This window comes from Excalfactoria chinensis, chromosome 1 (genome assembly GCF_039878825.1).
Source record: "Excalfactoria chinensis isolate bCotChi1 chromosome 1, bCotChi1.hap2, whole genome shotgun sequence".
Taxonomy (NCBI): Eukaryota; Metazoa; Chordata; class Aves; order Galliformes; family Phasianidae; genus Excalfactoria; species Excalfactoria chinensis.
The window spans coordinates 104,727,916-104,800,004 of NC_092825.1; the positions used below are offsets into that span (position 1 = coordinate 104,727,916).

Consider the following 72,089-nt stretch of genomic DNA (forward strand, 5'->3'; position numbering starts at 1 on the left):
ATTCACAGTCTTTATGTCCCCTCTGGATTTGCGTAACTTGCTTTTCTGAGCCACACATCTGGTTGTGCTTTTCCAAGTTCAGTTGAGAGAGATATTTCTCTCTTGTACACAGCAAGAGGGTTACCTTGTGGTGTTTTTTTTCCAAGGCTTTTTTGCATTAAATAAGTTGTACTTTTTAATTTTTTCAGCAGCCTACCAAGTGCTAGCACAGAGCAGTTTGGCTGCTTTCCTGAGCACTCTTGGCACTTGTCAGCCACTTTTGGCACTTAGTGAACAAATACAAAGTCTCTATTAAATAAGGGATGCATGTGAATGTGGAAATATCCAGAGAAGATGCAAATTTCAATTGTTCCTTAGCTCTGTATCTAGTCCAAATTTTAAAATCCTTTATGCATTGTCCTTGCTGTGCTTCCTCCCTTTGTAGATATCCAGTCTTTATGCATATAGACCAAAAAGCTGAGAAGCTTGTTGTTTTCCAGTTAGTAGCTCGTATTTGTGCATGCTAATCATGCTTGTTAGAAATGCAAATCCAAGGCAGGCATGTGATAGAATGAGTGTTTCTAAAATCGTGGTCTTTGCTGGAACACCGAAAATGCTCAGCATCACACAGAAATGTCTGGAGAAGTTGTGCTGGCTATTGGTAGGCAGTGAGAATTCTTCACTGCTTAATTCAAAACTTTCTAAATAGTGAGTTATGAAAATAACTGCTTTTACATGAGTCAGCTTTAGTGCTACTCCCAGTAGGTTTGTCTTCTGCTGTCACTTATCACCCACTTGCCATCCAAAACTTCACGACTTTTTAAGAGCAGGTTACTGCAGCTTTTATTTGGAAACGGAAGGATCACTCCACACATTTAATGAATGTTTTTAGCCTGACTAATTTCCCCTTGACTTTAAATCAACATGTGTTCTGGGGACTGGCCGTAACATGTGCCCCTATAGAATCACAGACGGCAGTAGCAGATCACTTTCAACTTCATTCTTCTGTAGAATATCTGTCCTGAAGATCCAGCTAACATCTATGTTGCTGACAGTCTTTCACAGTGTTGCATTTCTTCATTAGTTAGTGACAACAGCATCCAATTATTTTCAGCACGCTAAGAAGAAATTTCTAGATTGCATAAGCTTTGAGGAACTGGCAACATGCATGAAGTTTAAAACTGATGAATCACGCGTGAAAGTATCAGTGAGTCTGACTGTTATGACAGCTGATTTATCTTATCATACTTTCTCTTCTCTTTACTAATCCTGTTTCCAGTTCCTTCTTCAATTGATGGAACTGGAATAAAGAATAACACTAGTGGGAGCCCTTGGCTTAAATAACACAGCCCTGTTTCATCCCAGCAGAGCGGCACCATCAACAGCATTTAATTTCTCATTACTTAGCTCAGTTTTCAACCCTGATCCAGTCTACTGAAAGCTTTTCTGGAGCAAATGGGAAACTCCTTATTTCCTCCACCTTTTAACCTTACTCAGACTGTGTTGATCTGTTTGCAGGGTGGCAAACTTCACCCACAGTTCAGTTTCAAGGAATTGTGACACAAGTGCCCCACATCTAATCAGAGTCCTATAATGTAACTTAGACATTCTGCCCTGCTTACACCATACACTGGGTCCTGATCTTCCCATCCATTTCCACAGAATCACCAAACTGTTGAGCTGAGAATGGACCTCTGGAGGTCACCAGGCCCAACACCTACTCAAGTAGGAACACCTACAGAAGGGTGTCAAGTACCCTGTTGTAAGGGAAACAGTTGATCACAGCCTGAACCTCTGATTAACCATCTGAGGCAAGCAATGAGTCAGCTGCGGGAGCACAGGTGAAGGTAATTCAGCTGTGCTCCTGGAAGGGGTGGAGCTTGGCTCCACCTCTCCCAGATCCCATTTAAGGGCTGACCACCACTAAGATAGCATCTCTTTCTGGAGATTGTTCCTTTGTGGAGTTCTGGTGGTGAGCCTCAGTGTTGGCAAGCATCCATCTCAGCTGAAAATCTCAGCACTGGTGAGTCTTTTCTTAGATACCCTCTGCCTATTTACTCTGTAATTAGAACTATACACTTGTATTATTCCATCTATGCACCTGACTAGTTGGGTTTTGAAGATCTTCAAAGAGACTCCACAGTCTATCTGGGCAGCCTGTGCAAGTGCTCTGTCATCTGAGCAGCTTAGAAGTGCTTCCTGATGTTCACTGCCTCCTGTGTTCCAGTTTTCATTCATCACTTCTTGTCCACTTTCTTAGTGTGAATTCCTCTGGACTGGAGCAGTGTTTCTTCCCCAGCAGCAGCTGTAGATGCAGTTATTTCCTTTCTGTTTCTTCCAAGGTGTTCCAGGCTCCATTTATTTTGTCACTTTGTGTCACAGAGCTAATGCTCCCTGTGCTCCAGCTCCTCCTGGTAAAGATGATGCAAAGGTGTGGATGTGCTGGTAATTGGTAATAGATTTCAGGTGCTTGTTTTACATCCTTAGCTTTCAATAAGCTTATCAATCTGTCTTCTCATGCAGCTTACTACAGAATTCTGCTTCAGAAACACAGTAGAATTAATTTAATGAAGGAACAATTTAGTTGTTTGTCACTGTCATGATCTCTTCTTCAAACACTGAGTATTTTTCTCATATATCAACTTAACTGGTTAACCCTGACATAACCCCCACAGAATCAAGACTCTTAGCTGAAATGTGCTCTGCAGCTGCAAAATGCTAGTCTTGTTTATTGAGCAAACTAACATGCTGCCTGCTCTTCCCCTTCAGAGCTTTTCCTTTTCATGTAATATGATGAGGAGTTAAATCCATAATGTTCTGACTAATATCCTGGGAAAAGAATTAGCTTTTGTGCTGGGGGGTCTGTTGTACTAGTAGAGTATCATACTAATAAAGTATCATAGAGCACTGAAAGTAAAATAAGAATAGAGGTAGGCTGTTATGGTGGAATGAAGGGATGCTCTGTGCTATAGATGAAGACACTGAAGATCACTTAAGGGAAAAATATATGTATTGTGATACTAAAGCTGATCTACAATCCAAACAAACACTCAGAGCCAAAAAAGAGGCAGAAAGTAAATCACAGAATTGTAGGGGCTGGAAGGGACCTCTGGAGATCACCTAGTCTAACTCCCTTGCCAAAGCAGGCTCCCTACACCAAGTTGCACAGGTAGGCATCCAGGTGGGTCTTGAGCATCCATTTACTGCACCAGTTTCAATTAAGATACTATCTAACATATGCAGTGTTACAACCTGACCTACTCCCTCTAGTCACTGTGCCAACAGAAACAACCCAGACAATTAACTACAGCAGAGATGGTGGAACTACTAATCCATTAATAGTATTAAATGGCTTATTCTATATTTTCTTGATTAAGGAGGTGCAATGTCTGGGACTGCCAAAGATATATAGCAAGATGAACCTTCAGACTGCATGCAAATCTTTTTGAAGTCAGCAGGAAATTAGTACTTAAGTAGAAGGAAACAACCTCATTATCACACTGGACCTGTCACTTGAGAACAGATAGACTTTATGGGCAAGGGTAGAAACACCTTAATGAAAACTAACCTGGCTTAGATTTCATGTATCTTTATTGATCAGGCAGGTCATCACAGAAAAGTTTAATGATGGAGAGTTTGTTGGAACTAATGAGTGATAAACCAACAAATGAATATCTTTATTGGTACAGCAAGTGATTTTATGTTCTGCTGGAGTGAGTGAGGAGTGTGTTTGTTCAGTGCTTGTCTAGTATTAACTGCAAATCAATAAAGAGAAAAGTTACAAGTCCTTAATGTGAGCAGTACAATCTGAAATTGCGCTAGTAGATTCTTCTGTCAAGACCAGAAATAATTTCTATACAAAAAGTAAAGAAGAAAAGGAAATAACTCTGAATCGAAATGCATCTAGCACTGGAGGCCTGTGCTTTGATTTGACCTAGCATGGAGTCAAAGAAAACAGAAAAATTAAGGCTCATCTTTGAACTTCACCAAATATTTGGGGGTTAAAGTGGAGACCCCTTCTCCAGCTAATAGCGTTGTCCAGACAGCATGTGACTTACTATAATGATTAATGGACTGTGTGTATTTGCATATAGCAGGGAGGTCCAACTGCAACAGGAAAATCTCCTGCAGAGATGGTCTTACCAATTCACAATGAGCAGGTCTCATTTCACTGCTATCTCACTCACCCAGCCACAACTTTATACCCTGTTCTCCCCCATGTGTGTTATGCACAGCTGCTGTGGCAGTTTGACTACTCCATGACCCAATGCAGGATGCAGGTAGTGGTCCTGCAGCCCCAGCCATGAGGCCTGATAGAGTTGGCTCTGGTCACTGGGGCTCTGCAACCCTTCTTTCCTGTTTGCTGCTGGCGCATCTTCACATTGCAAAGTGGGGCTTCTATTTGCAGACTGAAAATCTGAGCTGGATCAGGAAACTCAGGTCTTCTAGCTCCCCTTTAGAGATATCTAATATTAAATATTGTAATTAAAGATGTCACATCTCCTAAGCCAATTAAAGAGGTACACACTGCCATACTATATTATGTTATGGGGAGATTTATTTTCTGATATAGCAAACATGCTATTAAATAAACTGTAAATAAAGTAATGTAGAAATGCATACCGAAAAGTATAGCTTCATTTTAGCGGTAGGCTAATTTTTTTTCTGAGTTGGATCAGTAGATCTCACCCAGTCTGATCAGAGTGTTTCAGCTGGCTTTGTCTTTTTCCTGTTGTGCAACCTGGTGCATGAAATGCAGTGCACAGGCTATGAGTGGGGAGATGGACTGTAGTGCCTGCTTTGGGTCCTGTAGGTGGTAGGTCAGAATCATAGAATCACAAGGTTGGAAAGGACCTACAAGATCATCTAGTCTAACTGTCCTCCCATTACTGTAGCTACAAGAGGTGGGTGCTGACCCTGGTTCCTTCCTACCTGGTTGCCAGGAAGCCAGAGGAAGTCTTTTATTGAGACAAAAAAATTAAGTAGCCAACAAATACACTAGAGATTTTTACAGTATTAAACAGTCATTGTATTCTTCCTTAAACTTAATTATTCCCTTCTACAAGTAGAAGGAAAAAGCTCATAAGGAAACTTAGAAAGCTTTGTAAGTAGATATTTATGGAGCCAGAATTTAAAAGAAATGGTTATTGTCATTAGGTAGAAGTGCTTTCATGCTATGAAAGGAATGTCTAGAATGGTTCATATTTCAATCCTGAGTCTTTATTCCTAGCAGTCTTGAATATGTACAGCTCTTGTCATACCCATTAGACTAACATACCATTAATTCTATTACTTATTATACATTAAGCTAAAAAGCATAAGTTTTTTTTATTGCTACTTTTTCTTCTGCTTCTGATTCCACTCTGATTTTCTGGTGTTGCAATAATCTCATGCTCCATCCTTTTGCAGCTATGCAACTGCACCTGTATGCTTTGAAGCATGCTGTGAGTTGGAGTCCTACCTCAGAAGCTGTTAAATGGAGAACATAAATAATAAAATAATCAAACATATAGCTTACTGCTTTGTATGAGAAAGAAAACACCAGTACTATTTTGCACTACTAAGCAGAAGAGGCAGAAGCTCTGCTAACACCATGTTTCCAGAGTTTTCACGATTTCTGCCCACATTGAGCTTGTCACTGTTTTCATAGATGCCTGTCTTGAACTGTTCTCACCTTCAAGGCAAATCTGTGAAGCATCAAGGAATGATGTCTTGATGAAATATCTATGGGTATTGAGATCAGTGTCTAATCACTGACATGCGCTATTGGAACAGCAATAAAGAAAGCATCTCTTGAAAGCAGGTTAACTGGGAAGGAAATAGACCTTTTGCTGTTCTACGTTCTGCTCTGAAGGAGGAAACATTATTTCATATTCATATAATTCTCATCTAATTTATTTTCGGGAAAGCTGGGCTATGTTTTAACATAACTGTCTTCCTAGCACCATCTGCTGGTACTTCACGAGTACTGCAGTCCGCAGCTTTGTCATGACTTTACCTGCGTATTTCACAAGAGTGTCGAGGCTTGTTGGTATTCGTTGTACCTCGGTTGTGTTATGGAGCTGCAATAGCATCTCATTAGCTAAGCTTCAGTTTCACGTCCATTCATCCCAACAGATTATTTTCTGAAAGCAATCCTTATTCACACTGAAAGCGATTCGAGAAAATGGGAATGTTTGCATTACAGAAAGAGATGTGATGCTCAACCCCTTATGTTCTTTGTATGTTCATCCATATCTCTGAGGCTGGGATTGTCTCTGTGATCTGCAGTGAAAGAGACCGTGCTCTACAGAGTCTGAGCAAAATGTGCCCACTCATTTAGTCTTGAATTTGTCAGTTTCAAGGATAAGTTTTTGATGTATGTGTCTCCTCCTTGATCAAATATGCTTTCATTCTTCCTACAAAATGAATGGATGGTCACATTTGAAGGAAAACAGTGATGCTTTACATGTTTTTTTTAAACCTATCTGTAGGGTCCAATTTTAGATCTGAATTCATGTTGACTGTGCCAAGAGGATGTTATGATTTTATTAGTATTCTAGCTTTGAGCCAGTGGGTGAGTTGGGAAGGCCCAGTGGTTTTTTCTGTGCTATGGCTTAAAAGCTGATCTTTATTCAGTTCTTTCTTTCTGCCCTTTCAGCATTCCTGAAGATTTAACACTACATTAAGTAAATGAAATACAGTCACAGTGTAGGCTTATGTAAAGCAAGGGAATATGTTTCTGGAATAATCATTACTGTATGCAGACTGTTAATTCTCAGCAAAAGAAGGTAATGGGGAAAAAAACCTGATGTCTGAACTAGCAAGGCCTCCTAGCTGGTGGTAGAGGTACCACGTGAAGAGCAGAGGCAGAGAGTGACCATGGGGGAGGGGTAGAGATGAAGCACTAAGGACTGACCACAGCCTCCATTCGCCATTCTCCTATGCTGCTCAAAAGGGAGGAGGTGTTTTTAGTTTGCTTTTAATTTCTTACTGCTCTGGTCTGTTATTAATGTAATTTATTGCCTATTACTGTAACTTATATTGAGTCTTTCCTGTAATGCTAATAGGTGAGTTATCTCCCTATCTTTTTCTCAAACCATAAGCTTTTCCCCATCTTATTTTCTTCTCCTGTTCTTTTGAAGAGGGGTAGCGAGGAAGCAATGTGATGCAGCTCAGCTGCACATCAGTGTGAAGCCACCAAATCCAAAGAGCCCCCTGTGGGGCTGGTAATCCTGAGTGGTCCCATTTCCTATGATGCTGCTTTCCTAACCAATGTACAACTACACTGTAATGTGCCAAGTCAGAAGAATGGATTTAGGACATTTAAACAGTCGTTTGAACTAAGTTGATCTGAGCTTCCATAGAAATCCTGTGGGACTGACCTGTTCTCATAGTCCATTCCCCGGAGACTCAGTTCAGACTGAAGTAAGATGCAAGATCTTGCACCTCAGGAGTTTTATTAACTGCAGGCATCTAAAGCAAGAAAGAAGAGCAATAATTATTGGATTAAAATAGAGAGTCTTTTGGGAGGACAATTATCAGCACATGAATACACACACACACACACACACACACATATATATATTTTACTGCTTTGCTATAAGTTTGGTAGCTGCATGTTAACTGTATATACTTATGCTTATAGCATTGCTGTGAAGTTATGGTATTCTTTTAAGGATGTCATCTTCCTGTTTCAAGGGCAGAGGTGCTGGTTGGCCATCAGGTAGGGTTTCTAAGATTTACAAGAGATTTGAACTGGCAGCATCTACGGCCCATCTGCACACTAAATCCTGTATTGTAACCTCCTTTCCTTAGTGCAGAAAGCTTGATGTGTAGTTTCATCTGTGTGAAGAACAGCATGTGTTTGCCAAATTTCTTGAATTCTTCAATACAGTAACATCTTGCAAAAGAGCGTAGTTCTAATTTAGGCAACAGAATAAGAGACTTTAAGAAAATCTGTCCCCAAATGTCAGTTCCAACAGAGGATTTGGAGGGTTTGAGGTTATACAAAGGAGTGTAACTCAGCTTTCATTCACTGTCAAATTTTGTGTGTAGGAGGTAAACTCAAACAACAGCTGCCAACTACTTATTGGCAATTGCCTTGGGACAGAGCTGTTAGCATTCTACTTCATTTATGTTTAGCTCTGAGGCATCCACTTTTCTATTATTTTGTTTGCTTGCAGAATTGTTTGAAATCCAATGAAATCTAAGGTTCAGTAAAGAACATGGTCTGAAGGTGTGAGTTCTAATTTAAAATGACTTTGTAATCAACAACACAAAACTAATTCTCAAAACAGTTAAGAATGTGCAGCTTAGAGGCAAATCTATACCTAAAGGATGCAGTGTACCTGCTATTGAATGTACAGGATATGAAAACAACAACCTAGAGAATCATATTAATAATTTTAGGCTGACTTTTAAAGCAAGAGTTTCTTGGTCTACCCACAAGATATTTATACAGACTTGTATTTTGTTTTCTGAATTCACATCAGAGTATACAGTCCCATTGCATACAATCCTGTTGGCAGTCTGACCTCTAGCAATCAGTAGCTGTGCCCACAGCAGTGGGTTGGAGCTCAATGATCGCTAAAGTCCCTTCCAATCAAGACATTCCGTGATTCTATAATACACTTCGAGTAGGATGGACACACAAATATACTACTGTAATATCTCTTTTGAGAGGTTGTCTTATCTGATAGCTAAAAAAAAAAGTCTCTGTTACCCAATAAACAAATCTTATTCTTGTAACATATTGCATGTACAAAGAGTCTTTAATTCCTATAGTTTTATTTCTATGGATTCCAGCTGGTGGATTGCTCTCCACAACTCCTTTTAGTAAGATATATTTTGCAGTCACCTACTGTAAAGTCACTGTTATCCCTATTTTTGTTATGAATTTTTTGTGTTCTCTCTAAGTAGTGATGATGACCTGTCTTTTTTTTTTTTTTTTTTTCTTCTTACTAATGTGTTTGTTTAAGGGGTATTTGAGCAACAATATAGGAAGGTTGGAATCTTGGAAGGTTGGTATCAATTTGCTTAGACAAGGCAACAAGCCTGACAACTTTTCCTTACCTACCTTTCCTTCCAGAAAAGGCATCAGCTTGTAGCCAAACCAGGATAAGACATAGTTATGAGGTCAACCACCATAGCTTCATTTCTCTGTGTTCATCATCAGGTGTAATTCACTCCTTATACTTTGTATCTTGGTTTAAGACAACCACAAAATTTTGTCTCCTATTTAGGATTAAAGACAGTTTTTTAAGCATCCCGTTCTTCAAGAATGCATGAAATCTTCAGGGTGGTATAATGGCTCACTGAGTGCCAAGTGGCCAACTTGAAATGGGAAGGGGTTTTTCCCCAAGAGCTATTCTCATGCTCCTGCCCTCAGTGACAAGGGTTTGTTGTCAGACTAGGAGAAACGGAGGGGGAGAATCTCCCTATGGGCATTTTTTAGTCATAATCCCTCTGGTACAGAGCAGTGCAGAGGGGGAGAGGTTTGAGACAAGAAGCCCTCTTAGAAATCAGGCAGACACCACATGTTCTTCTTCATTCCAGTGCTTTCACAATTTGGTTAACCAAAGTGAGGGCTCAGGTTCTGCCAGAAAAAAACTTTGCATTAGGGAAAGGCCAATAGCCATCTCCTTCCTGATGTCCACTTTCTGCCTGGTATCTCACCTTCTAGCAGCTCACTTCTATACTGCCATATATCATCCTGTGGCAAAAGTCATCATTTTTAATTCTGTATTGAGCCTCTTCAGTTGCAGTTATGAAGGAGTGCTGTCACGTCATAAGGTACAATTCTGGTTTTGGAACCACATCCTAATGCTCCAAATATATATGCACACACACCCCAGTTTATATGTGTGAACAGCATTGTGCTTGTTAAATATGAGTATTTCCAGGACTGTTGCCCAGTTCTGCATTCTAAGATTATTCATTTGCTATCTTTCCATCATATACATTCATTGCAGGAACAGAAAGTTTTCCTTTTCCTATCTGCCAACCATGGAAACAGTGAATGTTGATCTGTACTCTTCCTACTTGTGAATCATCATCCTTAACCTTGACTCAGCGATCGCAGGGGAACATTTAGGCCAGGGTTAGCATATATTCTTCTGACCAAGAAGAATCTGTAGTATGGCATTATACTGCTTTTATTTTATTTTATTTTTTTTAATGCCTAGATAGAATCCTACTTATTATCTTTCTGTGTTAGCTTAATGGAGCTAAGGGATTGAAACAGTGGAAAATTATTTTTAGTCCTTTGAGACAGATAGATCTGTTATTGAGTGTGTTATGAATGCTGAAGAAATAAAACATTGATATCTATAGTTAAATGAAAATCAAAATAATATATTGTTTCAAGGTGGCAGCTTTTAGTTATTCTGAGATACGGTGTCCTGGCTGGAGGAGAAAACGCAAGTGTGCTGGATGTGAGAAGAGCACTCCAAGAGATTTTATTCTTTATTAGCAACATGGCTTTTGGATATACTGTAAATATTTATAACTATAAGAAAGAAAGTATGTTTTGCATCAAAGGCAATTATGCCAGCTAACAGCATGTTCAGGCTAAGATAATTGACTGCACAGTCTTTTAGTACTTTGCCCTTTTCAGACCTGTTGCTTGGATACCACATTCTCCGAACTATTATGTACCTTGCTGAAAATTAAATAATAAAGAAAGGGTTTTAGCAGCTCTTTCCTTTGTCTTTTCCATACACTATTCATTTAAAAATAATTTTGAGAGTGTTGTCAAAGAATTAGGGCTGTCTGGCAGCAAAATACTGACAGGAACAGTTGGGAAATTGAACCTGTGCAAAGAATTCAAATCTTAGTTTTCTAGATACAACATTTTTATTTCTTTGTTTGTTTTATTTTTCAGACAAGCTTTTCCTTCCTCTAAGGTAATTTCACTTCAAGATACAATAGTTTTTTGAACTGTAGACATCCCAAAGTAGCTGGATAACTCACCCAGGTAAGTCTCGCTTATCCTACAGATAATAGTTTGCTCCTTGCTCACATTCACTCTCTCTAAATATTTCATCTGAAAGCATGAGATTGTTTGTTATTTGAGAATGCTGTATAATGAAATGCTTTTTGGCTTCCTTCTAAATGCCAGGTATTCTGTTGAATTAGATCATGAAACAAAACTCTGATTTCATGTCATGATTTCTTTAAGCTATGAGCTACTATTTTATCTCTACATAGAAACCCCTCAGAAATGCCAGGGGTGCTTTAATACAATGATTTGAGGTTTCCATACAGGCTTAATTATACATTTCAGCACTGAAGCAGCTTTTGGGAAGTCTCTGTGTTTATCTACCTTGATACCAATGAGAGATAGAGCTGGGAATGTATGCATTGGTTGGCCCAATGGATGATGTCCTTAGGACCAACTACTGCTGGGATTATTTTACCAGGTAAACCCAGGGATTGATTTATATGATGCTGCTGCCTGAGGGCTGAAGGTATTCCTGTGAAAGTGTAACCTCTGATTAGGGAAGTCATCCCTTTACAGAATGAATGTTAGTTCTGCAGCATGGTGACTCCAGCTCAGGCACAGCGTTTCAATTTAGACTAAGCAAAGAGATATTTATCAGAAAGAATGAGGGTGACAATAAGAATGACTTTTGTTGCATGGTAGAAGGCACAGAAATTCCCTTGCCTTCTCCCTGTGCTTGGGGAGAGTTACTCTGCCCCAGAGCACAGATGCTGCTGCTCCTTCCCATGAGGAGCAAAAGGTTTTGCTGAAGCATGTTTTTATAGGGCAGAGAAAAGGAGAGAATGTAAGCCTCCTTCAAGTAGACAAGCTCTTACAAGAGCACAGCAGAAGCTCTGCTTTCAGGGCCAGTGGCTGTGAAAGGCAGAGACAGCAGGTCTAGCATGGTTACACCTCTATGAGGTGTGTGGGAGGTGACCGCTGCCCTCCTCACGTTCTGGTGTTGCAAATTTAATTTGTCCCCTTCCATGTTAAACTGCAAGTAGGGCCTATGACATGTAGAGAGACAGCTTCAGTTTGGTGACAATGTGGACAACAGATTTCACAGCATGATACCCACTCAAGCACACTCTGCAAACCACAGGTTGTGTCTTGGGAAGCAGCATGTACCACAGTCAGTGGGATGCCAGGACATTGGTGTATCTCCTTGCTTCAGTGGGTGATGGGGTAGAGCTGCAATAACAGTTGTGGCTCAGTTGTCTCAGCTTGTAGCTCTTCTCCATTTCCTATTACCATGAAAATGAGAGAAAGCAGAGGGGAGGTTCATATCTGGATAAAGAGTTGGACTGCAGACATCTTCTAATCTGGATTTGGGGATTTGCCCATGATCTCTAATGCAAAGGGAATGTTTTGTCATTTATGCTCACAGTCAAGGCAGTGAGCAGCAATGTCAAATGACTCACCACAGTGCTGAGATTGTGACTCACTGCCATGTCCTTTCTGGAAAGACACTAATCCTTCTTTCCTGCTGCTTGGGCAGTTTTGGGAACCACAATGCTAAGCACTGGAAGACACATTTATTAAATGACACATGCCAGGACCGGGTTTTGTTTGGAACAGCAAGGAAGTACATTGTGGTCTCTCTGCTGTTGACTAGATGCTGACACATCTGGCACCCAGGCACCAGAGGACAGAGAAATTTGGTTATTTGTTTCACTGGCTAGATCTGGGTGTCAAACTTATTCCAGTCAGTGGGTATTTGGGATAGATTCAAGAGTTTTTTAATAACTACCAACATATGTCAAATGGAAACTCCTTTACTCCACCCTTCCTAGTCATGCTGTTTTAAGGCACTTATACCTTAAATAATAACAAAATCCTTCAAGGTTTTTCTCTGAGTAATTTGTACTCCGAGGACTTGGAAGTCCTCAGGTTTCTTCCTGACCACTGACAGGATGTGGTATATCTGCAAGGAGTCATCTAACCCATTGCCACACAACCAGTCTGGTCAAAAGTCTTTGGAATTACTTGTGGATCAGGAGGAGCTGTGTCCTGTGAATATACTAAATAGCTCAGTGACTCCACCTCAGTTCATTATTGGTGCAGTGCTTGCCATAAATTTTGACATTTGTTTTAAACCAGTGGATGGTTTGTTCCAGTCTCTTGGAGCCCTTAGCTAGTGTGGGAATCATCTTGTATGTCTTCATGTCTTCAGACATTTACAGAGGATGTCTTTATCTGAGTGGATCTCCCCAGGCTCCAATTACAGTCAGAGGAGAGAGACAGGAATTGCAGGGTGTGATTTATCTGACATACTTTAGTGCTCTGCCTCAGGAGGAGAGAAGCTGTACCCTAGAGGTGGCTGTTTCTTTCAGTATATTAGGAAGCAGTTTATGGGCAATAACATGAGTGGAAAGGTTTGTACTGAGACAGGTGGAATAAGTGTTCATTCAAGATGAAATATAACCAGACGAATTCCATTTTTAACTCTGTTTCTACAACTCACACCAAGTACTTGCGATTTGCATATTCTTTGAAATATTTAGGGGCATCATATTTTTACTTTTTTAACCAGAGATGTATGTGTATATGTATGTAATTTCTCCTTTCTCAGTGGAGGAAGTCTAATTTGTACATCTGTCTGGTACTGTCCTGATTGACTCAATGGTGCCAGTGTTTCCAACCCTAGCTGGTAAAAAGTCATGAAAATTTGAGAAGCTTTTCATTTATATTTCCATAATATAAAGCCCTCAAGCTGCATGGCACTTATCTAGAGTCGTTCACTCACATTCCAAAAAAGGTACCCTTCTCCCTAGCTCTCTGTAGGCAGCATAGTAATTCCTTCATAACCTTCAGAATTCCACTGACTCAATACTTCCACTACCCCATATATTTCTTTCTTTGACTTTCTTTCCACACCTTTCTCTCCTACTTTGAATTCTTCATTGTCTCCATCTGCCAGTGCTTAGGGTGCCAGCAGAATTTCTGAAGGCTTCTTTCTCCAACTAAACTTGTGCTTGGAAGCATGGTTGTACATCATACACCCTTCTACTGTAGGCATCACAGAATCAGATTCGTTAGAGTTGGAAGGGATCTTTAAAAGCCATCTAGTCCAACCCTCTGCACTGAAAAGGACATCTACAGCAAGATCATGTTGTTTAGAACCCCATCCAGCCTGACCTTGCATGTCTGCTTCTGTGTAGGGTTTCTACCATCTCTCTGGGCAACCTGTACCAGTGCCTTACCACCTTTACTTTAGAAGACTTTTTTCTTATATTCAACTGAAATGTCCCCTCTTTCAGTGTGGAATAATTTCCTCTTGTCCTATCACAACAGCTTCTGCTAAAGACTTTGTCCCCTTCACTTTTATTTCTCCCCCCCTTTTAGATACTGATAGGCTGCTCTCAAATCTCCCCGGAGCCTTCTGTCCTCTAGGCTGAACAGCCCTGGCTCTCTCAGCTTGACCTCATAGTGGAGGTGTTCCATTCCTCTGATCATAATTGTGGTCCTCCCCTGCACACACTCAAACAGCTCCATGCCTCTCCTGTACTGAGGACTCCCCATCTGGATGCAGTACTCCAGGTAAGGCCTCACCAGCATGAAGCAGACAGGCAGCATCACCTCCCTCACTCTGCTGGCCACACTTCTTTTGATGTACCGCAGGATAAGGTTGGCTTTCTGGGCTGTGAGGGCACATTGCTGGCTCATGTCCAGCTTGCCATCCACCAGGACCTCCAAGTACTTTCTGGCAGAAACATTTAACAGTACCTTAGGTAATCAAAGTAAAAGTTTTGACTCTGCAAATCCCCTCCTTGTCTGCTCCTAACTCAGGAAATGTGATAAAACGTGAAGGTTCAAAGTATTCTTGCATTACATTTCATAGACACTCACCTTTTTCATTGGAGAAATTGGAATTTCCCTGGATATTGAAAGACAAGATATTCCACCTTGTTTTGGTTTGACCAGATAATATAAGTTCTTGGATAATATCTGCCTTTGCTTGAGTGGATGACTTAGAACTCAAAGATCTCTTGTAGATGCTAGAGGGTTTAGTTCAGTTCCTTTCTGTCTGAGAATGATTAGCTTTACCCGTTTAATGTGCAAGTCCACTCTGTAAGAAAAGCTTCAATGTGGAGTCATAGAATCATAGAAACATAAATGTTGAAAAAAAGCTCTAGCATCATATAGTCCAACTGTCAACCCATGCCCACTAGCCATGTCCCTCAGTGCCACATCTTGAATACCTCCAGGATGATGATCCATCCTTGGGCAGATTGCTCCAGTAGTCTCGTAAGTGTGGGAGATATCTCCTGGCAGTTGAAAGAAAGGTGTCATTCAAAGCATGGGTCTTAGTAAGTTGGCCAAGATATGTGTAGGACTTCTGATCTGAAAATTAAGATCCTTTTAGGACTGCAGGGTACCGCTTCCTTCCCCATAAGAGGTAGCTACAAATTAGCAGTGTGTCCCCTAGTGGAAGACCTTTCTGTTTTGGAACAATAAATTATATCTATAATAAATGTGTATGGTTGGAAGATGTCTCAACTGCTGCGATTGCCGCTTGTGAGAGCAATGTGAACTATGAACTTCTAAATGTGCTGAGAATTAAAAAAAAAAAAAAAAAATGCTATGCTGCCTCTAATTCCTGTCATCTACTTCCCTTCAAAAATCTCTCTATTGCCAGCAAATGAATGTCAAAATCCTGCCAAAAAATAAACACATAAATAATAAATAAAGACATCATAACCATTGAGTTTCTTCTTGGATTTGGTTTTTGTGTTTCTCTTGTGCCTTTAACTGGACAGAAAGGCACTATGACCTGGTAGTTGAGTGGCTTGGAACACATCAGGCCTGGATTCTCTTCTTCTTGCAGTATTCCCAGTCATTGTAAGGTACTGTATCAAACAAATGGCAGCAGGAAAAAAAGTGATAACACAATGCAAAACACATAATGGATAGAAAATATTATTCTCACTTTTTTTTTTTTTTTTTTTTTTTTTTTTTTTTTTTTTTTTAAATAAGCTGTCCTTCATTGTCTGCTCTCATGTCTTTGTTACAAGCTGGCTTGTTTGCATCCATTTGTAACAAGGCTCTCTTAAGGCAGAGCTTAAGTCTTTAAGAGCAGTTCAGATTTCTATTGGCGATTTGTTTCTTGCCACAGGAGCTCTGATCATGTTGCTCATTGCACAAATGGTTCATCTAATTCTTCTTATCTCATTGAAATACTCCTTACATTTACATTGCCTACAAGTGATGTAGATAGGTGCTATGGTGGAAATTGGAGGAGCTGCCTCCTCTTACTAACCTTTCATGCCGACTAAACTGCACAGGTTTCCCCTTCTCCATTTTTAAATCTTATTTTTCAGTGGCTTGCAGATGCTTCTCTTACATCCCACATAAATTCCAGCAGGATGACCAGATGTCTAGTTCACTTCTTTTGACACACTTTATGGTCTTAAACTGAAAAGTCAACGCCAGCCACAAAAGAATCATACATTTGCTGTGTGAATTGCTACAGCCAGATAGCCAAAACATTATCTCATGCTGGCCTAGGTGTTATAATGCTGGAGGCTGAAGTACTCCCTTAGGATGCTGGGCAGAGATCTCTGTGCTCTCTGACTGTGCTTTGAAATGGATGGACTTCTTGGTATATGAGTGTGCCTGTGTATGCAGCATAGATAGATGGCACATTCCAAACCAGAAACTGAAGAGTCATGAAAACGTATTCTTTTAATGGAAAAGGCAGGAAATCAAGTGACTCTGCCAAGCTTCTAGCTGTTAAGCCACTGCCATTTCTCCATGTTGAAAGACTGGTGAAGACGCAGCCTAAAATGAGACTGAAAGTGCAAATCTGGATTGTATCCTCACCCACAGGGATGAAGATACCAATCACACCACGTTTCTGAGGAGGAAAGGTTGCTCAGAAGCAAAATTTGGTCATGTTAATGTCAGCTTAGCAGAACAATTTTGCTGTATTTGAAAATCCTTCTTGCTTCAGTGAGTGCTCTGACTGCTGCAGGTGTGAATAGGAAATTCCAGGGCTCACAGGCAGGGTATGACTATGAAAAAAAGATTATGTCCCGAGACTGAATGTAAAGCTCACCTTGGTAAAACTCTAGAAGACCGGGGGCTGGGCTGTGGCTCAATGAGTCTGGATTATATACCTGTCATTGGCCTGCTCTACTGATCTTTTTGTGTGTTGTTTTTGTCTTACTTTATTTTGCATCTTTATGTGCAAGAGTATTCTAGGATTCAGTGATGGAAAATGCTTTCTTAAAAAATGAGTTACTCTTTTCAGTGTTGTCATTATTTTTTCCCAAGGCCTGGATGAGAATAGAAGTTTGAGTTTGCGTGCAAAAGTTTTATTTTTGTTTTGTTTTGTTTTCCTAACCGCTTCCACATGCATTTGACTTCTATTGCCAGCTGCGCTCCATGGTTGGTCTCTTGGGAAACCAGGCTCCCGTTTGTTGTTAAATTCATAACAGTTGGTTATTTTATTTTAATTTTTTGCAAATGTTAATTTGTCAGGTTTGAATTTCCACCAGCGCTCTTCGCCCAGCCAGAAGTGGGCAATGCAGTGAGCACTGATGTGTAAGAAGGGCTTCACAGAACCTCAGATTCCTGTGGTGGGAAGAATGGCCAAGATTATGGCCACGCTCACATTCCTTCTGCATTGAAATGAAATATCTTTAATTTTTCACTTCCCACAGAGCAGGAATATGGAATTTCATTTAATTAACAGCAGAAAGATTTTGTTTCAATATTTTAAATAAGAGAGGACAGGGCTCCCCATGATGATCACAGCAGGGAGTCCATGAGCCGAGACATGCTGCTCACCAGGGAGGCTTCCAGGGAGGCCACAAGCTAGCAGGAAATCAGACAGGTTTCCCTAGGAAGTGTGTCTGATCACTGTTATATTTGATTCAACCAATCTGTTCCTACTGAATATATATGCCTGTTTTTTAGAAACTGGCATTTTCCTATGAAAAAAACATGTTTTACAGAGAAGTTTCTTACAGACTCTGGAGTTAAAATTGGAGACTAGTGCATGTGCTTTCCAGGCAGTGCTAGCTACACTGGTGAGAAAGAAACACACACATTACAAATATATGAAGTCTAACATATGCTTATGCAACCACATGGGACCTCTAAACTGGAATCTATGGATGACCTAGAAGACTCCCTGGAGACTTCTGCATGGTTATCTCCTTCCAAAAGCTAGCCCCAAGCTGTGCATCCTTGCCTACCTTGCTGAGAAAGGCTGTGTGGAACAGGGCAAAGCAGAAGGAGAGGCTAGCTATGGTGCTGCCCTCGTAACAGGTCATGATAATTTAGTCTTTAAGTCTTGATAATATGGCTGTGAGCTCTTCTAGTGAAAAACTGGATTTACACTGCAGTGCCTTATTCTGCAAATTAATGCCATCAGTCATTGAACCCAGTGCTTTTTGGCTCTGTTTTGCAGGGAATAAAGAGGAGTACCGAGAGTACTGATAGAGCATATGATCTATATATGGACCTACTTGGTAGGGCAAATGTGGGTGAGCAGGCTAAAAGGGCTAATCATCAGTGTGCAGTTGAGGTGGGCTTTGGGAGGGGAAGAAAGGGTGTAGGTATGATGATTTCTAAGGCAGGAGCGTCTGATGAGCTAAAAAGATAGAACTGTCCTGCTACTTCATGTGAAGGTTTTACTTGTCCTAACTGGATGAAATCCTCTCGTTTCTCTGTAAGATAGGAAATAAGACTGTTTGGTTTTCTGAATATTTACACACGGTGAGTTGTTGTGCTCATTCTGTTGGCTGGCAAGAAATGTATTAAGCCCTTCACTGGATTTTAGTTTGCATTTTGACAGAAGCACAGCTCCTTCGGAAATATCATGCTCCTTAACACCTAGCTCTGCCAGTGACTCGGTGCTGACTCAGAAGGAGTTCCATTTACTGAATCAGTCACACAGCTGTGCTACGAGCCAGTGTTTTCCTTGGCTGACTTCATCAAAACAGTGACCAGACAGGTGGTTCTCAGCTTGCTAGGTAAGATGAGATCACAGCTGAAGGGGCTAAAGTCACACCAGGGCACATTTGCAAAGAGAAAAAAATTCCTCTGTTCAATAGGCTTGCTTGTTAGCACAGGATGTAAAGGGAGGGATGATGCAGAGTACTTGGGTTCAGGGATCACTGGATGCTTCTTTTAGAATTTTTCAACTGGAAATCAACATTCACACTTGAAATGAGAATCCGCAGTACATGTTTATGTCTCTTATTTGAGTTATGCTAACATTCTGTCTGACTGGTTCTGGTGTTTTCCCTGCATGAATCCCCATCCTACTGTTAGGGAGGTTTTTTTTTCCCCACTTTGTGGCTTCTATTTATTTTTTAAGTTACCATCATATTGGCTGCAGTTAGAGGGATTGGTGAAAGTTACCTAAATTACTTCATGGCTATGTAAGTGTTGGCATATTGCTTGCCTTTCTAACACATGAAATCATTTTTTGAGTTACGGGCAAATGCACAATATGGAAATATCACATGAGAACTAGGGAACAATACTGAGAAAGGTAATTAAATTTAAAACTTCACAAAACAATTTTGTCAAAACTGTTATTCTGCAAAGTAATCCTCCTGGAGAGGTGACCACGTGAAGATTCAGAACACAGCATTTGAGTGTGCCTTCATGAAGGATGACCCCTCAGCAGCAGTGACAGCAGTTGTGTCTCCATCACTGCAGGCATCTACAGTCATGGCAAAGAGGGAGCAGAACATTTGCTCCCTATATGTTTAATGCCATGATAAACTTATGAGAAGACACTGTTGACGCCGTCATTCATCTGTTTTTAGTACTGGACTGCCACACAGTGGCTTCCTTCATAAACCTGGAGAATGGGAAGAGGGAGGGAAAATATCAACTCAATAGCAAGAATGAGCAAATAGAAACCTTATGGCTCAGTTTACAGTGTCTGTTCATTCCTTAATGGCTCAGGAAGCAGAATTCTGTCCAAACTAAAACAGAAGAAACAAGAGAATACAGTGCTCAGTTTTTATCGACAATCCAATTTATACTCCTGTCTTCTCTATTTCACTGCTGGCATTGCTCTGGTTTCTGTAGAAATAAAACAATATTCACTAAAAGAAACGTAGAAGTCCTGTTAGTTAGCTACCAAAACAGTGTTTCAAGGAATATATGAAGTAGTGTATATGAAAGTAGAAAACTTTTCTCTTTGATGTACTGATACCTGATTTCTTTTCCTTGATACCTCTATTTCTCTCTCGATACTGACAGCTAAGGTTTGAAGATTCATTTTTTTAGATGATCTCATGTTAAGAGGAAATTTCCTACAGTGATGCATGTGATGAAACTGAATGTTTCCTCACCTCAGGCTTCAGTCTGATGCTCAGCTGTTAGGTTTTTGTACCAGTGCTTAATGGCAGTCTCTGTGCTGTGCTGACCCATGTGCCTTGTACTGACTTCTGGTTCAGCAACACAAATACACAAACCTGTGCATAGGATTGCTCCTGACCCACACCAGGATGGCTGCTGAGGTGTTGCCCAGCCCACTTAGCGCATGATTCATTTTCACCTGGCTGCCCTTGCCCTCTATAGCCCAGTGCTTGGAGTGGCATCCCTGAACAGACTGACCCTTCTTCACGTCTGAATCTGCCAGGGAAGATGGGCTTTTTCTACATATTTCTTGCCTTATTTCTTACTGTAAGGATGATGAGAAACAAAACAGATTAAATGTGTTATTTTTGTAATGCTTTTAGGAATAAAAACAATACCCAATTCTTAAATATTTCAAGAGAAAGACTGGCAAAGTTAGTGTTGAAATGTGATCTAAAGCATTTCTTTGTACAGCCTTCATGAAATACCTGGGATGGAGGTGGAGACGGGGCTTACTTTATGCTTTGACACTGCCTTTATCACTACTTTGTAGGTATGATAGAATACACAGAGTTTTTTTGCACTATAGGTTGTGCTTTGGTGGTGCAGGTGCCTCCAGTCAGACTAAGTCAAGACCCTGGTGCTGGTTATGATATATTGGTCTCAAGTTAATGCCAGACTGGAAAGCAATGAGGTAAGAATATGAACACCGTCCATAAGAAAATACTGTTCTAAATCTTAAAAATAGTTTCACATGACTATACAGCAAGTTTAGATTGACTGTTTTGTTTAGTCATCTGTGACAGAAATATTCAGCACCTTTTTATTCTAAGAATAAGCATCCTGTGAATTTTGACTTGTCATGGTGTAAAATGTCTGCTGGCGTTTGCAGTAGGTGGATGTGAAATGTACTTCTGTAAAAAGCTCTAGGATCTTCATTTTAATACATGCACATCAGGGCTGTTAGCAGAGTGGTGGGTGTTTACTTACTTAGTGAAATTATTACTTGTTTTGTAATTGTACTTGCAAGGCTTGTTTCATTTTGCCATAAATTTCAAGTCATGCAGAGAAACATAAATGACTAAGGCAGTAGTTACAGGCAAAACACTCCCTACTCACATAATTTCTGCTTGTTTTAATCTATTGCCAATTAACACAGACTTCTCATCACCTGGATTTTGGTGATGAAGAGTAGAGCATAAACAATCAATTCCTCTGTCTTCCCCAGGCTCAGCAGAAGCTAAGCACCTGTAATCCCTCCATTCCAATTTCAATGCCATGTACTTTGGCTGTGGGATGCACACAGCCCACCGCAGTCCCTGCAGTGTGATGCTGGGCAGTGCCTGGGACATGTGCATAGATGTATCTTGTGGCCACTTTTCATTCCTTCAGGCTTTTTACTGCTCTGCATGTTGGTGCCCCAACCCAACAGGAGACTCCAAAAGGAAATATACTAAGGATGCCTAATTGCATATTCAAGTTAGTGAGTGCCATGCTCATGAAAGTTCCAATCAAATAGGCCAGAGGAGAATTTGTTAAAAAAAACAGGACAATTTTTTATGTGGGAACATGCCAAGAAATTTGACAAAGAATTCCAAATACATCTTTCCACTTCAGCAAGTGCTTTTAGAAAAGTTTTGTTTTTTTTTTTTAATAGAAATGGCAATATCTTTTGTATATATTCTGTTAGTGAAAGGGCGGTGAAGCACAAAGAAGGAAATTTTAAGTATAGAGAAGGGTAAAACCTTCAGCCTGTACCAAATTACTGTTCTTACTAATGATTACTGAAACTGGATATAAAATGAAATGTTTTAGAAATTAATGTGAGTTATATTCAGTTCTTGGTATTTCACAAAATGACATAAAAACAGTATGTACAAAATTACTAAGCAACACTTGTAACTTCCTAGATATTCTCAAGTTTAAGGTTTGTATTCCATGGTAAAATTTGGAAATTCTCTTCTATCCTGTTAAAAATCAAACTCCATTGAAAAAGACAATTTCCCATTAATTAAATGCTATATTTTGAGAAACTTCAGCTCAAAATCTGAAGGAGAGCCAGTGTACAGGTTAGTGAAGAGTTTTTTTATGCTCCTGGAGAACAGGAGCTGGGTTCTGGAATCACTGGGCACTAACAAGAGAATGCTCTCTTGTCTGCAGAAGAAACAGGACTAGTACAATTGTTCAGAACTGGTTATCATCTTATCATGCCTTCTGAAAACTGAGCTCATCCTGTTTGGTGCCCAGAATTTTGAGTTGGATGGATGTCTGTGGCCAGCGGTGTCTATGGCACCTGTATTAAAGTCCTACTAGGGTTTCTACTTGGGAATATCACTATCCCACATGACTTAGGGCCCCTCTCCTATTTTCCTACTGTGGCATCTCCTTCATTAGTGTCCTGAAAGAGGTTTTGGTAAATCTCTGCTAGAAGGGCACATAAGATTGCTCTTTGGTGGCAGAAGATAGCACTAGATAATCTGCCATTCTGCAGTGTTATTACAGAGAGCAGATGATCTGTGGCCTCTCAATGCCACATTTTCCAGCAGAGCCTGTTACCATAATGGATTTTGATGGAATGACTCTGGAGACATAGCCAGTCCTGTATTTTGGTGGTTTTGTGAGAAACTTATTCCATTAGACTATTCATTAGTGTGCTGTGTCCAGTTCTGCTCATTCCTTCTCCTCCAGGAGTTTCTTTGCAGGCATAACCCTTACCTGAATGTGGAAGTTTCTCATACATACCTGGTTTGAGGTGTATATGGATAGTGATTTCCATTCTTTCAACAGACTGTTTGCTGGAGGGAGACTTACTAGAAAACCAACCACTAAACAAATAACCTAACAGCTAGTGCTAGCTGTATGTGTACTGTTAAATTTGTATGGCAGCTCTGAGTGAGAGCAATGCTATTTGAAATTGCACTTGTGCCCCTGATACAGGGGAGGGTAAGCTACTTCTTGTGTACTGCTTTGAGAAGAATGGAGTTACATAGATACTGTAAGAGAAATGGTTGATCACAGCCTGAACCTCTGATTAACCATCTGAGGCAAGCGACAAGCCAGCTGCGGGAGCACAGGTGAAGGTAATTCAGCTGTGCTACCGGAAGCAGGTGGAGCTTGTATCCACCCCTTCTAGATCCCATTTAAGGTCTGACAACCGCTACAGCAGCATCTCTGAAGATTGCTCTTTTGTGGAGAGCTTCAATGCTGCCGAGCATCCATCTCAACTGAAAGCCTCAGCACTGGTGAGTCTTTCCATAGATACTCTTTGGCTATCTACTCTGTAAATAGACTCTTTTTTAAATTTTATTTATTTATTTTTATCTTATTTGTAGTGACTGTTATGACACACGTGCTCTTTGTTTACCTGGAAACAGGACTGACCTAAATGTAATTCTAAGGGGTACCAGTTAAAAAAAATTACCTGATGCCACAATTTATCATTTGTTTGCTGTCAGCAGTATTTGGTGTTTCACAAAATCTTTTTTTTAAATGAGCTTTACTCCATCTAACTCATTTCTGAGTGGCCTTCTCTACCACTTTGCTATCCGTCAAAGCTATCTGATCAGCTCAGAAACCATGGGAGTGGTGGAGTGGTGTCAGACCAAGTAAAAGTAGATGTGGAGCTTCAAGCTACATAGTTACAACATCCACAGAGTTTTCCTATGTCACAGCTGTTGGCTTTTCCTGATTCTTATGAACTAGGGAAATTGGAAGTTGATTTTTAGCTTGTTCAAATTTAGATTTTAAGTAAGCATTAACTAAATATCTTGTATTCTTTTGTTCACATAATGTGCATCTTTTTGATTACTACATTGGTGCTACCTTTTCTGATAGCACTTTTTATAAAGATATTGGCATTTTTCATAGTGTGTTGCTCCCACATCTCTCTGTTTCACCAAGAAGTCCATCCTTGATTTAGCACCAAGCGGCTTCACAGTAGTGCATTTTGGGGAATCAGAGCAGTGGGACTTTTGCAGCTATACAAATAAAACTGTATTTTATCTAGGAGTAAATATAAGAGGATGAGATCTGTTTTAATTGGGTGGATGTCATTATTGTCATTGGATGGACAACCAAAGGGCCCCAGTTGGATAAAATAAATCACATTACAGCATCTTTCAATTTAAATTTCTAATGATCAGCTGCTTCCATATGACTGCAAAACTGTGGAGTGAAAGTGCCCTTGCTTTTCTCCCCTAGCAGTGGTGATGTTAATCCACATCTCATTCTGGGGCAGATCTTCTAACCCTGGGCATTTGCATGCAACTGGGAAAGTGCTCCTTTATATGTACAACTAAAAAGAGAGTTGACATTTGTCTTTTTTTGCTAAAGTAGATATTTGTTTGAAATCACTCAAATTTATTTTATTTTATTTTGTTGCAAATTACAGTGCTACTGGGTAAGACCTTTTGTGTGTAATCCAGTAACCCGAATAGTTTAGGAAATAGAGGTATGATTCATATGCATTAGTCAAAATGACACTCTCTTTAAAATCTAATATGGAGGGTCTTCAAGTAGCATTTCTGCTGGATTACCTAGGAAGATGGTTCTGATTTGTTGAGAATATGTCAGTGATCATGGGTATGAAAGTGAGCAACCAATTTCAATTTTTGGTTACCGGCTGATCACAAGATTCTGGGAGACTTGTAAAAGGGAGTTTGTGTTTCACTTGAGATGAAGTGGAGATTAAAAGAAGATATTTCAGAACTTATCTGCTATGATTCAGAAGTTTTTATGCTCAGTTCTTGAACAGAGGAAGATGCACAGAAGTTTATCTTTAAACTAAGCTCTTACTGATGGGAGCAGTGAGAGGGGTTAAATAATTCTAAGATGTATACACATCAGAAAACAAGTTATGAATGTTAGCACGTAAGAACAAAAAGGAAGAAGAGTCATATGGTAGTGTAATGGTGAGATGTCTCTGATAAAGGTAACCTTTTTGTCTACCGACATAAGGCACGGTGTTGACAGCTCTCATGGCTTCATGTGGCATATATGATGATAGAGCCATGGAGTCACGATTGTGTGTTCTACCTTGCGTTTAGGCAAATAAAAGATAAATGCTCATGTTTTCCTGAAGAATATTAAACATAAGAGTTCCCAGACTGTCTTGCTTTACGGTCCATGCTCTGTTTTGGGGGAAGCTTTTCTCCATCCCCAGCCATTGCAGGATGGCTGTAGGAGCAGAGTGTGGATGCTGTTCCTCCATCTGCAATGGAGGAATTAAGGCAATCCTTCTGTTTTTAATGATGTTTCTTCTTTCTTTCTCACTTCTACTTGAAGAATTTATAGGCTGTTTGCTTGCAGTTAATAGATATAGTGAATCTGTATCTTATCAATTTCTCACTCGTGCAGTACAGATTACTGCAGGAATGGGATGGGAGGAGTGCCCTTCAGGGAAAGTGAAGTTTCATGTTTCATGATGCTTCTGAAGAGCTTCCTAGTGCTCTGCTGGCAATAGAATGATTATTTGCTACTCTGCAATTTCCAAATGTAAGATTGCAAACACTATTAGTGACGCTACGTTCATTAGTTAATTACTTAATTGTTTCTAATAGCTATTTCTCTTTACCAAACACCAGTAGAACTAGATGCAGTGATGCATGTTTATGAACCTGGAAGAGAGGAGGGTTTCTACCTGGATGCATTTTTGGAATTGGGTGCGTTTTCAAAGAACTCATTTTTCAATGAAAAGATGGTGACAGCATACATCTTTAAGCATTTTCTACTTAGGAACTCCAAACCATTATATATCAATTCTGCCTGTTGATTTCTGTTGGGCTTTTTATGGATGAGAACATAAAATAACTCGAGCACTGTGTGCTTTAATGTTTTCATGTAATTATACTTCTGAAATTAACTAATGAGAACTTACTTAAAGTAAATAGCTCTCACTGATCAGCATTCAGTGAAAGAAATTCCTAAAAATGATGGGGACCAGATGGGAAACAGAGAAAATTTCAACAACCTAGAAAGTGTGGGGCAGCTGCTTTCCCGGAAATGTGTGCATTAAGAGAAGCCATGTTCTATAACCTGATTTATTCTTCTCACTGGCTGTTTATTTGGGAAGTAGAAAGTAGGGTAACTTTAAAAGGAAAAATCCATTCTAGGGAAGGTACTGTCTGCTTTCACCACTCTGCTATCATTTGGTCTTCAGAATCTGGCAATGTGGTTGGCAAATTGGTAGCTTGAAATAAGGATGAGGGAACTCCTCTGGATGTGATGGCAGTGGGTTGTGCATGTTCTGTAGAATGTGATATTGAGTAGTTATATGCTGGAACAGCACAGAAAAAGTGTGTATTTAGCTAAGAAGTTCTACAGATTGCAGGTAGAGGAACACTACTGTTGATTTTTAGGTATTGAGGGTAGCTTAGCCACCTCAGTTCTTTATCTAGTGCTATCTAAATATATAGCATCTCAGCATATGGTGCTCTTTATGCTACAGGAATAAATATTAGCGTCAGAGCATGCTACCACATTCTTTTAGAGTATTAAATATCACCACTGAATTTTTTTTACAAATAGCACAGTCATTCCAGAAGTGTATTCTGGCTTCAAATTTGTGCTCTATTTGATACATTCACAATGTGTTCTTGAATTAAATTAACACGTCAAAAGTCTACCCAATGACACACAGCTGAATGCACTGCCATCTAGCTTTAACAGTTCGATTTATGTTGTTCATACACTGCTTTGCTGTTCTCACAATACTGTTAAGGTTTTCCAAAGCAAATTACAGATGACTGAAATATGAAATACTTCCAAGCATGTTCATCTGTGAGGAGAATTTAGTAGAGAAATCAACATGAGTGAGCTTGTTGGGAACTCACTGCTGCTGTACTATTGAATGAAATCAATTTGATGTCTTCACTGAAATAAAGCACTCTGAAGGCTGAGAATAGCTCAAGTGTTTTTGTTCTCTGTGAAACTGTAGAGGCTACATGTTCCGAAATTCAGGGTACAAATTGTTTTTCAGCCTAGGATCAAGAAGAAAGATACCAGTTTCCCATTTCCATATCTTGCAGGACTCTACAGAATTAAGTTCATTGGTGGTGGGGAAGGGTGGGGGATTAATCCTCTCATGGAAACATCTGGAACTGGTAAATATCTGAAGCAGGAGATCCTCTTAAAAGAGAGTATTAGGTATTTCTGTAGTGGAACAAGCTGTCCTTTATTCTTTCCTTTCTACTATTCTCAGCTATTTATTTATTTACTTATTTATTTTAAGTGAAGGACTTGAAGATCTGAAACATCAGAAAAGTGTCTGTGCTTAAAGGGGAAAATGGAAGTAAGGACTGCCGCCAAAATGAATATTATGGGCCAGACAAAGGACTGGTTTATTCTGGATGGGGTGAAAGAAGAAAATGCACATCAAGAGGCACAAGACCTTTTGATCTTTCAGATAGTTGGGAGTAACATTAATAATGGCAAAACAGAGCAGAAATTTCTTCTGGAGAAAAGGGAGAGAAGGAATTGGTGTGTCTCAGAAACACGTTTTCCCAAACAGTTGTAAACAACGAGTAAAGGATAGATAATTGTTGCCTGTTTTGCACACTTCATTACTTTTTTTTCTCTTCTCTATAATGTATGTATTCAAAAGTGCTTTGCAGATCCTCATATTTCCTCACTCAGAAGTTATTTTAAGAGAACACAACCTGGAACTCCTCAAACTTCAAGCAAATCAGTTTCATGTATAAGAAAGTCCTTTGGAATGAGAATTTTACACAGGTCACTTGGTTTGTGCTTATTATGATTTCTGCATGCTTTCCTGATAAGTCCAAACAGAAGAGGTTGATTCTGTGGTAACAGACACTTCCAGGAGAGAGCAGTCAGTATTTGCAGAGGTAGATCCACAATAATAGTTTTCTTCTAGGAAAACAGTTTGTGTTGATGTTTTTTTCATCAAGCCTAAGTGGAAGGAAGCAAGTGGAGTCTATCTCATCTGATGTTCTGAACTAACTGAGACCTGCATACCAGACTTGGGGAATTTATTAAATGCTACTTGTGTGGTATAGACCATACTTCTAAGCTTCCTGCGTATTTCCTGCCAAAAGCAGTTTCAGTTGGAGTATGTTATTTCAAAGTCTGCCCTCCAACCTTCTTTTTAACATATGTGTTTGACAGTGGTATTATTTTGTAAATAAAAGTACATATTTAATACAAAGTGAAACAGAACTGATTGTGCTGGAAAGGCTAGAGTTCTGTTTATACATTTACCCAAAGCCTTTGTTTTTCCCCCAAGAAGCTACAAATTTGATCCCTGCTGAGACTCACTGTATGTGGCTTCAGTGGTAAATCAAATTGGTTTACTTTAGATTTGTTAAATTGCATTTTATTTCTACTGAAATTGTGATGTTGGATGCAGCCCGATCCTTTCTAAGAATATCCTGTTCTCAAACTTCTACCAGCATGTTTATTATAAATTACTCTCTATTATCAAATTAAGCTGTTACAATTTGGAAATGTCAGAAAAGTTTTTTTTCTTCCACATGTAATGTAAATATTTTGACAGATGTCTTACCCTAGCCGTCTTCGCAATCGTTCTTGTGGGATTTCATGTTAGTGAGATTTTTCTGCCTACAGATTCGATTTCATGGGTGTAGGGCTGCCTGGATGTCTGACTAACGCTAAATCTCTGAGCTTATTACTGTAATTTATTAACTCAAGCACAGCACCAGCCTATAAATATGCTATCTGTGGGTGGGAGCAAGGGCATGCTGAAAAAGTTGGTGCCTGTCTTCAAAAGACCATGAGGACATAAACGTCATCTTCTCATGAACATTTCAAGTGTAAGGGTACCTGCTTCAAGATCCCATGCAATATATGCCACGCAGCTTCATCTGTATCCTCTGCAATTTCTAGGGATTTCTGTTAGATTGTTGACAAAGCTATTGTGAGTCACTTTAACCAATGCTCCAGCTGGCATAGTTGTCTGCTTGAGATAGGGATGTAAGACTTGACCAGAAGCAGGTCACATGATACTACAATCTGCCTCTTTCTTTCTCCTGGAAAGTTTCCTTATGGAGTTCCAGGAAAGAAAAACAGTTCTTGATAGGGTTATCTGATCCTCCAGAGGTCATCTGGTATGATATCAAGAAAGGGTGATTAACTGTAAATACTCTTTAACAGCTCAGGAGAGTATGAAGTCAAACCTCTGTTTATCCATCTCTTGGAGTACCGCAGGATGAAGTGTTCTTATTTTTACATCTTGAGGAAGCGCTGCACAAATTGAAGAGTGTTGTCAGAGTTACTGCAAGTTTCCAGACTTGTGCATAGAAATAATTTGTCTGTTTCTGAATGTAATCCTATTAGATGTGATGGAGTCTCCTATAGCCACTTGTAAGAAAGTTGGTCGCTTCAAAGCCACTGATAAGGCAGGGACAGAATTCAGAATAAAGCAAACAAAGCTATTTGAAATACAGAAAGAATACAGCACCTATTTCAAAACTGCAGCTAAAAGTAAATTGCTGTTCTGATGGAAGCATCCAGCCTGGTCAGTCTTGAGCAAGGGTGCTGAGAGCTAAGATCTGCAGCAGCTGTAATCCAGAAGAAGCTAACAAAGCCTGGTTACTGGCTGTGGTTTTTTACAACACTTTAACACACACAAAAAAAGACTGACCTGACAGGCTAAAATTCCTTTAGAAACCATCTATCGTCTTATTACATTTCCACTAATGCTTTACAGCACTTAGCTAATAATTAGGAATTCCTCTGGTTTTCACTGTCACTGTATGAATCATTTGGCATTCATGCAGATGCCCTAATCAGGTCTGAACAATTCAGATGAAATCAGCAAATTAACTACTTCATTTAATCTTCTCAGCCATGTTTCCTAGGAACTGTGGTTATTTAGAACATTAGTAGGAACCTTGTAGAAGTGTAAAGGTCAGTGAAATGAATGGTACAGTTCACATTGCTTGAAAAAATGGAAATCTTTTTTAAAAGCATCGGAAGTGGGGAAAAAACACTGACATGAATAAAAGTGTGAACAAATTGAATGGAATGGACACGGAATTTGGTTTTGGACTAGGGAAGAGCAACCAGTGGGATCTGTATAAGGAAATCTATTGAAAGGTTGGGAACGCTATTTCTCAGTGGACAGCTGCTTTATAATTGTATGTGGAAGAACTTCTTTATCATAAGGGTAATGGAGCACTGTAACAGGTTGCCCAGAGAAGCTGTGGAATCTCTTTCTATGGAGATATTCATGACCTATTTGGATGCCTGCCTGTGCAATCTGTTGCAGGGAGCCTGCTTTCTAGGGGGCTTAAACTTGATGATCTCTGGAGATCCCTTCCAACCCCTGTGATTCTGTGATGATAATTTTTTTTTTTTGTCTTTATTGTTGGGATTGATTGTCCAGCCTTTTTAATGAGTAACAGTATATGTTATACATTTCAAGAAATGAATTTGTGAGGCACAAATAAATTAAACACAATGACTGTACTCTAAAGGAATAGTATGTTGTAACTCCAAAATGTTGAAAATCCCATTGTTTGTCAACTGGTAACAGAATAGGTGAGTTTGGCAATGATGTATAATAATTAAATGTCAGAAGCATTGAATTGTTACCTAAGTATCTACTTTGGAGTAGTTATCGTTCATTTAATTAATATAAAAATATACTTTGTCTTCAGACAGATCTCCTCAAATGTTGCCATTTACACCATTTTCCTGTTTAAATGTTTTTGTTTGTTTGTTTGTTTTTTATTTAATATTAATTTCTTGCTTGAAATGTTAGTTTGGGATTTTTGTCTTTTTTTTTTTCTGTGCCACTGCTTCATGACCCCTTACCTTCCTGCTGGTTTCAGACTTGGCAGCACTTGTGGGTCAACTGTTCCTTGGACAGACCAATAGGGAATCACTGTGGGCAGTAGAGCTGCCTTTGCCTGGAAGGAGATGCAGGAGCTGGTTTATGGAAGCAGCTCACATATCTCACCTGAGGGTTTATCCATAGTTAAATGGGTTTAGACTAGCTGTGCAAATTTGGAATCTTGCATTTAGTCAAAGTGCTCTTAACCAGAATCGGCACTGAGCTTTCTTGCTTCTTTTGAAGTCCAAGACTTTGAGACCATCTACTCGGAGCAAATCTTAAGATGTCATTGTTAAAATATCAGCAAGGGACAGTGCTCAAGATAAGAATGCCCTTGCTCTATTTTCTGTCAAGACACAGACAAGAAAACATTCTCTGTCTCAAAGAATAATGTGGGCAAGACAAAGCAAACAGAAGCACCTGGAAAGGAAGGAACTTGGTTGCAGTCACAGAGAAAACCAATCTTTGGCAAACCTTGAGGTCTCTTGAGTTTTGTGTGGTTTATTTCTTCAGGAAAGAAAACAAATGCAGTAGTGATTTGAAATTATATCCACAGTGTCAGAAATCTCTTTTTTATTTCTGGTTACTGGGCTATATTTGAAAATACTCTTTCTGCCATGTCAAGAAATTCCACTGACCTGTTGAAGTGCATAACCCCTATGACCCACCTCTCTTCCTTCACCTCTCCTATATAATCAAGACAAGGTATGAAAAAGTACAGCATTGGTGCTCTTGCATTAACTACCATTAATGGGTGGTGAGGCACTGGAATGGACTTGCTGGGGAGGTGGTGGAGTCACCGACCCTGGGGGTGTTCAAGGAGCAATTGGATATTGTGCTGAAGGACATGGTTTAGTGGGAGCTATTGGTAATAGGTGAACAGTTGGACTGGATGATCTTTTAGGTCTTTTCCAACCTTGGTGATTCTATGATTCTATAGGGGGCAAATTAACTTCAATGTAGCAAAAAGTGATGAGATGCCTTACAATAGCCTACTCTGTGCATATTATAACTCTTTTGCAAACCGGAAAAGTGGACAGTTTTCTTTAACAATGAACATATTCAACTATAAATCAGTTCACCTAAAGTCACAGGTAAAGGGAATAGAAACAGTGGAAACCATAAGCATGTTCTTGATTCACCTGGTTTCCAGTTACCTTCTTTTTTTTGCCTATTTTTCTTCCCCCATCTTGCTTCTTCCCTTGGTGGTATTTTGAAGAGCTGCTCTACACCTATAAGTAGGAGGTCTCCATTGAGGCAAAGTGAGTGGGACAGCAGAACCGTGCGATCTGCCTTCTGGTGGAACAAACAGATCCTCAGCCCTGCTGTTCTCCCTTGTCTTTCATACTTGGCACACTCTCTCCCATAATTAAGTGGAAAAATGACAATTAGCACTGTCAAGATTATTTATTTTTAAGGTTTGTGCCAAGATTTGCACATGCAAGCCTAGGTTTAAAAAGAAATTTGCTGTATAGTGACTACGTTCCTGTTTCAAAAGGCACTCAGGGTTCCCGCTGATGCAGCAAACCATGGCAACTCAGGAGAACAGGAGTTGTTTAAGTTGTTCACCACCAATGCCTGAAGGGACAGCAGCCATGGACACAGGTCAAGGTGGTAGTGCGTGTTCAGGGACTGAATGCATTTCTGTACACAACACCACCATGCCTACAGCACAGTCAGAGGCTTGTGCCTCAGATAAAGCACCCCTGTGGGACTGCTCCAGGGCTTCCAGCAGGGCTAATGAGTCTGGGGCCAGTGCCATGTTGAGCTGGATGGCATTTCTCCCAGGCACTGTGCACAGGCAGCCTGGCTGAGGACCTACGCATGATCTCACACATGCTGCCAGATATCGCTCTATGTGCTTCTGGCTTTATCCATAGTCCAAAAAGGGTTCCCAGATACCTCCTAGAGTTTCCTAGACTCAGTAGGAATGTGATTTTTACCTGCCTTCCTTGCAGGTCAGTCATTATCAGCTAAAATCAGCAGTTTCTATTATGTAGTCAAAACAGTATTTGGGGCTAACTTTATCTAAGTGGAAATCTTGTACCTTCTACCCTGCACAGGTTATATTATTGCTATGAGCAAGTTAACAATTTCAGGAACAATTGAGCACAAATCACAAACACATTTTACATTGTCTGGGCTCATTAACTTTGTGATAGTTGAAACAGGCATCTGCTTCTAGTTTGTTAAATCCGTAATAATCATTTTAATGTCTGTAATCACGATAGGCCTTGTATTGTGATGTTCTGTCACATCAGCTGACTGGTTCTGTCTGTTTTGAAAATAATCTTTGCCTGGTAAAATGATAGTCTTGTGACTTTATCTGTGGTAGCAGATGCATTCAGCCATTTTAAAATGTGCAACTATTTTTCAAGTTAGCAGCACTTAAAGGTTTAAGTTAGGGTGAAAGCCCCACTATGCTAGCCACCGTAAAAAAAGCATAGGAATGGAAAGATTGACTGGAAATCTCTCTCATCAAAGAGCATGGCCAGAGTGAAATTTAAGATGTGAAATAATAGTCCAGAAAGGAAAAGAGTCTGTTAAAGCCACGTCTTAAGACAGCACAAGAGAAGCTGAGCCATAGTTTGCATTCAATGTCTAACCCAGAAACCCTTTTGATTTCCATAATTAACACTAAGATTAAGCATTTAACCAAAGACAAAGACTAACATAGAACTGTGTTGCTGAGTTAACCTTTCTGCCTTCTGCAATGCTCTGGTCTTTTCTTCCTGGCTCTTTGCCTGGCATTTGGGCATAGTGTTGTCTCAGGGAAGGTGGTCTTTCATTCTCCCTTAGCCTTAAACGTTCAAATGCTCCTTATCTTTCCAGGACAGAAGGTTTCTTATTGACATTCCTCTTCTTTTTGATGGGGGAACTGACTGCTGCTTTGCTGAGAAATACGTCTTCCTCAGGGTTTTTCTGTTGTTCATACACCTTGATGCTTTTGGAGCTTTTCCCTGGCCTTGGCTATACATGCTTTAGATTGCCTATCCACACAATCAAGTGTGATGGCCTCTACCTCCCAGTTACACTCATTCCTAACTCCATGGCTGCCTACTTGCTGATGTGACAGTGAACCTGGGATTCACTTTTTTAAGCAATGCCCTGGGGCCATATGGAGGTGCTTGTCTGATGCTAAGCTGATATTTGGACCTGCCCATTACTTACACCTGGGCTGCAGTGGGACAAAAATTCTTGCGCTGCAGTCCTGCTGTAGGTTTCCCTGTCACTTCAGAGTCACTAGCATGAGTGTGTGTCTCATCTTTTACTACTTGGCTTCTTGCTCAGGGCCTCTTTGTAGCCCCATTGTTACAGCAGTCATGGCAATCCATACTGACATCGTATTAACTCCTAGCAAGCACACGTGCCTTTTCTGTCCTTTCTTACCAACAAGATAACAAAAGCTCTGCTGTTTTTCTCTACCAGCATGTTTGTTTATTGACTTATTATTGTTAATTTTGCATCAGTGCTTTTGTGGTTTTGTGGGCTCAGGAGTGTATAAAGACTGCTTTATTTGCCAGCTGAATTGTAGCTTCTGTCCCTGTGTGTGTTCTGCCAGGCTGTCCATTATTGCAGTGTTTCTTATACATTTATTGGGGAATAGCAAAAAAGCTATAGTCTCTGAAAATACATCTGCCCTTTCCCAGGGAAACTGCGTTACAGAGATGCTGCAAGTCCTCTGTTTGTGTACACGCACACATCTATACACAATGGTTTCTTGGTCTCTTCTTTCTGACTTTTCTGTTTGAGGTTTTGCTGTTGGTATAGGCTGGAAATGGTTGGATTCTGTAGCTTCCTAAAAGCAGAAAAGGGGATTATGCTACTCATGCAACACTGACTACAGTGTGAAGATCTCCAGGGTAACAGCATTGCTGATACCTGAATTAGGAACAGAAGGCTCTAGGAAGATGAAGGTTCCATGGAAGCAGATCAGGATTTCCCTGTAGATTACCTATGTCCTGAACTGCCTGGTGCTTAGTATCAGTAGCACAAATAGGAAATCCCTAAGTCTACTTCCTTCATCTACAGGTAGATGTATTTCACTTGAACCAAAAACCTTTGTGACTGCCCCTCTTTGAGTGAAGATATCAGCAGATAGATGCAGAGTAAAGTAGCAGAGACATCTCCATGACCTCTGTCCTTAACACACTGCAAATTCTGGGGGCTTGCTAGAAGGAATCTCTTGGAGGTAGATTGTTATTTTATTTCAAGCTCAGGAGATGTAACTGTGCCAATCTTTCCACTGATGGCATTTTAAATGGGGTGCTTTTCCTCATGCTTATCTTCTGAGACTTGTATGGCATCTGCCACTGACAGAAGTCCAGGTGTGGAGTGATGACGATAAAGACTATGCTATAGTATTGACAAGTTATATAACCTTAAAATCTGTTGTAGGAACATAATGTATTGGAGCTGAGGGGGACTATTTGTCAGACTGATCAAATACCAGTATTTTATTTAGAATAAATGTTTTTATGTTTTCACAAAATGACTGAAATCACAGGCATCCTGTTAAATTCTTTTTCTCTCACGTTTGCTGATTGCATGAAATGCCTCAAAGGTTTTCCATTGCACAAAATGACAAGCTTTCCTATTGCAGACATGTTGTACTACACTGCTGCTCAGACAAGTGTAACCTTTGGGAAATGACACTCCCAGTAATGTCATCACTGAGCACAAGCAGATGTTGTACAAAAAGTTCTCTGCCCCGTGTTTTCTTCTAAAGTTGGGAAAACAGCTTGAGAGTGCTTTGCTGCTTTCCCACCTGAAAACTTCAAATGTATTTTTAGTGGTTGTGCTCCTTTATCTTACCCACTTCTGCCTGATCGTCTGCCTGTGCCCCTTGCTTGTCAAGAACAAGGAAAGCACTTAGCACCAGCTGGTGACAGGTCAAGGTCCTACAAGATCACTCTACTTCACATCTCCAGTGCAGTCAGCCTTGAGGAAAATTACCTGGATCGGTGTCCTGAGCACACACTGACAACTCACTGTTCTGAGAGATCCCCACAGTGGCTAGCCTTGGCTTTGCAGTGGCTCCTCTGCAAGTGGAGCCATACCTAGTGCAGGGAAGTTTGAGATCTCTGTGGCTTTTCTGCCTGGATAATGATGAACCTAAAGCTTTGTTACTGTTCTTCTGTAAGAGCTCTTGGCACACTGCTGGTATGCTGACCAGCATGGATTTCATAGAATCAGAGAATAGGATCAGAGAATCATTAAGGTTGGAAGAGACTTTTAAGATCTCCTAGTCCAACCATCAACTCATCACCACCATGCCCGCTAACAATGTCTGTGGTAGACTAAATGGTAAAACACAGCTGATCAGAACCAAAGGAAATCTTTTATGGGCAGTCACCTAGAGGTTGGTTCTTTTGTGTGTCCTCAACAGTTGCTAACTGCAGGGGGTGTCTGTAGAAATGGGCATGGACTGCTGCTACTTTGCTCACGCACTCACAAGGAGTGAGAACACTCACCTGAGGCTTTTTTTTTAAATACAATTGTAATAGCCTGAAGAAATAGAAGTGGCTGTCAGCATTACCAAGCAAACCCAAAGTGTACTTGCTACAGCTCTGACTAGGCTGACTGACAGCAGCTGTGCTCTGGGATAGGACCTGGTGCATATTCTTAAATGGCTTCAGCTATAAATGCAAAATATGGTATAGTTTCACAAATGCAAAGAAAAGGGATTTTTGTCTAAAAGCATGCATGCCAAAGGCCTGGGCTAGTGGTAGGATCTGAGGGGGTGGCTGAGGCTGAGCCTCTCAGCTTGCAGCACCTGCAGCACAGATTTCACACCAATGAAATGTTTTGCTCTGTGCACTATGATGATTCTGCCAGGCTCTGCTGGCTCCCTGAGCAGCAAAGATCCCTGGCATTGCCTTGCCATGGGTCTGGCTTCCAACAGCTGTTGGAGCCAGGAGATAGGTGTGTCCAGGTAAGAGTCCAGAGGGATGCCATTATCCAAGTTCAGGGTATGTATGATCTTAGAAGTAAATAAAAAGGCTGCATCATTTACTGTCCTTCTTCATTTTCTTTCTTTTTAATGTGAAATATACTTTTTTTTTTTTTTTGGATACTCTCCCAAATGATAGGGGTTTAGTCATTTCATGTTGCGTCCACCTGCTGTTTTCAGGCATCTCAGAAAATGACTGGTTTTGCAATAGGATTGCAACATATGTCAGAGGGACAGTGACACTAGGACAAAATTGGAGGAGGAGGAGAACACAAATGCTTCCAGAGCTGTTATTTCATGTTAATATGCAGATGTTTTTTATTACATAAAGGCACAGAGAGCAGTTCAGAACCTGCTCCTCTTACTCTCTTCATCCCATTCCTATTCTTCAAAGCATTTCTATCTATTTATTTATTGTCCAATGACTGCATTTTGTAGCCCAGACTGTGTAGTATCCTTGAGGCACCATCTGTTTACTTAGTATCTGTGTGACATACCACCACGAGACCTGGCATTCATGGCCCCTGAATGTGTCGATGACACATTAAACAGCCTGATGCAATGTAGTAGCTCTGCGGTTCCTGAATAGTCCCAGATGCAGAGGATGGATGGATGAAACACGCTAAGATAAAGGGATCTCTTAATCACTATTCAGACTGTAGGAGTTGGTCATGGTTGGGAAAACAGACTAACACTACAGTGAGGTATTTGGATATATATATATATATATATATATATTGCTTTCTGTTTGAGTTTTGTATTTTCTCCTGTAATGCACTCTCAAAATGCAGTTCTTATTACTTATGTTGGCTGAGTTAGAATCTGATCCGGCTGTCTTTGAGCTGCAGCTGGAGTCATGCCCCACCTTTGAAGCATGGTAGGATCCCTCTTAGCTGAGATTTTTAACTCATTATTGATATCTCAAAGCTACTTTTTGTAAACATATGACACAATCATTTTTTTCCCCTTCATTGCAATTTGGAAATGGCCTTTTTGAGCAAGAACATTTTTTCTCAGAATGCATTTTTGATTCTATGATTCTTTAGTTTTGCATAGCCCCAGACTCAATGCCACATGAGAGTAATCAGCAATGTTTAAGTGTTCTGGAACCTACATTTTGTATGACTGTGTATGCCAGTCTTCTACAGTGCAGTAAGGTGGAACTAAAACATATCCAAGATCAAGCACATCAAAGATCTCTTGAGTATTTAAAGAAAAGCACTTATTTCTAAGAGCACGTTTTCCACAATGAAAACTGAAGTCTATTTATTCCAAGTTTCCTGTTTTCTTCCCAAAACAACAATAAAAACAAGTAAACAAAGCCCTGAACTTGAATTATAATGAGTGAAGCAGCACTGTGGATGCCTGTGGGAAGAAAGGAAAATAGGATACCACTTGAGGGCAGCAAATACTTAGCTTCTCTCTGCTCACAGACTAGCAAAGTATCATAAAGAGCTGTCATATCACATTTGCATGCTCCATTTATATATATTTTTTAATTTTTTCCTTGTCTTGCAAAAACCATTGTTTCAAAATAATGGCACCAATAGAAAGAAAAGTCATTTTTTATATATCTGTGATCAGCCTCTTCTCCCAGGTAACAGTGATAGGATGAGAAGTAGTCGCTTCAAGTTGCACCAGGGGAGGATCAGGTTGGATATTAGGAACAATTTCTTCTCAGCAAGAGCGGTGATGCAGTAGCACAGGCTGCCCAGGGAGGTGCTGCAGTCACCATCCCTGGAGGTGTTTAAGAAACATTACAGATGTGGCACTGAGGGGCACTATCAGTGGGCGTGGTGGGGATGAACTGGTAGTTGGACTGGGTGATCTTAGTGGTCTTTCCAGCCTTAATGGTTCTGTGATGATTCTACTCTATTTTTGCTTGAGAATTTACTGATGCACATGGGTGCATGGAATTTTCCTGAGAGGCAGAAAAAAAAAAAAAAAAAAAAAAAAAAATCATTTTCAGCAAATACTTTCTCAGAATGTTCTAGGAAAGAATTTGTACAAAATCTTCACTAGAATATGCAGAAAAGCAGATGAACTTGAAAAACGTTTTTTCCAGTCAATATAAAATATAGTGTCAGATCATCTAACTTTCAAGAGTCAAGGAAAAAGACAGTATCAAAATATGTTGTTAGAACAGTTGATGGAGTCTTCCCAAGACTCTTAGCATAAACTAAATTCATATAACACTAGCTTTCATCACTATTATTTTCAATAATTTTCTGGTTTTAAAAACCAGCAAAATGGTAACAATCCTTCATCTTGAACTAAATGTATGCTTTTATACTCCATTAACAGGTTTAGATTTTAGATATTAAGCAGGATATCTTTATCAATTACGGTAACGGTATCATCAGCCATGATGTTATACGGGAACCTGAAGGAAAAGCCCACGTTTTGTTGTAGTTCACAATCATATAATGATGGAGAAATGCCAGTTTTCAGTATGTTTTGACTTTATTTTAATGCTGAGGTTAGAGGAAAAAGTCAGTGTACCGTTTTCAGAAATGAGTGAACTCTATAAGGTAACTAAAAATATATCCGTGTACAGAAATAAAATTCAAATTCAGCTTAATGCAATTCAGCACCATAATAGGCAATTTCAGTGCATGTGAACAAAGTTGGTGAGACTAAATTGAAGGCTGCCTTATGTAATGGAAAATGTAAGAGATAATCTCATATGTAGGTATTATTATTGGTGTTCCTTCTTCTCTGTTCTGTTTCTCTTGTCTGAGTTCCTGTAGTCCTGTGTACATATGGGAATGTTGGTAGGAGATCAATGGAAGAATGTATCTGTTTCACAGATAGGAAAAAAAAAAAAAAACATTGGAAAGGTTGTTGATCAGAATTTTTGAGATTTGTCACCACTTTATTTTTACATTTTCAGTATATATATTTAATTATTCAATCTGAAGTTAAGCTATCATTTCAGGGTGGCTTTCCATTTACCTCTCCCAGTGAAAGTAAACCAATGCTCCCACTGTGCTTATCTGAAGATCAGGTCTTCAATTTTTCAGACTAACTCTGCAAAACTGGCCGTTACTGAAATTCTGCTTTTTGCCCTATTTTGCACAGGAAATCTGCTTCAGAGCCAGGAATACAGATTGAATCACAGGACTGCTACACCTTTGGTTCAGCAGCAAGACCATCTGTCACTTGTAATTCCTGCTATGAAAAAAGACAATCTATTTAACTTTGATGAAATAATTTTGCATTTACAAGCTATATTCTTCTCTCTTTCCTCAGATAGATTTTCCTCTCCTCATACATTCTGGAATTTCTATTTGAAGGTTCAGCCTTGGATAAATCTATCTAAAGGAACAATCCATTTTTAATCACTGTCTCCTAATTGGAAAATTTGCAAAACAAGATAACCCCTCTCACCAAAGGAGAGAAATCTGGTAACAGGTGAATTTCTGTTGCTCTAGATTTCATTAAGGGTATGCAGAATTTTTGTTCCAAGACTGCTTTTTCATCTGCAAGGTCTTTGCTCTACTTTCATCTACTGGGTTCTCCAGCCTTTTTCAGGTCTTCAGGGTGAACTGCTTTTAATTGTAGCACCACAAAAAGCATGACTAGATTCTCTTTTATAATGTGAAAACAAAACAAGTTTCTTCTTTAAAAAGAAAGGGTTGGCCTTTCCCAGCTATCAGTGATAGGACGAGGTAACATCCTTAAGTTGTGCCAGAGGAGATATGGTTTGAATATTAAGAAAACGTTTCTTCTCAGAAAGAGCAGCAAGGCAGTGGCACGGGCATGGTGAGGGTGGGCTGATGGTTGGATTAGGTGATTTTAGTGGTCTTTTCCAACTTTAATGATTCTATGGTTCTACAATAAGCATCTTCATCTGATTAAAAATATGCTTACTGAAATCATAATGTGATTAGTCTTTCACATTACAGGATGTAATTTTATCGTTTGTGAGGCATTATTTTTCATGGCTCTAAGAGAGGGGATGTACTAGGTAACTTTTGACACCTGACTACTGTTTTCCCCACTCACATATACATAAATGCATTCCTGAAGTGCAGACTCATTTGTGTTTGCATAGTTCAGGGCATGTCACCCTGTTAAATTTTAATGACAATGTGATTGAAATTTTGAGATTAATGACCGCGTGGCAATGATTCAGCTGATATCTACTTTATCTGCATCAATTCTTCCAACCGTTCTACAATGAGTATCTGAAAAGCGCTGAAGAGCTCAAGCCTGTTTCTAGGATACAATCTGCAGCACTTCCTACTCTTGGCTCACTGTAACTCCAACCTCTCAGCTCTGTCATTTTTTTTCTGTCTGTGAATTTTATATAGCTTTTGCCACCAGATACTGAAATGAAAGCAGTAGTATTTGTCCCAGCTGTGAGTGGGATCACCTTGTTACCACAGTAAAATAGAAGGGGCTAGTCTTCGTGAGGATTTACCTTAGGGTGATTTCTTTACATTACTTATCCTGCTGTTTGAAAAAAAAAAAACATCTACTGCAGAGAGTTCAGAGGCTTTGGGTATATATGTGAGAGCACATATGTCCATGCGCAAAGCACAGTTTCTCTGCTTTGCCATCCCAGCTGGCAGTTCCTTGAAAGTTGTCTTGTGAGCCATCCTGCAGCTCCAAGAGATTCTGCAAAAAGGAGAAAGACATTGAGGCCCTGGAGGGTGTCCAAGGAAGGGCAGCAAAGCTGTGAAGGATCTGGAGCACAAGTCAAATGGGGAGTGGCTGAGGGAGCTGGGATTGTTTAGTCTGGAGAAGAGGAGGCTCAGGGGAGACCTCATTGCTCTCTACAGCCACCTGAAAGAAATTGTAATGAGGTGGGGGCCAACCTCTCCTCCCAGGTAACAGTGATAGGATGAGAGGGAATGTCCTCAAGTTATGCCAGCAGAGGTTCAGTTTGGATATTAGGGATCATTTTTTTTCTCAGAAAGTGGTGAGGCAGTGGTACAGGCTTCTCAGGGCACTGTCACTGGAGCTGTTCAGGAACCATGGAGGTGTGGCACTGAGGAACATGGAATATGGGGCATGGTGAGGATGGGTTTGTGGTTGGATTAGGTGTTCTTAGTGATGTTTTCCAACCTTAATGATTGTATGACCTAGTCTACTCCTGACATCTGTACTTGTACTGTCCTTCCTGCACTGCTGGGTTTGTGCATGGGCAGAATGAGCAAAAGATCAGTTTCTTCATAATTCTTTTTCTAAGAAGAGAACAAATTCCTAATAGGGTTGCTTGATTTGGTCAGTTCAGCTGAGGGGAAGAAACAGTCTTTAAATTGTGCTGCTGCAGGTTGATCTGGGTATAAACACTCATGGTACATTGATTCATTGTAAACTCCTGGAACAGGAACAGGATGCAGGTATAGCAGACAATTATTGTAAAACAATTGCTGTTCTATAAACAGCCAATTTACAGCTTTCTGCTGTCCCTGAGACATAGGTGTTCATTCCATGTTCTTGGCAGCTCTCCACTTGGAAAAGCCAAGGTCCCTCTCTTCAGCCAGTAGTTGTCCAGGGGCTTTAATGTCAGTGGGAAAGGCTGTTTGAGGAGATCTGGTTTTGGGCTGGGAAGCTGAAGAGTTTTCTTGCCACTTAGGTTTGGGAGGCAAAGTCCCTTGCCAGCATTTTATGCTTGTACTACATGATTACTTGGAGATTTAGAAAGCAAACAGACAATCATTAAGAGTGGTTTATTAAATGAAATAAATTTCTCCTCATGCTGTTGACTAAAGAGGAGGCAATTTGGCTGTTCCTAATTACAGGACTATGTCTAGATTTTTCTAAACTGAAATGACAGCTCGTATAAGCAGTTTCCTGAGGCACACATATGTTTTTTGAGGGTTTATACCACTTCAATTGGTGGTATAAATCCTGGTGCTGCCTTGGCCACTCCTGGTACCCTGGATACACAGCCCACACCCGCAGCACAGACCTGCCTCACTGTTAACAGGGGGATGTTTGATCTCTGCCAATTACAGCAGGGCAGATAGATGTGTTCACTCTAAGCCCATGTTTGGGGCGGTGAAATAAAATAGTTCCCATAGTTATTCCTAGAAGTTAATTAGCTGTGACAGTGGGAAAGAGACAACCTCGTGGTTCTTAGATATTTATAATGAGGCTGTCACTTGCTAGGTTAGTCAGGTCATAGAGGAGCCAAGTGTGTGCAGTCAGGTTTCTGGCAGGGCATAATGCTCAACCTGCACTGTTGTGCTTCCTTACCATTGCTAAGATGTTGGCAGAAAGGGTGTCTTGGTGTAGTGTTACAAACCTGCAATCTCTTTTTGGGAATGTGGCCTCGTGCTGCTGCAGATCTCTATAGGTGTACATGCATTGTCGTCATCACATGTCTTTAGGTTCTGATGTGGGATGACTGAAATAAGCGTGTGCTTTCTGTTCCTGCTTTAGCAGGACTTCCAGCCCCACTGACTGCTCCATGGGTAATGCAGGCCTTTTGTTTGGGATTCTGGGTCTTTTACTTCTGTACTGTGCATGTAGCAAGTGGCATTGATGCTACTGTGCTTTGGGATTTACTATAAATATGAAGTTTCTTGATGCAGAAGGCAGTGTTAGAGTTAGTTTGACTCTGTTTTCACCATGAAATCAAGGCTAAATGCTATGAAGATAACAGCACAGCTAAATGTGACTGCTTCTTCATGCCCAAAGAGCTACTTAGGTCCAGGAAAGCTGCTGGAAATGTCTTTGAGAGCATTTTTTTCTTTCTTTTTTTTTGTATTTGTAAGTGTTAAATGAGCAAAGATTTATAGTGAGGGCGAAAAGCTCTCCAATTGCACTTCTAGTGCAAATCATAGATATTTTATAGGTAATGATAGGCTAATCTGGAAGAGATAATTTCAAAAGAAAACTCTCATTCAGAGTATCGTCTATTAATGTTAATACTGGTCAGAAAAAGTGGTATCTCATACTGAGAAATATATGAGTCACCACCGTAATAAAGAGATCGCAAAAGTAGGTGCATTTTTGTCATTCTGCTCCTTTGCTTTTAGTAGAAAAAACTAACAGACAACTTTAGCATGATCTTGAGAGTGTTATTTCTCAGGGAGATTTTCCTGCTCATAAGTAGTGTGCCAGATTTTGTAGTGGGTTTGTCATCTGCCCAATATTCTTCAGAGAAAGCATATGACTGTTGGGTTCCTTAATTATTTATTTTTCTAATGCTCTTTCTTCAAAGCTAGTTGGAAGGGGGAACGATCCCCAACCACATATACTAATCAACTCAACTCAGACATTTCTGTCAAAGAAGTGTAAAGCTTTGGAACAAAGAAATACAGTTTTTTGTGAAGTCCTCTTGCTAAACTACCAAGATTGCAGTGTGCACTTTCTGAAACACTTCATTTCACTGAAAGGTGGGACACTGCTTCTTTGCATTACTACAAACCCCCACTGGAAAGCAAAGCTGGGAAGCTGCCAAACTTCTCCTACCAGCTGTGACAATGGGTAGCTATGTCAACACATACAAACTCATATTTAAATAAACTGTTCAACTGAATTCTAATCTCCAGCTAATCACAAAGACTTAAAAAAATCTCCCTATTCATGTTTTATTTCTAAAACATACCTTTATGATGTAATGCAAATGAATGAATGGGTGAGAGTCTCAAGCACAATGCACTATCTATAAAGCTAAAGGAGGTACAGGTCTTGGCTTTAAACTGAGACAGGAGACGTTAGGTTAGATGTTAGGAAGAATTTTTTTCACTCAGAGGGTGGTGATGCACTGGAACAGGTTGCCCAAGGAGGTTGTGGATGCCCCATCCCTGGAGGCATTCAAGGCCAGGCTGGATGTGGCTCTGGGCAGCCTGGTCTGATGGTTGGCAACCCTGCACATAGCAGGGGGGCTGAAGCTAGATGATCTTTTAGGTCCTTTTCAACCCATAACATTCTGTGATTCTATGATTCTATTCTACTTGATATTTGATTCACAAAACTCTTACTTAAAAAGAAAGGTAGAGATCAGGAAGTCACTGAAGGGCCATTTTAAGGATCCTCAGAGTAAAACGTTGTACAGAGACGTGGTTTTGTTTTGCACTATGGCATCCTGGGAAGGAAGCATCCTATGCCACCATGGTCATTCAAACTCAGTGTGAAACTTACAATTGGATAAGTACCAGCTATCACAAGTTTGCTTGTAACAGGTACACTCTGCATTCAGAATAGAACTGTCTCCTGAATGAGGTGTGTGTGTTGGCAGGGGATATAGAGAGCTTTCTGGTTTCCTACCTCTCAAGACTATTTGCAGAAGAGAGCATACCATCTCTGAGCCTTCCCACAAAACTCAGCATTTTACTGAAAACACACAATCGTTAAGTCAGGACTTGTAAAGCAGCGCATCATCATCTTCTATGAGCATGAATGAGTACCCTGTCCGTATTTAACCCAAGAAGATCTAATGTTCCTAATAAAAGCCATATCTGTGGAGAAGGTGTCTACCCGTTACAGCAACAAAACATAATTTTATGTGACAGTGATGGGGAGTAAATGTGAAGAATGACACATTTGTGTTCAGCTGGTTCTCACACAGCCTTCCAGTCCTTCATGCAACCACAAAGCAGAAATGTCTCCCCCAAACCTCCTACCTAGTTCTCACTCTCCTCCTTTTTACAGAGCAGAATGTAACTGCAGTCTGACCTGTGCTAGTGCTTGGTTTGGCCACCCAGAAAAACTCAAGTCTGAAAGTATGAAGTCTGAAAGTATGTCGACTCCTTTGTGCTAATTTTAAGAAACTCCTTGGAAGTGACTCATTCTCATTCTGCTTTTCTATGCTGCACAACAAGGCTGGGCATATCCTTAATTTAACCTGTCAGTGAGGAGTGCTGGCATGCACTTTTAACTGAAGTGACTCTCCCTGACCCAGGTTTCATGCTTGTGTGGAAACCCTGTCAGTGAAAATAATTTTACGGTGTCTTTCCACTTGTTCTGTTATTACCCCATGTCTTCATAACTCCACCTTTTCAGTGCAAATAGGCCAACGTGACCTTCTTACCAAATGGTTATTGAAGTCTATAGTTAACACAGTGTTCTTGGGGGCTATCGAATATCTCCAAGGTAAGGCATGCATAAAATACAAGCACACAGTCGTAAATAACCAGGCTGGCTCCTCTTCATTTATTTTAAAATAATGATAGTAGTTTAACTGGCTCGAAAGGGTTACTGTTTCACCCTTAGTTTGTTCTCAGCACCGTGGGAAAATGACACGAGCACTGTTTAGTTTAAGGGATGTAGTCATGCAAAACCTTTGCTGTACTTGTGGAGGAAGCTGGAGAGTTTCAAGAAATAATGAAGGTGTGAATCATCACAATTCTGAATTGTCTGATAAGAAAATCTTTTAATCTCCTGTAGCAACGTAGGAACTCAAATTGCTGCAATTCTCTTTATAAATTGTGCAATAAAATATGGAATAAATCATTGAAAAAAAATCCAAGATTATCAGCAGTCTCTTCCTTTGATATCAGTATTTCTGAACAATGTTCTTTAAAGGTTTTTCTTGTTAGTTTATTTTTAGGAGGAAAGTAAACTAATTAGCTCATTTTTTTTTTCACTTTATTGTCTGTTCTTGGCAAGCTTAGAAAACACTTGAGCTGAAACAGTTCATTTTCAGTTACATCCGTTGGAAGGAGGGAAGGATTTCCATTTCTAAAAAGCAGCTTAAGAAAACAACAAAGAGCAGATAGGCAAAGAATGGGAAGTTTCAATTTTAAAAAAATTATTAGTAATTTTATTATTATTATTATTACTATTATTTTGTTTTATTGTATTTCAAATGCCATTGTACAAAAGCATCTTCAGTTTTATATGCCCATCAGCGTGTTCAGTCAAAAAACAGTTTCACTCTAAAAAAATATTCTCACTTTTCATTGTTTCTTGGATTTGGCTCCATGAGGTCCATGTTGTTTTACAGCATGACATCTACAGTCTTTTACCGAGGTTTTATGTTTTTATTTATACAGAAATGTATTTATTTATGCAGTGCGGAAGAATGTCAAGAAAGTAGAGAGCTTGATAAAATCTAGATTTTTTGAGGTTCCTTTTCTGATCAAGACAGGTATAAAATCATTTAAGTTGCTCAAACTGACAATCTGATACTGGCTTTGATATATGACTCTTCTTATAATATACAATAAGAAGTTGTTTAAACTTTGTTTAAACTTTGTAGGCAGCACCTGCCCATTGGCTGAAGGGGAAATCAAACGTTTATCCACTGCTACCTTTGTCTGCGATCTTTAATATATGACAAAGTCCTGTCATAAAAGATTAGAAGAATGGAGCTAAACCAGATGAACTGTAGCCATGAAGTTCAAAATGTTGGGTCAGATTCTTCTGAGGTTTGCATGCAAGTCCATTGCTCATCTTGTGGTATTTCCAGGTGGCCTACATAGATCAGAGCTTCTGCACTGTTTGTTGACTGCCCATGAGCATTCATTTTCAAAAGGCTGTGAGAAAATGAAAAAGCAGTTTTCAGAAACAGCATGTACACTTGCATTGTGATTGATTTATTTTTTTATCACTAGAATACGTGTTATAAATGTTTGATGAATGCTTGAAAAAAAAAAAAAGTGAAGTCGTGATAATGGAAAGATTGTTTATGATGTTTTAATGCAATTGTCTTGTTTGCTTGTCTCTGTGTGTAGATTAAAGATATGTGACAGTCTCTTGCTAATTGTGTAGATGTATAGTGTAGACCAGGGGGAAAAGCTACCCAGCCCTTTCTCTGTCACCTCCCTTACTTCATGCAGCTGTTTACAGCCAGTAATTGGCTTAGGGAACACTGTTTGGCACAGCTACTGTTCATATGTAAACTGTGAGTGATTTCTTAGCACAAATATCACTCAACCTGGCGTACAAAAGTGCCAGCACAAAGCTACCTGAGTGTTTGTTTAGGCCCAGTTGCTTCACATTCTGGATTTTGGATGCTGGAGGGAAGAAGCCAAGTAACTCTGAGAGCAGTGGGTGAGTGGGGAGCAAGTGGCTGGTGGTGGCACAGGTAGGCCATCTGCCTGAGGTCCTGTGCATATTTATGGCACCCAGATCTCTGAAATAGGACCTGTGGCAGTCTGATGACATAATGTCTCCAGGATAAGATGAGAGGGCTTTAAGCTGGGATCCTTTTATGGTATATTTTTGACAGTTGGACTAGATGCAACCTTTGTGATTCTGTGATAACTGAGTAAGTGGATCTGATTAACTTCAAATCTTCAGGAAGAGGAAAGAGGACTGAGGAGGTGATGAGGGATGGGTGAAAGGCAGCTTTTTACTGTTTTATGTGGAGTTCATAGACTGAACTAGAAGAATTGATGGTCCTTCTCACAACCTCTTAAAGATATGAGATGGGAACACAGTGAGGAACTTGGGTGGGGAAGGAGGCTGCTTGGGGTTAGCCTCTGCACAGATCCAGCTTGTGGTGAGGCCAGCAAACCCTATCTGGTGCTATGCAATGTACCAGCAAGGTCACCTTGATGTCCTCCTACTCTGGACTTGCTTGTGTACTCATGGCCCCCATTGTGCGGAGCATTGAAGAAGCAGTATCGATGTAAGAATGATAGGGATGCCTGTGCATGTCTGACCATATTGTAGCCATAATTGGCTTAAAATACAATATGATTCAGATGTAATCCAATACATCATCTTGTACTATGTGTGAACTGCTTGATTTCCCCTCAGATTTCTTTAAATATGAGACAATTGCACAGCAATCTAGAGATGACTTAGCGTAGAAAAATAATAGAGATACTTCTGTTTTCCCTTGCCATTTTTACTTCCTTTCTTTTTCTCTGAAGCCACCAGTTATTTCCCTGTAGAGCTATGAAGTAATAGGAAACAAGTACATCCCAGAAAAGCGAAATCTCTTCTGCAAAACTACAGGAGACCAAGTCCTACAGAAAGCAAATGTGTAACAGAGACTTCTGTGTGTTAGGATAAAGAAAACTGCTCAGTTCTTAGTGCATGGGAAGCATTTATGAAACCTGTCAGGAAGCGGCAAAATGTATTCTGGGTGTAAGATGGGGCTAGAAAACGTTGTGAAATGCTGTGCCATCAGTTATGTATTTGATATGTCAGATGTTCAGCAACTGCATGTTTCCTACTCCCTTATTTCATTGCAAATGGATACAAGGGACATGATAAAATATCCCTTTTTTCCCCCCTCATTTCCTCATCAGGTTCTCCCCTAGAAAATGCATGTCAGCCAGCGTGTGTGAACCAGGTTGGTGCTGGACACTAGTCCTGCTGGATACCAGGCAGGGAGTGCAGCATGGCTTCTCTCACCCACCCTTGAGCTGACCTGTATGGCTGAGTTCCAGTTTCCATTTCCCTTCCTCCTATTCCTTGCCTGCAAATACTCGCTTTCAGAGCTGGCACTTCATGCTGTCAGGGATTTTTTTCAGTCATCTCTGCATTTTAATTACCACCTTCTCTGTTTCTAAAGGCTGGATGTTATGAGATAACAAAATGTTTCCACAGATCACACTGCTTTCTCTTCCTTTGGATTCCTCTATTAATGGAATGCTACTGATTTCCAGGACAAAGTTGTCTTGATTTCTTTATAGCCTCAACCTGTTCTCACTGAAGCCACTGGCAAACCTTATGCCTATATCCAGGAATACAAAACTAAGCCAAATACCATCACGCAGAGATTTCCACATATACTGAAACACAAGCAAGGTCTGGGGAGCCTTGTTAAGTCATTCATTATGGACTACTTTGAAATATCTCACTAAAAAGGTTTGAGCTTACTTTTTGCCTGAAGTACTAACTCACTGAATTGGAAATAGTTCATGGCAGTGTTTTGTTTTCTGTTATCCAGATGATGATGATGATGATTATCATCTTTTTTTGGAGAGAGGTCCAAGGCGAGATTTTGTGAGAAGAAGAAGAACCAAATAGTAAGGACTTTTAATCTGTGATACTCTAATGAGAAAAAGTATCTACATGGTTTCTGTGCTAGAACTGCTTTCAGTGCCTGGGCATATAGTTAACTGTTAATTTCAGGTGCCTAAACTGAAGCATGCAAGGCTGTATTGTGTAATTAATAATTAAGTGCTCCTATTAATATCTCAGTTATGAAAAACAATATTGAAATGGAGAGTACTGTCTACTTGTGGGAAGTAGAAACATTATTTAAGCTCACTCTTTTTGGAAGGAGTCAAAACCCCTCCTTTAAGGGAAATGTGATCCTTCTTGTCACAGGCTACAATTAAGCACTTAGAAATCCGTTAGAGGTGTAGCTAAGTACTTGTCAAAGACTGGAAGCAAAAACCACTTTTAGTTTAACAAAACTGCAAGAATTTGGGAAAGTATGTTAAAGCAATCTGTGATATCTTAACACTGTTCTCGCACCTTTCTATTGATGTATGGTCATTGTCTGAACCAGACTTCTGAGCTGACTGAATACATAATTTGATCAGATAGAGCAGGAAAGTTTGCAAGGAAGTACCCAGAAAAAATTGATCTTCTCACCTTTCAGCTGTGCCCACTCTGAAGTTAGCACTGTGGGTCTGTAGCTTCATCAGCTTTTGCAGCAGAGGTCTTCCACAAGGCTCTTACTACAACAGTGAGGGAAAAATAGTAAATACAGACGTGAGAAGTACTGAGGCTGGAACAAGACCAAATATTCTTCCACATTGCACTGGTTTTATCCATGAGTAGTTTCTGATACCTCACTGACAGTCAAGTGAACTCAGGGGTCCATATAATTTAAGGCATTCAAATACCTAAAGCTCACTGGAATATCTAGGAGCAAAGAATTTGTATATTTTTATAAACTGTAATAAGAAAACCAGGGAATGGCGTCTGTGTTAAACCAGATCAGTGATGTGGTTGACATTCAAGCCTGATGGTAATACAGGAAAATAACAGTTGCTCTCAAAATACATAAAAAAATCACAGTTATTTTGCATCCAGAGCATTACTACCAGCTTACTTCTCCATTGTGTTACATTTTGTTGATGTCATAAACCATTACACAAGCATAAACTTGAAGAAAGTCATCTTGAGTACTTCTGTGATTCTTGAACTCCAACAAAATTAAAGAGCAGGAATTGCCCTGCATTTTAATTATATTTTTTTCTATTATAGAACTAATTCTAAATATTCTTAATATTATGCAAGCTAGTCCTTCCAGCAGTATAAATACAAAGTTCTAGTTTCATTGCTTAAATCCTGAGTCCACACTACTTGTATCCATGGTGATGGTAAGACTCTTGTCCAGATTCCTTTTCAAGTCAGTGTTGTGATTCTTAGTGAATTTGAAACTGCTTTTCAGTCATTCTAAAAATTAATGGTTAGACAAACATTCCCAGCTTTTTCTCCATCTTTAGCAGGCATGCGCACATTATTAAGTGACGATCTACAACGCTGAAGCCTTTCGTTGTAGTTGCGGTTTTCATGTTGTGTAAATAATATAATATAATATATATATTAATTATAGATATATATATATTATATTATATATATATTAATATATATAATATAATATTTATTTTTCATGTTGTGTATATTTAAAAAAAAATAATTATCTGGTCATTTGCTGGAATGGTACGGCTTTAGTAGAAGACGTGAACTATAGGAATGAGTGGTGTGACAAATCACAACTGAAGCAATACTTGCTTCAATAGGCACCTCACTTCTTACAGTGATTTGCTCCTTGTGAAATAATTTGTTTGTTATTCATTATCATCTTTTCTGTGGGTGTGCGTCCTGGAAAATTTGAGAGGAAAAAAAAGTACCATAAAGCAAAAACGTAGGACTATAGGGAAAAATCAGATAACATAGATAGGGCTTGCCATGTATGTGTTGCAGAGGGAAGGAGTGAGAAAGGCAGATAACGGTAGTGCAGGAGGTACAGCAGGTGTGCGGAAGAAATACCATGGAAAGCAAGCAAGGAATACATTTAGTTATGGAAGTTCTGGGGTAGAAAAACTTTGTATGGGCACTTCACAAAAGCATTACCCAAAGGAACTAGAAAATAAAAGCCCCAGTAAGGCCAGAGCACTGCAAATGCCAGTGGGAAAATGAGTGCGTGACAGCTACAGCTCTGGCTCCCAGTGATAGTCTCTGTCTAGAAACTTTTCCCAAAGCACAAACTGAACTAAATTAATACATGTCTGATAGGAAACTTGAAAATCTTCCTACTATTCATCAGGAACTGCACGTGGCCAGAAGTTCTGTATTGGTAAACTCAACCTGAACAAAAAGAGGAAGTACTCCAGAGATTTGCTGTACTGTTCTCCTGAACAAAGGTGAAGCTTAGAAACCTTTAACAAACATTCTGCTCTCCAAATGCTTATCTGGAGCTCTTGCCCCTGCCTTCCCCTTGACTCTGTAGAGTTAAGATGAAGAGGGAGGAGCCTGCACTACGATCGTACTATTTAATGTGGTTACCTGGTTCTTGGGAACCAGGAAAAAGTCCAGCGAAGGGTCTGTGCTGATGCTCCATGCATGGTTTGTTGTTAATATACATTAATAATGACTTACACTTCCCTTAAAATTTTGTTTCTGAGACTGTGTGGGGCTTTTTAGATTTCAGATGGACTGTTAAGTGTATTCTCCACTTCCCGTTCCAGTGACTGTGTAAAACATTCAGCCCTGGGCCACTCTTTTCTCTTACTGTGAATGAACTCTCTCCTAAGTCATTGAGGACAGAATGTGGTCCATATTTTAAACCAGGGATTTTCAAACTCAAACATCTTCACAAATCAGATTCAGACAGGAGATTCCTCACATTCTTGCCCTGAATGGTCTCCAGACTCTTTGATAAATACAACTGGTCTGCATTCCATATGACCGTGTTTTTTTAGCTTCAACATGGGAATGTCTAATGACAATCGCTGTGAGCCAGATTCACAAATGTCTAGAAATTATTCTCAAAGAGGAGAGTCAGTGCTCTCAAGCTGCAAGACATCTATTACATCTGATGTACAAGATGCAAAAAAAAAGAAAATCTCTCAATTTTACGAAAAATTGACTGTTGCGAGAAATGCTTTTAAAATTTAACACTTCGTCTGGCAGTGCTTTCAGATCTTCTGGAGGACTTGATCAGATTTCAGAATGAACTTGTTCAGACAGACATACAAACATAGATAAACAAAAGGATGTGAAAGCATTAGGAGTCTAATAGTTACTACATCTTGTCTATCCACAGACACTGTCTGTGCTGTTCCCTCTTCTCACTGTTCTGCTTACAAATACAAATATGTTTTACCTAGGAGCATTTCCACAGTTGTAGTTTGTAAGCAGAACTTGCCTCCTCATACTCAGAAGTTAACTGTAGGGTTGGATTACGTTGTCTCATAAACCAGAAGCCATCTTCAACAATCTTCTATTTGAAGTTCCCGCATAGGTTAGCTGAAGAGTAGTATATCCCTCTGAAGGCAAGATCTGAGACTGGACCTTCTCTATAGCTGCAGTTAAATGTGACTGGTTTTTTAAAATTACTTTTTTTCTCCTCTCTCTCTCACAAGACACAACTAGGCAGGACATGACAATAATGGAAATACTTGGCATGTAAAATGCTTAACAACCTGGGCCTCTGCAAAACTTTAAAAGCAATTTTGACTAACTTAGCTGACAGATCCCCACCACTCCAAGACTTTTTACCATAGTGTCCAGGAGGGTATCTCCCAGAGAGATTATTTCACTTGTTTTTCCTATCAGTTGTGCACAAGTTACGTTGACCTATGGCACTTCTGTTCCAAGTAGTTGCCTGAAGTCAGAATAGGACCAAATGTGTAATCCCCAGGGTAAGTCAAAAGTGGACAGCTCTTCAAATGTATTGGATTTACAAATATTGACAGTATAGATTTTTGCCTGGGCCATGGCACGTGACTGCTGGAAAGGTTGTGCCACATGGGGGCCATAGCAGTGAAGTCCATTCTCAGCTGCTGGGAGACAGTGAACCAAGTGGAGAAGGTGAGGCTGATATCCCTGATCAGTCCTTGAGTCCCATCTCACAATGGAACAGCAAAATCTCCCAGTAGTTGCTGTCATTTCCTGCCACAAAGCCATTCACAGGATTCCCCCAACTAGCTTGACTGACCAATGTATAAGAACCACATCTTACAGTTTTCTTTCTGTATAAAAGAAATGCAGGATTTTTCTCACAGCCTTGGGTGAAAAGTATGTTTTCTTCAGAGAATACAACTGGTTGGAATACTCTTAGGATCTGCCTCTTGGTTTGAGCTTCCCAGTGTTGATGGTCCTTTCCAAGATCTCCTCCCTGGCATTCAGCCCTTCCAGTCCATGGAATTCACAGCCAATTGATTCAAGAACACTTTATTATTACACTTGTCTGAGCTTAGTAACCATAGGAAATTCTCTTGGTACTATGGATAAATTGCAGTTACTTTCATTATACTCTGGAATAAGCATGCATTATCCTCAGAACTCAAATTTTTTGTTTTCCCCAAATGTAAGCTTAATATTTATTGAAATCTTCTGTTGATTAAATGCTTTGAAATGTGTATCCAGAAGACTAATCGATATTTTAAATGCACTCAGACATATTAGCTGCTCACTGGTTACAGTGAGAAATAATGAACTTGCTGTACGAGAAGGTAAGATTCATGAATAATTCATAGCTATTAATTTATTCAGTTTTGCCTTTTGAATTGATCTGGCGATTATTCTTGTTCTGCACATCATTTACAAATGCTTAGATATAAATATTTACAGTTGCGAATTTGTGGTCAAATCATTTCTATTCTCTGACTGAATGGCTCATGTAGCACACTAAGCAGTGCAAATTGTGAATTTTACTGTTAAATACACAACTTAGTAGAATGTGGGTGCTTGAATGATCAAACAAAGCAGATACAGACTGATTGTAAATATGGTCAAACAAATATATTCCAGGTATGAATAAATACTGGCAGGCAGGTTTTTCTTCATCACTTACCAAGAAAGAAAGGCAGACCTTGTGTGCCACACTGCCACAGACAACAGTCAAAGAACAGTGTCCTTTGGCACTGAAATTCATATTATTTATTCATCTATTCCTTCTTTTTTCCTTTGTTTGAAAGTTATTTTTTCCTGCTGATTGTATCCTACATTTTTCAAGGACAATTGCAACATTCAGGAAAAAGAGAATACCTCCTAGATGTGGAAAAAAAACCCTCTGTTTCCCTTAACCCCACGGTGAAGCTGTATATTAGAGGATCCATAAGCAGGCTGTTATGGATTTGTGAACTGGTAGTTCAGTGAAAGGGCTAGTTCACAATGGTTTACTTCAGTCAAGGGACACTTGCCTCTTAAACTCCCTCTGAAATTATTGGAGAAAGAGATTTCTCTAGAGGACAATTCAGAACAGGAGCCTAATTTTAAATACTCTGAATCACTCCTCTAGTCTGCTTATTTTGAGCAGTACACTTTATCTTTCTTCCATTTCCCACTTGCTGCCCTGACTGATGAGTCAGGATTTATGCAGAATGAATGAATTTCACCTTTTATGAATAAAGTGATTTTGCATAGCATTATAATCATTTAGAGCACTTGATTTGAAACTGAAGAACTAGCAAAAGCATTAGGGTCTATTATGCTATATATTTCACTCTTTGAACAGTTAGAAGAACCTTGAGAAAATTCCATCTTTAAGCAGTGAAGTCATTTAATACATTGCAATAATTCAAAGCCACTTTATGTGATTTTCAGTTTTCTTGAAGCACTCCAGAAAATTACTTTATTATTATTATTTTTTTTTTTTACAAAAATTCTTTCACTTTGAAATGCTTCTACAGAAGCACTCAAGGCTGAAAGTAAAGTTAAGCCATTTATGGAGAGTACATTAGAAAAGAAAAAAATAATCCCATGAAACTACAAATACAGTTTGATCTAAAGGAATAAAGATCGACTTGCTTTAACATCCAAAACAATCCTAAAAAGAGACGAGGAATTTGGTCTTTTTTTACTAAACATACTTGAGAAAGAGGAGAGGATGCTGAGGGAGTCTTAAGGCCAGGCCAATTGTAGCCTTAGGACTCTTGCGCAGGGATGTAAGAGATGCTCAAAGGATATTTGGTCATTGTATACAGCTCATGAATGGGTGTGAAACCACATTCCAGATTTTTGTGGCTATTCTTCTTTTGGGATGAAGTGCTGCTGCTCATAACAGAGCTTCATGACAACAGCAAAACTGCTGAATTCCTGTTGTGACAGTCTGAGAAGTTGCTGCTCTCAGTTCTTCATTGCTGGTTCCCAAAGGAGCGGCTTCATGGGGCTGTATGAGTATCCCACAGTGCCCAGTCACCCTGCTGAGCTGGAGCTGACATCCAGAAGGCAACTCCTCACCAACAGTTTCCATGTAGGCATAGGGCTTGCTGCCATGTGTTGTCCACAGCCTTGCTGGCCATGGAGAATCTTCAGTGTCTTTTCTAAGAGGTGCTGGAGACAAACGGCCATGTGGATGGCATTCTTCTAGCACATTAATATCTTGGCAGAAGTTCTGCAAATGCCTCTGAGTAGACGTTATGTGACTAATGAATGCTTCCACCTGTGTTGCATTATGCCTCTACACTTGGTGTTCCATAGCTTCTGTCCAAGCCAGGACATCCAGCTGTCAGTGACTGCTTTGCAGGGGCCTTCTGCCACAGGGACATGCAGATGATCCTGCTTCCTATGCTAGATGCCTGCTGCCAACCTCTGGCATTTTGCCCCAGTGTATTTGTCATACCTGTACTCTCCAGGATTTGAGTAAGACTTCCAAATAACCTATTAAGTGTCCCACCCTGAGCTGGCTTTTTATAAAATAAGACAAGTAGCTGTTTAAAGTAAGACTTTTGTCATTGGCGCGTGTGCTGTTTGCTCAGTTTAGACATGGCATAACAGAGGGAGCAATGGGTGAGTTCTTTATGGCTGGGTCAGATGCCTGTCCTGCGTGCATGATCCCCCTCCTTCACAAACATGAATTGAGGAGAGGTTTAAGGGGCATTACAACTGAAGACAGTCTCTGCTGGTACTATGGCAGTATGATGGATACTTGAACTTGGCTTCTTTCTCATGATACAGCATATTGGTGTAGTGTGCATGTAACTAACTTTTCCTCCCCTGGGTAAACAGACAGAAAGGATATTTGCTTCTTGGTGAAGTGCTGAAACACTTTGTAGTTTCTTCACATTTTTCTTCAAAAAGTGGGAACAAAATTCTGCTGTCAGTGAAATGAATTGTCAGAACAACTACATGTACTGAGTTTAATTTCATTTAATATTTAATGACTAGCTAGCTTTTCCTGGGATAATGATTTCACAAGAAGAGAGAGATCAGAGCAAACCTCCTGCTACCGTAGCATAGCTACAGCAGGAAGTGTAGAAACACGGGGTCGGTTCAGCAGAACAAGATTTTGCCATCTGTACTCATTGCAGATAGCACTTCTCTCCTTGAGGGCCTGCACTTGGATCAGTAGGACTGCTGCAGAGAAAATGAGGCATTCACTATGCATTAAGGCACAGAATTTGACTGTAACTGCAAAATGCTTCCTCCCTTGGTAAGAATAAACGGGATATATTTTAAGGCAATCTTCTGTCTTCTCCCATCTTTTTTAAGAAAGGAGAGGGATGTTTGCTCTCAAATCTTATGTGCCACAAGATTGTGCTGTTCAGCTCTTTCCAGTGTCACGTGAATTCCTCACTCGGCCATGTCACAGTGATGTTATTTAATATAAAGAGGACTTTTCTACAATAATTTCCACAACACATTTGGAACAGCAATCTGTCTACATTTCTGCATGCCAAGCTTAAAGCTAGGCAGCCTTGACCATTAAATAGTATCTGTATGTCTTTGACGTCAATGTCAAAAGTAACATTTCTACACTCAGTGGGTTAGCAGACATATGTGCTGGTGATCCACATGGCAAATAGGCTCTGGTTTCTCATAGCTGCATTGGCTTTGCAGTGCTGACATTCTTGATAGTTCTTGTCTTTGGCATTCTCAGATGTATTCCTCTGAATTCTGAGAGTTAGTAAAACCATTAGATACAAGGAGGGAACAAGAAGACCCACAGCATATGTTGGCATATATTCATTCTGCAGGCGAACAGTACTGCCTGTGCTAACCCTAATCCATGTATAAAGATATAAAAATGGTCCGGGAAGTTAATTATGACAGGCAAAAAGGAAAGAAAAAAAAAAAAAAGACTGTAGGATTTGGCTCCAAATGACAGCAAATGTATTTGGTGGAATGACTGAAACTCAGTCCCTGAAAAATCCTTCCAGGATGTGTAGCTTCTCTGATATAAAATGAGTGGGCTTACTAGGTGGATTCCATGACTTTAGTCATTTTCTGCCATAATTAGACTAATATCTGTAATTCTTCCTTTTCTGATTGTTGTCTGCCAGTGGATAGGAACCTTCTTCATGGATCAGTTTGTTTATTTGGCTTTTTTTAATGATAGATGCATTGATGGATAGTGTCATCATGGCCTTGTGAACTCAAGGATAAATTCATAGGTTATTAGCGAGAGCACTACCTGTCATCTCTACTGAGTGGGTCTTAATCCCTCTTCAGTCTCCCAGGATGGCTCAAGGCTCTTTTTTTTTTTTTTTTTTCTTTAATGTTCTATTTTCCATTGAACTGCACCCTGTGGTTGATTCTCCTTATTTTTCAGCTTCTTTTAATCAGAATCTTAATCTGCAGAGTTACATGGATGTATTCCATGCACATATCTCAAGGTTTGCCAGGCATAAAGAGCAGGGAGAAACGATGGCACAGATTGTGGAGAATCTGACTGCTTTCTTTCCCCTCTCTGACTGTCACTGAAGAACAAATAACAGAAGATTTGTACCTGTTCACTGTAAATAAATCCCATTTGATTTGTGAAGACAAGAAAAAGATGGTGTTCAGGTATTGCCCTTGCTTCCCTAACAGATGCCAACAGGGGGAGTTTGAGCTCTGTCTCAGATTTATGCTTCTGACAATATCCTTGCCTTTAGTGATATTGATCACGAGGGATAAAAGTTATTTATTTTCCCACATTTCAATAACGTTTCTTAACGCCTCTTTCCTTTAAAGAAACACTTCTGTAGCTCTTCTATAGATTGAAAATGAAGGCACAGTTCGTATCTCTCGCTGAAATCCTTTTAAAAGGAGACCAGTGATGGAATAGTTCTACACCTTGCCTTGCGAGATTGAAAGAAAACTAATTTGCCTCTGAGATGAATCAAACCCAGACTTTAGAAAACTATCTTGATTTCTCCCTTGTCCCCAAAACCCCGGATGACTGAAGCATGGCTGCATTCTCCCATTCATTTTGCATAAACTAAGATTTGAAGGATAAGACCATAGACATAAAAAAAATCTGCCTCTGGCCTATCAGTTTAAATCAATTAATCCACACCTAGATAGAAAATAAAGGGAGAGAATTTTTCAACGTTTGCTTTATTTATTTGTTTAAGAATGAAGTAAATGGGGAGGAACTTCTCTTGCAAGGAGACGAAATAATATCTTAGGAAAATAAGGCTCTGTTCTTAGAAAGAGAGTGTAAATCATGCTTATATGCTAATGAATGGAGGAAGACATTTTTGAAGATACATTTTGTCTCTTTATATTTAGAACAGAATATATCTATGTAGTGCTGTAGTTCTACTGGGTCCCAGCAAATCAACTGCAATTTCTCTTAATTTCACAAAATTTCTCATTAATTTCTTGTATGAAAAAATGTTTTTGAAATTGTCTTCAAAGAACAAGGGCCGCATTTTTTTGTAACATGCACGCAATGTTTTCAGTTACTACTGAGGAAGGCATCTTCCATATATCATACCTCTAGGGTTCACTCAAGTTGCATTTCAGGCACTTTTAGCTGCTATCCAGACAAGACTTCAGCTTCTGAATCTTCTTTATTTTAAGAGTTGTAAACATGAGCAGATAGAAGGCTCTTCAGGAGAAAACTGAAATATCCCAAGTCATCCAGTGAGGGTTGGCACTGTCTCCTATTTTAAAACACGTACTGTTTTCTTTGATTCTAAGCCTCAAAACTGGAGCTGCTTTTAACTAAAACATTTCAGTTGAGAGGATTTAGAGCTATTACTTTGTCAACAGAGGCCACCTTAGCAGAAATCTTCCTTAGTCAGTCTGTCTTCTCTGGGGGAATCTTGAAACACTTATACCAAGTTTATGGAAAGAACATTTTTAAGGGGTTAAATCCAGCATCTACTTGCCATCTGAATTTTGAATTCAGAAGGTGTGTAATTCTCTCCATACACACACACATGAAGGCTTTGTGTAATAGACACGTACGTGAAAGTAAAGATATATACATCTAAAAATGTGATCGCCTACTTCAGAAATCCAAATGATTATTCACATCTTTAGCCGTGATACTCATTATTTTACTTGGTCCAGTCCTGCAGCTAGCTAAGAATCTTTTTAATTAGCTGCTACCAGAAATTCATTCTAAGGATTTCTGGAGCAGAGAAGGTTAACGTCATGTTGTGGGGGGAAGGGAATCAATGTACTGCTATAGCAAATAGGACATTTTTCTTGATTTGATGGAATTACATTGGTGAGAAATCCAATGTTTCTTGATATTGACGTAATTGTGTTGTGTATGCTGAAATGGCTCTCAGTAATGGGCTGATCCTGTGCATGTACCAAAGGGCAAGGATTGCCTGGTGCAGCTTGCCGAGATGCTCTGTCTATTCCCATGCCAGCAGCCCAGCAAGAAGGGGTGAATAGCCCCAGGGGTACCAAGATCAGTTGGAGCTGGCAAGTTTTACTGGGACAGTTGCAATATTGCAGTAATACAGCTGCCTGAGACTAGCTCTTGAGTAACAAATGGAGAGTAAAAGTGATTCCCAAGGATACTGAAGTAGGTTCTCTCCATCACTGGCTGGGACCCAGGTGTTTCCCCTGAGTATGAAGCCTCAGTTCTCACCCTAACCAAGCAGAGTTAGGGCTGGAAAACTTTCAATTTCTTCTGCACATGCATTTCTGGTTAAAACTCAGATTGGTTGTTCAGATCACTGGCAGAGTGAAAGAGTGGAATGGCATGTGGATTTAAGGGGAGTGGTTAGATCAAGAACACAGAGAGGCTGAGTAGCGTCTTGGAATTAAACTTCTATGCAAGCTTGCACGGGCATTTTCACTTGCACTATCCTCCCACCTTCTTTAAGAGAAAATGTTTGTCCCAAACACAAGGACTGCATTCACACTGCAGCATACATTGGACAGCTATGGCTTCTGGCTATGCCTCTACTTGTGGGGACATGCCAACCTGCATCATGCCAGTGCGTGCCATGCATTTCTTGAGAAGAAAATCTGAATGCAGAGAAGCAGTGATGGAGCTGAGATGCTGATCTGGATGGCTATAGGACCAAGCCCAATAGGAACAAGGTGCACTAGGAATTCATGCACCATGATGTTTTAACCAAGATAACCAAGTCACCGTCTGGGCTGCTGGTTGCATTATACATGAGCCTAAATTGTATATGTCAAAATCCAAAGCCTTGTGAAAGAGTAAGCAGACTAAGAGTAAGGAGATGGACATTTGAGATAAGTATATTAAAAAGTTTTTACTGGTAAATGAGTTATCAATGGAAAATTACTTATGTATCTATCTGTAACTTCTAGACAGTGTTACACAGACATTAAACAAAACAGTTTGCATTTCTGGAGTAAGGCCAAGATGCTTTCAAGGATAATATGAATGTGGTACAGGATCTCTGTCTCTAAAGAGAAAAGGACACTCTACAGAGGGAAGTGGAAATATCTATAGAATTGTTGGTTCCAAGAGCCTTGTGTTTAAAAAATAAAATCCTGTGAAGCATTACCAGGAATGAGAGAGGAATGAGGGGCAATACTTTAAAACAAAACAAAACAACACAACAGAAAAAAAATAAGTAAAAGCAAATAAGAGTTTTGTCTACCATGTGCTTAAGAACAATAGCTCTGAGTCAAAACCTGCTGGACTCAATTGGGAATGCTGTGGTTTAGTTAGTCCAATTGAGCTGAACTGGAATGCTCTTTTTGTCTTTCAGCAAGCCAGCAAAAGTTGGCAGAGATCTGATCAGCTGTTCAAGCCCTGCTGAACAGCCCTCAAAGTTCAGCTCTTATATGTTGTTAGGGGCCCAGCACAAAAAATTAGGGTTAAGCAGGTTGTAGGTTTAGCTGGTAGTTATGTTTGAGAAGTGTATAGAATAAGATGTCCTCTTTCCTGTATCTAAGAAAAAATGTTTATTGCCTCAAAAAGATACGTGCTCATACACTCTTCTTTTCTGAAGGAGAGACTTGCTGTGTAAAAAGAAATGTGAGTAGGTTGGGTGATTTTTTCCTGCTTCTGATTCTATACAGACTACCTGAGCTCTTTGTCTGGGGGCACATGCCCAAGGAGGTTTAGATCTATCTATCTAATTTGCAGTTACAGTCTTTTGGTCCCACATCTTGTGCCCTCTCTCACTGCCATCTCTGATATTTGTCTGATCTTGTCATGAGTCCATTCAGGGAGCTAAGCCGATTGAAGCCAAATGCTTTTTCTGCAGAATTACTTTTTACCTGGTTTAACTCCCTGAATCGGCTCACAGAAGGGTCACAGCAAGGCCCAGCACTGGTATGGAAGAGCTGGCTGGAATTTGTGGCGAGGTGGAGAAGGAGATGGCAGGACTTTTGATTCGGTGGGATCTTGGGGAACCTCAGTCCACAGCCAATAACCCTTTCTTCTGACTCACTGACCTCCTGTCCTCCTATGTCAGGGAAAGGGGCTGCACCACAGGGCAGTGGGCATAACCTCAAGTGCCAGAGTTCAAGAAGTATCTGGACTATGTTCTCAGAGATAGGGTTTGATTTTTAGTGGTCCTGTGTGGAACCAGAAACTGGACTTGATGATTCTTGTGGGTCCCTTCCAGCTCAGGATATTCCAGATATGTATATACAGAAATATGTATTTGGAGATTTCTGGTAGGAAGTAGTACTTAGAGCCGAGTCTCAAATTATATTCACTGGGAAGTTCCCTCGCCAAATGATGCTGACTTCTTCATTTCTAACAAAATCTAATTATTTTCAAAATTTGGTGTGCAATTAATAGTTGTAGTTGCTGCAGAGATATTAAGCAATTGTAGATGAGCAAAGGAAGTGGCTTGTGAGACGGTACAAGGTGGGGAGAAGTCACAAGAAACAATTTCCTTAATGCGAGTTCCACATTTTGAAAGGCTACCTGTAATTTCACCTTATCTGGCAGTTTGACTTCTGTTTCCACCTGGTGGTCAGTATCATTATTTTAAGCCTATGACTCTGATCTTTTTTGCTGTAGCAATTTCTGTTAAGCCTAGCCCAACCTACATGTCTTAGCTACCAGCAGTTTCAAATGGAGGTACACGACCTTCCTTCCTTAATGTTTTCTCGGTGTTGCTTTGTTGCAGATTATGAGATGCAGGAAATAATTTTCTTTTTCCCTCCTCAGAATGAGGCTGTAGTTACCTGAGGGTTGAAAAAATGAACATTGTAATTCAAGGCAATGGCATGCAGCAATGAAGAATGTAAATGGTGCTTTTCACTTAGCCTGGTTTCTTGCTCTCCATTTTTTACCTGGAGCAGACAAATGACTAGTCTAATAATTAAAAGGAATACACCTAGAGAATTAGCCATATAATGAATGTCCCAGAAGCTGAAACTTCAGCTGATTGTGCATTTAGTCCCCACAGGCCTAAAATGCAGAAGCCAAATTCCAGTTTAGACTTGCTGCTTTTCAGATGACAGCATGAGCTCTAGTAAAAGTACCGCTTAAAGAATATATTCTGTTTAAATTCATTATCCTTTTTCTCTGTGTACCTTAAAGTGACATTTAATGGGAGCAAGAACAGGACAGAAGTAAATGTTGAATTGCAGTAGCATATACTTTATTATCAATGGTCTGAGAGGAAGTAATGATCTGATAAGGGATTCAATTTGTAATATACATAAAAAGATGTAAGAATAATTCCCAAAAAGGAGTTTTCTATTGATGGTCTGGGTCACATTGAAAATATATTACTTCTGTGCTCATGGGCTGTGGGACAAAATCTAGATTAGGTGTACTCTTTTGTGTGAGAGTAAACTAGCTGTGTTTCACTCTTGTCAGAAGATATTCCTCTTGCTTTTTAGTCTTATAATATAAACGATGCTGAATCTCAGAAATGGTTGGAAAACCAAAAGGTTTCTCTTTCATACAGTGCAGCTTTGGACACCCTTTCATGAATAAAATGACATGACAATGTGTGAAGTAACAAAGGAATTGTAAGCAGTGGCCAGCATGTGGAAAGTCAAAACTATCCACAGCTGAACAATGTTCTTCTTAGAAATGGAGGGCAAACAGCAGTATAATTGATTATTGCATCTCGGTGTGGCTTTGGATATCACATAATCCAAAGTAAAAAACGGTATGCATGTGTTCCCTCAGATATTCTTTAGAATGGAGGGGCTATATATCAAAACCTTATTTCCTGGTAATGAATTTTAAATAAGTGCCCAGGGCATCAGGTCACTGATGTTTCTACTTTGCAAACTGGGTGGGCTATGAAAGCCCCTAGAGCCCTTCAAAGGAACCTTAAAAAAATCCCTAGCTTTAACTGACCAAACTTTTCAAGAAAAATACCTGAAACAATTAGGAGAATGAAAACCAGGAGGTCAGATTGCTTGGCCCATGGCTGAGGATTTACATAAATAGGCCTAACCTTTGACTTGAAAATAAAAGGTAAGTACAGAACCCTGACAGAACAGCAGGTCATTGGTATTTACTCTGTAAAGTACTGCCTCCATTGCTATGACAAAAATGCCAGGAATTCCACTGATCACTGTGTGCTGATAGGGCTCAAAGGTATGCAGCCAGCTAACAGAAACCCAGCCTACCTGACTGATCGAAACTGCATTACTCCCACGCATTTATAACCTGCAATCTGCAAGCGTGGGAAAGTGTGCAAGGCCTTACAATAATTCCTGAGAAAAAAAATAATAGAGAAAGTTGCTGTCTTTAAGAGTATTTTGAGTTCTTGTGTCCTGGATAATGTATAACATTAGTAAAAAGTCTCCCAGTGAGCATCTTGAGAAGTTTTCTTCACAGTGCTTATCCGGAATTGTTGTTGCATGGGAGGCCGAGATTGGTACCACATTCAGCATTGTACAAGCGTGGGAATTGTCAGCAATGACCTGTACTTAACAAGCAGCATTCAGCTGTGGAAATGGTACCAAGGTATAGGAAGCCAGGATCAGTTTTTTACAGACAAAACCCTAAGCAGTAAACCTATAGGAGAAATTGTATGCAGTATGTTTGTGTTACTTTTTGTCAGGCAACGTCTCCATGCTCACAAGTCCATGAATCAAAAGAGTTTTGTCTAGCACAGTAACAAAAATGTGTTAGATCATTTTTTTCTTTTCTATATGCATAGCAGAGGAATGAGTACCCCTGTGAAAGGGGAAACAGTAAGTGCAAAGCTTTTTTGTTCGTGTTTTATAGACATTCAGTTTCCTGTTTCAATCTGAGATGCAGGCACACACCAAGTATCCTGCAGGCTATTTCAAACTCGCTTGTCTAATTAATCAAAAGTGATCCATTACAGAAAACCTGCAGGAATGTCAGAGATGGATGCTTCTGTCTGTACTGTTTTTGACTTGCTTGTTGCAACAGAAGGGGAAGCTGTTAGTGCCTGTCTAGCAAATTATTAAAGGATGGTGTAAGAGGGCCTGCCGCCTTCCTCTTGAAGGGCCAGGAAGCCTGGGGCTAGCCAGCCCGGTGCTGTTCTCCATGTCTGCTAGACTGCTGTGGGATTTTGGAGTGAGGAGGAAGAATACCCCACAGCTGGAGACTGATTAGGGAGGAAGATGGGCTGCCTTTGTGCCCTGGATGCAGCCTGGCCCAGCCTTGTGGTTGGGAAGGCAAGCAGGTAGAGGTAAGCAGGAGGAGTGGGTGGCTACTTGAGGATGGTTGAACAAGGAACCAGATGTGCTCCTGTGCCCATTGAGTTTGAGCATTATGCACAGGAGAGCCCTGCCCAGTACCCCACTCTAACCATCACAAGCTTGACGGTGCACTGATTGGCATCTTTCCCTCTTTCTCCAGCCAACCAGTATAAACCCAGGGCATACATCTGAAAGGAAATGAAAAGCATCTGAAGGTCTCTGAAGGGAATTCATGGTGACACAGAGCCCCCTTGCTGTTAGTTCAGCTGTGACCCCTTACCATGATCAGCTATCCCCTCTTCCTGTGACCTCTGCCTGCCCCAAGTCTCCTTGGACAGAGTGGTGGCCAGGTGCCCCCTCCTCCGATGTGGCTTGATCCTTCCTGTGAATACCCACACAAAGTATAACGCAGTTTGGTTTTGACCCCATATACATTGGTGCTGTGTTGTTCTGGCACTGTTTTACTGATGTGTTGATCTCAGGGATAATGAGGCAGGGGAACTGTGTTTCAAGGCCTGCCTTATGAACTGCGTAATATCTTGCATGTTCAAATGTAGCTATCTGCCCAATTCTGTCAGACTGACCATATCTGGCAGAGATGGATTTGATGTATATAAGTACAGGTTTAGCAGTAGTGAGGCTGTCTCAGGGAATTGAGGGCATGAGTTCATAAATAAGCTGTTTCCAAGAGGTGTACAGTCCATGACACTGCAGTGCCACTGGTGGCAATACTGTCTTGCCAAATGATGTGAGTAAATCCCTGATTCAGGTAAATAAAGAGTCCTTTTCTGCTGCTTGTGTGTAAGAAAAGGAGACTTGGAGACCTATGCAATTTCCCATGGCCTCTCTAGTTCAACTCAATCATCATTTTGGTATGTGCTATGAACCTTTAAAAGTGCTGATTTTCATATGAGCTTGCAGTAAAATACATATGGACCTTCTGGATTTTTCAGTACCCAAACAATGTCACTGTTATATAACCCTTCTTTCCCACTAATCACTGATCCATGTCTCTGAACAGAGCTCTGTCTGACACTGAGTGTTCTCCCTTAGCTTGATCGCAATGCCAGGAGCACATTGTCACAGACCCTGTGCTAGTAGTCTGTTGGGCTTTGCACACAGTCTTTTCCTCAGCAGGACCTGTGATGGGTGTTGTCCATATTTCATTCTGAAATACTCCTTTTCCTTCTTCCTTTTTAAATAGGCACGTATATTATTTGGTCTGCAAAGGCTGCTTTTGAAAAAATTTCCCAAATGTAGTTTGCTTAAAGACCTTCTCCAGAACCAAAGAATGATGCTTATCCATTTTAGATCCAGTCTCCATTCATATGTAAAATAGGAACTGTGTTCACAATACCTTTGTCTTCAGAATAATCATATCTGGGCAGATGTTTTTTCTCTGAATATGATAATTTGAGACTGTGCCTTTGGGAACTCTGTATTTTGAAGGGTAAAGAGTAATATAAATAATGACCAGTCTTTTTCTGGGCTTATTTTTTCATTTGTGGTTCCTATACTTTAGCTGTAGGAGAATACAACTAAGAAGAAAATGATTTTCTGGGGCCATTTTTTTATTGGCAGCAAGTTGCATACAGACAATCTATAGGTTAGAGCTCTTCTTGACCATCTTGACCATGCTGTTTTCTAGTGTTTTCCTTCCCTTCCCTTCCCTCCCCCTTTTGTAATGTGCATAATGTAGAAGATATCACCTTCCAGCTTTAGATGTAAAGCTGCGGAGGATCTAGGTGAATCTCTGGGGATGTCTGTGGATGAATTTGTTCTGTCCAAATTGTCATCTCAGTCTCAGTCTTCAGATTCTCGTCAACAACTTTTGTTTCTCAAGAAATCTGTTACAGTTTGCATCTTTTGTGGGTTATCCATCCCTGGACACCCACTCACAGGGTGTTCTCAAATACTCTCAGACTGAAATTTTGGGCAGCGTGATAGATTTTGCAGAACAATTAACTTCGTGCCCCTCCCTTGACCATTAGGGCAGCAGCCTTTGGCTATGCTCTTCTGTTTCATCTTTTATTAAAATATCCTGCATGTAAGTCCTCTTATCCATTATACCATCAAAAAACTTGTTCTGACTTCCTGCAAAATGCCTAAGGACAGTATTGAATTCATCCTTACATGATCTCTGATTGCAGAGTGCTTTTTATTAATGGCACTTGTGCCACTCCATTCTTCCAAAACCACAGGAAACTACTTGGTATGAGAGGAATTTCAAAACACGGTGCTGCCATTTGCTTCCTCCACTAATTACTTGCTTATTTTTGGACCACCTATAAAGGTAGAGTTCAGTCTCTCTTTCTATAGTGCCTTGGGAAGCACATCCATGCAGGAGCATTTTCTGCTCACCCTGTACTTAATAGCAGTCAGCCTCTCTGGGCTCTCTTTTGGATTCTGCCTTGGAGGGACAGCTACATTTCTACTCTCTGCAAGAACTGAGTTGAATTTCTTTGGGCAGACTGTGTTGTGGTTGGGATCTTTTACCTCCACTCCCTGCCTGCTGGTGCTTCTCCTGGAAATCATCTCTACTCTCTTCAGTCTCCTCCAACATTGTTTTATGCCTAGCCAGTATGTTCTGTGCCTCCCCCTTGAGATAAAACCAGGAATTCAATACAATTTTAATGCTAAGGAGATTACTTTCTTTCCCGGATTTCTATTGTTTCAGCTTTTTATTTGTTCATCTATTCCCTGTAGATCCTAACTGTGGTAAGACCATTCCTTTAAGCTTCGGATCAGTCCTGTTTACTTTCTTTTCCCTAGAGCTTTTCTCTCAGAGCCAGTAAGATTGCAGCTGAGATCACAGGTTTGTATGCCTACATCTATATGGATTATAGGGTGACCCTCTTCCTCTGCCCGTTCATCTCCAGGTGTGATGCTGTCCCTGGGTCTGGCAGAGGATTACCTTGCATGGTGCCATCTACCTGGGATTCTCTTGCACTGGTTCTCAAAGCATTTATGAACTCTTCCCAAGTGGCGCTCCTAGGCTATTTGCTACTGTACAGAAGAGCTATTTTAAGTATTTACTTGTACCTGGGAAACACAAGTGTGCAGAAGCAAAACGTTACTTACTCATAAGGAGAAGACTGCATGTGTAAAATCTTGCATGGAGAAGCCCATCTTCTCTTGCTAAGGGCTCTCAGGCACTGCTTCAGGTTTGTATTTTGCTAAAGGAGGCATCAGCTGAAACAGCAGCAGCCAAAAGACTTTGTTTCATTTATTTTTAACTTTCCCATTGAAACGTCTGAGGAAAAAACCAAACAACCAGCATTTCCTTTGAGAACGCTTAAGCTCTGAGAAAGATACCCACTGTAATTCAGAAACTGGCTTGTTCTGAGTACAGCCTGGCTGAGCACCACCAGGGGAGGCTGCATTTTCTCTTCTTGAATTTATATATATATATTGACCGTGAACACAAGCTTGCTCTTTCAGAGGCCGGTGCCATGCTCCCTTGGCAAGGAGCTGGGAGGACTGGTGGGGGGCTGCGCTCAAAGGAGCGGAGCGGAGCCACTGCCAGTCCCGAGGATGCCTGTCATGTGCTATTGCTCAGACAAAGATCCCTTTCTTTCTATGCCTGGTGGGTTCTCCATCAGTGAGAGGACCTTGTCCTACAAACAGAAATCAAACCCCTGTAATTGCAGTGTCACTGATAAAACATGAATTCTCTATCAGTCTGCACGAGCACTTTGACCCCTTGCCTTGGTGCACAGACTTCGAAGATCTCTCATCTCCAGCTTTTTTATGATTTTAACAGAAATACTGTGGGGAAGTTTATTTTGGGGGTATTTTTGATCTATCTCAAACAAGAATCTGTGCTTGGTAACTTGGAGCCAAAACTGCTGTGAATGGTCTGGAGTGATTGCTATCTCTTAATCAAAATTACTTCAGGTTGTGGTTTGCTTCTCATTTAAATTTAGAACAACTTTCATGAGGAATTAGTGTTTTCAACAAAAAGGAGAGCAGAATTTCTGCTCCAGACAGCTTCCATTCCTTACAAAAGTCAAACATTTAAGCAAAAGGACTGCAAATGAAAGAGTACTGCTGAGTAGCTTAACGGTACTGTTCTTTCTTTCTTCTCCCAGTTGAATCATTGTTACAACTATTCTTTCTAAGTTAAGATTTCGTTGGGGGATGGAATAAAGTTTCTAGTTTGCACAGCAGGGAAAATTTTTAACAAGAAATTAAGGTAGGGTAGTGAAGGGGTCAGAAAATCTGTCTAACCACAAAGGGATCGTCCAGAAAATTGTGCTGAGATAAGAATGTGAAGAAAGATGTTAGTTCATAGAAGAAGTGTGCAGCAGCCATTAAAATTTTAATCCAGCTGTTGGATGACTAATAGGAACAGCACCCACCACATGGTATTACTATGGGCACAGTAGTCAGCAGATGACATGGTTACCACTCCCAAATCACCAGAAAGAATGAAAAATTCTTGTTTGTACTCCAATTCTTTTTAAGGGGAAATATCTCTCATGCAACAGGAGGGTTTTTTTTTTGTTGTTGTTGTTGTTGTTTGCAGATATATGGGAGGGAAAGGATGCTTAAAAGTGAATTTATAGTGGAAATGGAAAGGAGCAGATGTTTGGATTTGGGGATTATATTTGAAGTTTATAATACTTAGTTCCTGCAAAAAGGAGGTGTGTAAGAGAAATAGCAGACTGGTTAGCTTTGCTGCTGCTCTTCAGTCAATAGGTCACTCCCTTGGGTGAGGGGTTGTGCTCTGCCAGACGGTGGGATTTTTAGCTGGTCTTTTAATGATAAGAAAATACTTCTCAGTTTCTGTGGTACAATAGGTCAAAAATCAACTAAGAAATAATTACCTTCTCCAATACTGCAAAATTGATGCATTCTTTACTATTCCTAGATTTCAGACTGTAGGTAGATCAGATTCAGTAACAGGCATATGAAATTTTTCCTGCTATCTCCATTCAGGGTCATCCTGGGACATTTTGAAGTACTGCAACCACAAAGACTGCTTCCTCATATGGAGGTACCCGTCTGATCTATGTAGCAGTGTTTGCATTGAGATCCTGAACAAGGCAGTAAGCTCTCAGCTTTAGACTCTGCAAATTATAGGGAAAGGTTGGTGTCAGTAGCTTTTGAGTTCTGTGAATGAATCTGTATAATTGTCATTAGTTAGATAAGCGTTTAGCAACTGAAAAACGCTATTACTTCCAGTTTCTGGAAATTTTATTATTCCCTCATAGGATAGGAAGATATTGTGTGTTTTGTTTTGTTTTGTTTTGTTTTTAAGAGAAAAATACATGTTTTTTCTTCTGAAGCATCCTCACTTCTCAAGAAGTAGTTATCACAAGATAAGATACCTAAGCACTAACCTGTTCTCACTTTACCTTTCACCCTCAGCAGAAATGAAGCCTTGGCTAGTTACTGGCATTTTGTAGGAATTACGCCTGCTCAGTTATTTATTTTTATATTGCTGCAACTTTTTATCCTGATTTGTGCAGAATGAAGGCTGATGCAATCATACTGTGTGCGCTTGTATCTCAGTCACTTCCACACCCCTGATACCTTTTGAGCCTATTGACAAATTTCAACCAATTGATCTCTCAAAGAAAACTGCAGTTCCTACAGGCTTTGTGAAAACAGCCTGCCAGTGAGCCCTGTCACAGAGGGGCGGGCTGTAGCACAAACAGGCCCCATTTCAGACAGCAGAGAATCCACTTGTGAGAAAAGTGTTTGTCAATAAATGCCTTCACGAGAAGGGTCTCAGGGAGAGCTCGTTCCTTCTTTGATCTGCAGTCAATCGAGTCCCAGGCACAGGTTAGGTTGGTCAGGAGCTAGGCATTGTAGTGCTGATCCCCACAGCACATGGGGATACTGCTTTCCAGTAATCATTTACCAACTTCACTACGGTTAAAATAAATGTTTTTTAAAACCATTTACATTTCAATTTCCTTTTTTTTTCCTTCATCTTCTTTTTCTTCTTCTTTCATGTACATCCTACTGTAGGGGGCCTGCTTTAGCCAGGGGTTGGGCTCAATGATCCCCTAAGGTCCCTTCCAACCCCTGTAATTCTGTGATTCTTTTATTTATTTATTTATTTTAAGGACCAGCAACTGCCCAATAGCCTATCTCTTAAGACCAAGGCTTTACATTGTCTATCACTTGAGAAATCATCTCTTTTATTACTGTCACTTTTTTCCATGGATTCTCTGAGTTTGAAGTTGGAGAAT

General features: G+C 40.0%; 1 long non-coding RNA gene across 1 annotated transcript; it reads left to right on the forward strand.

Moving 5' to 3' along the window:
* Positions 1–23,458: 23,458 nt before the first annotated feature.
* On the forward strand, positions 23,459–40,411 carry LOC140249848 (uncharacterized). Its single transcript, XR_011903088.1, has 3 exons — positions 23,459–23,511; positions 40,117–40,199; positions 40,288–40,411. It is a non-coding gene; the product is annotated as an uncharacterized lncRNA (long non-coding RNA).
* The last annotated feature ends 31,678 nt before the right edge of the window (positions 40,412–72,089 follow it).